The sequence below is a fragment of the Emys orbicularis genome, chromosome 12, assembly GCF_028017835.1.
Source record: "Emys orbicularis isolate rEmyOrb1 chromosome 12, rEmyOrb1.hap1, whole genome shotgun sequence".
In the NCBI taxonomy this organism is placed as follows: domain Eukaryota; kingdom Metazoa; phylum Chordata; order Testudines; family Emydidae; genus Emys; species Emys orbicularis.
In genome coordinates this window covers 12,951,994-13,023,921 of record NC_088694.1, presented here as the reverse complement: position 1 = coordinate 13,023,921, position 71,928 = coordinate 12,951,994, and the positions used below count along the sequence as shown (strand labels likewise).

Below are 71,928 nucleotides of genomic sequence, written 5' to 3'. Positions count from 1 at the left end.
AGATCTCTTGGTTCACCAGTAGATGGTGTAGAGAGTTCCTTCCCTGTGGAGCTTCTGTCTGCTCTTTCTCCTGTTCACCCACAGATGGTAGTAGCCAGCTCCCTACCCCTAGCCTAGAGCTTCAGGCCACAGGGATTACATAGTATGCTAAAACCCTTAAATTCTCACTCACACACTTAATGAGCTCAGCAGGGTGCAAATACCTCGTTTATTTGGTTGCCAGAGAAACAAAAGGATTGCAAAGAGGCATGGACCAGATTTCTTTCAACATGGAAGGTTTTCTCTGCATTGAAGCAAGTAGTCAAGGTGTCCAACATTTTACACTCTTTATTAAAGTCTTTATTACTGAAAGTTGTTTAGCATGGTAAAGAAACGGAGGAAAGACTGCTTTGTCTTCCTGGCTGCTTCTTTTAGCTGTACTTTATATAAAGGCTCCTAAATACCCCTAGTTTTTGACTCTTGTGCCAAATGCTAGCTTTAATTATATGGGCTAGAGAGAGCTAAACTAAGGTAGATCTACAGCTTCCTGGCAACCCAAGCTTTAAATGGGTTTAAAGGAATCTGAGTTGCTCTTTTACAATCAAAACATCTTTTTCTCACTGAAGTACGTTGGAGGCCAGCTAGCACCCTTACAGGGCTGAGCTTGTGCTGGGGAAGGGCTAAGGCCCACCACCGTAGGGGGGAGCTCTGAGAAACTCACTCTAGGGACCTTGGAGGATGAACCATGCTTTCCGCTCTGCATCCATCCAGTCCCTGCCACAAGAATGATTAAAGATTTGGGCAACATGCATTATTAGTGAGATCTGTTTAACAAGTTTAAGGAGTGATTTGAGCAAAGTCTTTAAGTATCTGCACATGGGGGACAGAAATGTGATAATAGAGGGTTCTGCAATCTAGCAGACACAGGTATAGCAGTAGCTGGACCCAATGGATGGAAGATGAAGCTAGACAAAAATCAGATTAGAAATAAGATGATTTTTTTAAACAGTGAAGGTAATTAACCATTAGAACAACTTAGCAAGAGTTGTGGTTGATTCTACATCATTGGATGTTTTTCTAAGAGATATGCTCTATTTCAACAACAGCTATTTGACTTGAAGCAGGAATTAATTCATGGAAATCCTATGGCTTGTGTCATGCAGAAGATCAAAATAGATAATCACAACAGTCCCTTCTGGCCTTAAAAGTCTATGAATGTATGAGCCCATCACCTCCTTGCCCAATCTCCACACTCTTGGCACATAAGCAGCCAAAGTGCCTGCCTCCTATGCAGAAGTTCTGCCCAGACCAACGAAAGTGCATGGATCATCTTGGTTGATGCATGGCATGCAAGGATCAGTCATATCAGGTGTAATGTAAAGACCTTACCTAGTTAAGGATACATTTTCATATTCCATTTATGCGCCTTATATCATGCATGTGTAACCCTCAGAATTCTACAACTTAGCCAGATTGGTCATAATTTCACCCATGGTTTGCATTTAGGCCCTCTGCTCAATACCCTAACTGACAAAGCATTTTGTTATGATCTTAGCAAAGTTCTTCCTACAATATTTAAAGGACTGCCTCTTGCAGTAACATTTCTCTTGGGGGGAAAAGTAGTTCAGCCACACACTAAAAAGCAACAACTTTACTACTCTTCAAACCCTGAATGTAGTTACAAAATCAGGAGAAAAGGGTTATTAACATCAAAGCTATGCTCTAGAATCTATGAGTCTATATTAAATGTTATTTCGGGCTTGTCTTCACTATGGAGTCTTTGCTGGTACAACTATGCCAGCAGAGCCCCCTAGTGGAGACATAGTGTAAGCCAACAAAAGGAGTTCTGCCTGCATAGCTAAGGCTAGGTCTACACTACAGCGGGGGGTCGACCTAAGATACGCAACTTCAGCTACGTGAATAGCGTAGCTGAAGTGGCGTATTTTAGGTCGACTTACCTGGCTGTGAGGACGGCGGCAAGTCCACCGCTGCCGCGCCGCCATCGACTCCGCTACCGCCTCTTGCCGCGGTGGATTTCCGGAGTCGACGGTAGAGCCATCAGGGATCGATTTTATCGCGTCTTCACTAGACGCGGTAAGTCGATCCCCGATAGACCGATTGCTACCCGCCGGATCGGCGGGTAGTGAAGACGTGCCCTCAATCACCTCCCTGAACGATATTAGCTAAGCACAGTAGCGCTCTTCTGTTGGCATTGTTACCAACCAATACCCTATACCAGGGATTTTGCCAGTACAGCTATGTCATGTGGCGGCGGGGGTGATTTTTCAAACTCCTAGCTGAGCTAGCTATGTTGGCAAAGCATTGTAGTTAGACGAAGCCTTAGGGTACGTCTATACTACAGTGTCACAATTAGGGTGCTACATCTATGCCACTGTAGCATAGATTCTTCCTACAGCAATGGAAGAGGTTTTTCCATTGATGTAGGTAATAAACCTCTTCAAGAGGCAGTAGCTAGGTTGACGGAAGAATCCTTCCATTGACCTAGCCACGTCTACACAGAGGGTTAGGTTGACCTACCTATGGTGGAAAGCGTGTGAAATTTTTCACAGCCCTGAGTTGACCTTAGTTTTAGATTTAGACCAAGCCTCAGTTTTGGTTAGTATTCTAGCATTCATACTGTTCCTTTCTAAATGAGCTTCAGATTTTGGTGGGGAGTGTTGGAAGATAAGCCAGGGCACGCTGTTCTTCTTTCCCTTAAGGCTTATCCCAGAAGACTGCTTCATTTAGGGTTGTCTACACAGGGACACTCAAAATAATAATCATTATTATTAATAATAATAATCTGAAATAACTAAAGGTGTGCATTCAAAGCAGATTTGTTAAACTGCATTAAATCCATGTGTGGACAGTCTCATTCAGAATTAGAGTGGCCTTAATTAGGTTTAGCTTAATTCACTTCCAAAGCCATTGGCCAGGTCTACAATACAAAGTTTTGCAATCATACCTATGTTGATCAGGGGTGTGAAAAAATCCACACCCTTAACCAACACAGCTCTGTTGGCAAAAATACCCTGAGTAGATGCAGCTATACCGGCAAAAGATTCTATAAGCAGCCTTTCCTCTAGGGGGGTAGAGGAAATCGAGGTTCCGGCGATCAATGCATCTAGTGAAGACCAGCTAAATCGACAGCAGAGCGCTCTCCAGTCGACCCCGGTACTCCACCGGGAATGAGAGAAGATAAGTCAACTGGAGAGTGTCTCCTGTCAACCCAGTGCAGTGTAGACACCGCAGTAAGTCGACCTAAGCTACGTCGACTCCAGCTATGTTATTCATGTAGCTGGAGTTACATAACTTAGGTCGACTTACCGTGGTAGTGTAGACATAGCCTCAGCCATTGACTTCTCTGGGAGTTGGACTGGGTCCTTGTCGGTTTGTGTCTAGAGCTCTAGCCCAACTGTGGATTGCCCTACTTTATATTTTGCAGGAAAGAGCCTATTCACAGTATAGATACTGTTTATGCTGAGCATGGTATAGATACTGTTTATGCTGTTCCAGAAGAACATGCATTATGCATACAGCCCTGTGTCTGAATTTCCTTCTCACTATGTCTTAGTGGTGGATGCTGAACTGGAGAGGGAAAACACTGACATCCCTCCTAAAGCAACAGCTGTGATTCAATTGAACTACCACTGGAAGGAAAGTCTCTCATTAAGTTAAGTGTGAGTTGAGGTAGCCAAACCCTAAAACATCACTCCCTTCACAATCACATTTTAAAACACAATGGGAGGCCATATGTAGAGACGTTATTTTCACTGACACTCACTCTCTCTTTCTCTCCAAGGAATTCATACTAGGAGCTATTTTTTCTATTTATTTTAACTTATTCATTATCACCAGCTCATCACCCATTATAACGGAAGAATTAATCAAGTGTAAGCCTTATTGTATCAAGATATATATTCCATTTTGCCAATTATTGAAATTAATATTTAATATAATAATTGTGAAAGCTACACAAGCTTTGTTGTTCTTCCCATCTTTCTGTAAATACTGTTTAATACACTCCCCGGGCAAACTGTGCTTACAACCCTTGTACATAATGTTCCCAAGGTCAAGCACTAGGAAGTAAGATATCAAGAACATCTTTGAATCCAAAGGCTGCATTTAAAAACAGAACTCACATGGACTGTTTACCAGCACAGACATTTGTACTTGTGGCATGAGTCAGCACCCCATGGATCTGCTTAGCATAGTAAAACTTACAGCAGACAATTTTCATTGCTAAGTCGATTAAAATAGTATCCTGTTTCCTGAAGATCTGAGTGGGAAACAATAGGATTTGTCATATGGTTGCTAACACATATAAAAAGCCTGTGGTGCGGTACTGCTATGTAACAGCGAATAGTGGTTCTAACAGACTCAGCCTTGAATAAATGTTGAGGATCCCATCCCTACCCACCAAAAACCCTCTGAATGTTCCTCCTTGGTACAAATGTTCCCTGGTTAGATATTCAATTTACTGTTCCAGTTTTCAGAAGCAGAAGTCTGATGGCCTTGGTCAATATCTCAAAATAATTGTTTCTTTCTTTGAGTTCAAGCAGACACAATCATTTCAAACCCACCAGCGGGGGTAGTTCCATATCCCAAGAACTGACAGCTCTGCCTGGATGATGGCTCAGCAGGCTTAAACTTGATTAATTCTACTGTTATAATGGATGAAATGTCTGTTAACAATTGACTAACACTGCACAAATTGAGAGCAGAGAAGCAGCAAGTAGCCGACATGTCAGGCAAAATTCTTCTCATGGCTCTTTTTGTATTAGTCATTTTTATATCAAAATGAAGATAGCTCTGGCCTAGGGACATAATTTTCAGCAATGATTACTGATTAAGGGTGCTCAGCTTGAGACACCTTTAATAGCCTTCATTTGCAGAAAGTGCTGAGTACCGACCATCTGAAATCAGGGCCCCTTTTAAGGTGTCTCAAATTGGACATCCAAAAATGGAAGCACCTGAAGTCACTAGCAAACTTGGCCCAGCTCTTCGACATAGCTATTTCTTGCTTATCTTGCACATGGCCCATACATAGGGCCCTACCAAATTCACAGACGTGAAAAACACGTCACGGACCGTGAAATCTGGTCTCCCCCGTGAAATGTGGCTATTGTAGGGCAGTCATGGTATTGCCACCCTTACTTCTGCACTGTCTTTACAGCTGGTTGGCCGGAGAGCAGCGGCTGCTGGGCAGGCACCCAGCTTTGAAAGCAGCACCACAGCCAGCATCAGGGCAGAAGTGAGGGAGGCGTAGTATGGGGCAGGCAGGGCTGGCCGTATGGGTGGGCAATGTGGGCAATCACTCAGAGCACCATGATAAGGGGGGGCATGATCACCACCCTCCGACACACACAGCCAGCCCAAGGCCCCTTTAACCCTGAGCACTGGGCCCAAAGCTAGGGAGGGCAAGGCTGGGAGCTCCTACCATGTGCCAGGCTCCAGCTTCTAATCCCAGATGGACTGAGGAGGGACCCACCTCAGGGAACCTCTCTGCAGCTGCTGGCTGGGAGCCCAGCTCTGAAGGCAGCGCCACTGTCAGCAGCAGCGCAGAAGTAAGGGTGGCAATACCATAACCTCCCTACAATAGCCTTGCAACACCCCCACATACACACAACCGCCTTTTGGGTGGGACCCCCAAGGTTACAACACTATGAAATTTCAGATTTAAATATCTGAAACCGGGAAATTTAAGATTTTTTAAATCCTGTGACCATGACATTTAGCAACATGGACTGTGAATTTGGTAGGGCCCTACCTATACTATTTAAACATATTAATGATGTGAAGCATGTTGAGATGTACAGATCTCTTGGTGCTGCTGGGAGGGAACCCCACAGCTCTTATGCACCCCAACCCAAAGGTGACCTTAGCAAGAGATCCTGCCAAGCCAGACAGTGAGCTGGGATTTGGTGGAATAGATTTACAGTTCAGGGGCAGCTCAGGGAGGCAGCTCCAGCTGGGAACTAGTTAGGCACAGCTGAGTCTCATTAGGCTCAGCACCTTAAAAGCCTTGGCCTAGCTCCACAAAGGGACTTGGGTGTTGTGATGCTGAGTGTCAGGGCATCTCACTTTTAGGTGCCTAGAAAATCACAGGAACAACACTGTGATCCACAAAGCCTCAGTTAGATGCCTATGCTCCTATACAATGAATGGGGAGAGACAGCAAGTCACAAAGCCAGAATGCTAGGTGTGGCGGCACCTAAACTAGCCAATAGGAGAGGCTGCCAAGGGGGGGGGAGGTGTTAAGTCCCGCCTTTCTCACAGAGTTCAGCACCTAAATTCCAGCTGCAGGAAGGTATCTACTAGGGTGACCAAATAGCAAATGTGAAAAATCGGGACGGGGGTGGGGGGGTAATAGGCGCCTATATAAGAAAAAGCCCTGAAAATCGGGACTGTCCCTATAAAATCAGGACATCTGGTCACCCTAGTGCCTACCTCTACTTGTGATTCACAAAAGAGGGGAAAATAGGCATTCAGCTGCCTAAAATTGCACACAAGACTCAATCAGGACGTGCTCTCAGAAGTCACCTATCGATCAGGCCCTGCACACAAGTTCACACAAAATAGCTGGGGTGGGAAGGAAGGAGAAGGATGACACCCTCTCTTTTAACCTTTAGCCAAGTGTCTAGGACACTCACCCAGGATGCGGGACACCCTGGGGTTCAAGTCCCCCTTCCGCCTGATGAAAAGCTATTGATATGATCTGCTATCTCTCAGACGAGTGCCCTAACCACTAGGCTTAGAGTCATTCTAATACTTTCCTTGGCCCAATTAATATTTAATTATTTAAATAAAATAGAACAACTTCAGTAGCTGAAATTGAGGGAGCCCCATCTCAGAATATCCCATAAGATAGTGGCTGAGCCACTCACTTAAGAGGTGGCAGATCCCAGTTCAAAACCATGCTCAGTGAGTCTTCCAAATCCACTGGCAAGTTTCAGCCGTTGCTCAGTTTCATCAAACCATTAGCATCTCTCCCCATCCCCTGCTTACTTTACATTTGTTACTCCCATTCCAGAAACCATATAACGTGTGCAAGCTGCTGAGTAGTGGAAAGAGCTAATCAAAAGTTCAGTTATAAACATGCTGTAGCTCACTAAAGGCTTCACTACAGATCAGAATAATTTTAACCAAAGAATGAAGGAAATGCTCTTGTCTGCAGGTCGGAGCAAGAGACAGGGAGTCAGGAGTTCTAGGTTCTCTTCCTAGCTGTCTTGCTTACTCACCATGTGTCTTTGTCCAATTTACTTTGGCTACGTCTACACTACAAGTGCTACAGCAGAACAGCCACTATAGTGTAGACGCTACAGCATCAGAAGGGGTTTTTCCATCACTGTAGTAAATCCACCCCCCTGAGAGGTGGTATCTAGGTCAATGGAAGAATTCTTCCATCAACCTCGCGGTGTCTGCACCAGGGCTTAAGTCGGCTTAACTACATCTCTCAAGGTGTGAATTGTTCATACCCCAGAGTGGCAGACCTGCCACTTTTACGAAGAGCTGCATGCCGTACTTGGTGGAGAACCCACCACCGCCCCACAGATACCTCCAAGAAGCTTCAGTCACAGGCTCCTGGCGTCAACAGCGAGGAGGAGGAGGATGGGGGACGTCCAGCTCTGCTGCGAGCCAAGACCTGTTTGAGACTCCACCGCAGTCCAGTCAGTCCCGGCAGTCAAGCACAGGTGAGAGGAGGAGTTGTTACCTGCTTTTCATTCCCCTCTAGAGTTAGGCGGCAGGGAAGGCGGCATATGGAGCAGTTTGTTATGTCTGCAGAGATGTCCCTTAAATCCTCCTGAGAGATCTGAATGAAACTTCCATGGAGGTACTCTGCAATCCTCTCTCAAAGGTTTCCAGGGGTGGCAGCCTTATTTCTTCCTTTGCAGTCAGACAGCTTCCCACGCCAGTCAGCAATAACTTCAGCAGGCACCATTGCAGTACACAGGCTAGCAGCATACGGGCCCAGGCAGCTTCAGGACACCAGCAGCAGCTGTGTTTTCTGTGCCTTTGTTACCGTCAGGAGTGAGACATCAGCTAAAATCAGCATTGCCTGGGGGAAATGGTGCCAGTATTCAGTGCCACTGCCTATACTCATGCAACCGAGCAATTCTCTCATTTCCCTCACTCCTGGCGGGCCAGGCTCACCATAGCTGGTGTTGTGAGTGGCACCACGCACAAGCATTTTGAAGCAGACGTGTCAATAAGTATGTCTTGTTTAAAACCTATGGGGAGCAAGGGAAGGGAGTTCTGAATCTTTTGCTTTCTGTTCTGACTATACTGACAATGGTACCTCTGTGTGTTTTCTCTGTAGCTGCTGCTGTTGCAGCCTTGAGAGGTTCCCTCTCCACACCCAAGGAATGCCTGAGGTAGATGAGGAGAAAAAAAGAGGACTCAGGATGACATGTTCAGCAAGATCCTGCAAGCTGCTGCTGCATCAGACTGTGGATTGAGGGCCTGGAGGATGAATATTAGAGACTGTATGGAGAAGGAAAGAGCGGACAGGAAAAAGGCCCAGGGCTCCCAGCAGGAAAAGGAAAGGGAGATGCACTAGGACATAATGGAGCTGCATAGCTCTGCACTGAGCTCTTCTAACACCATTGTGTCTGACTGTTCAAACTCAGCAGACAGCCATTCCACCTCCCGGTGGCAACTTTTCTCTTTTTGTTTCACAAATATTTTGCAGGACACAGCAAGCAGCCATAGGTGCTGGAACAACAGGTGCTGGGCGTGCGGCAGCACCCCCTGGTTTGAAGTGGTTTCCATCATATACAGGGTTTACAGTTTTGTTCAATGGCTTTACGCACCCCACTACAAAAATTGTTCTAGTGCCTATGCAGGCAGATATAACCATTGGCTTTCAGTGAGAAAAATATCCCAATCTTTTGAGTAAACAACACCAGCACCCCTTCAATCTATCAAATGTGCATTCAGTTCTGCATGTGCTGAGCCAGTAGTTGAATCTTTCTTTGGTGCTGTCAAGGTGGCCAATGTACAGCTTCATGAGCCAGGGGAGCAAAGGGTAGACTGGGTCCCCCAAGATCACTACTGACATTTCAACATTCCCAATGGTAATCTGCCAGTCAGGAAAGAAAGTCCCTGCTTGTAGCTTTCTGAACAGTCCTGTGTTCTTAAAGATGCAAGTGTTATATACCTTTCCTGACCAACCAATATTGATGTCAGTGAAGCTTACCTGGTGATTCACTAATGCTAGCATACCCACAGAAAAGTAGCCCTTTCTGTTGATGTACTTTGTGGCAATCAAAATAGGGATACGCATGCCATCTATTGTTCCACCACAGTTCAGGATCCCCATTGCTGCAAATCCATCAATTATGTCCTGCACGTTGCCGAGAGTCATAGTCCTGCCTAGCAGGAGACAATCAGTGACCCTGCACACTTACATGTTAAGTATTAGCACAATCGCACCTTCAGCATCTCAAAAATGTTAATATAGTCTCTGTGCACCAGTTTTCCTATCTATAAAATTGGCGCAGCAATGCTTATCTCACGGGGAGTTGTGAGACTCGGTTAATGTTTGTGGCACACTTTTCTCCTTGGATAGAACGTGGCATAAGAGCAAAGTTTTACTAGTAATAATGGCTTTGTGCCAGTGCGGCTGTGATTCCCAGGTCTCTCAGTGTGCGGAATTGTACCTCTGAGGGACAATTTGTACCATTTAACTCAAAGGGGGAGCTAGCAACAGCTAGTGAACACCAGTCTATACAAGCATGGCAAATTTTAGTTACAGAAGGGAATGCTGAAAAGTAAACACATATATATCCCCCTCAGGAAAGAGACTGCAGGATATAACTCGTACTATTTGCTTTGGAATAGATCATGGCCTGCAGAGAGAGATCTTCTAAAACCTATAGTTTCTGACACAAAACATTTCAAAAGTTGGCACTGTGTATACTTTTTTTTTTTTTTAAGGCTAAATTCTGCCCTGAGTAGTCCCCGTATAATCCTATTGCTTGCAGTAGTTTATGGGAAGTTGTACGGTATAAGTGAGTTTAGAAAATAAAACTCTAGACACCGTGACTGGCTCTGTAAGATGTGGAGCACCCTCAAACTCTCATTGAAACCGGTAGAGTTGAGGGAGCTCAGTACTTTGCAAATTGGGGTCCTCAATTAGAAGCAAAATAGCCCAAGCAAGAACAGTAAATTGATAATTATACCGAAAGCAGTTCCAGGAGGAAAATGACTAGCTCGCACATGGGAGATGGTGTACCATGGAAACCACTCAGAATTTCCATAGGGCTGAATTTTCTGTTATGGCCAATTAGTAATTAAGGCCCTGATCCTTCTTTCACTCATATCAGTTTTACCTCAACGCAACACCATTTACTTCAATGGAGTTACTCCTGATTTATACCCAGTGAAAATGACGGTGGAGTCAGATCCTGAGTTTCATTACGTAGAGTCCTTTGAGCCTGGATCAATAGTAATGCCTTTTTAAACACCCACTTACACATGCTGGGAAACTCTGAAAAACACTCCATTTAGAGACAATTCTGCTTCTCTCTCATTCATCTATTCTTCTGTTTATTTTCTTCTTTTCTTTGCATTATCAAGGACATTTGCATGAAGTCAGGATCTTTGTTGCTTAGGATGTCATCCATTCCTACTGTTTATTCACCATCTAAAGTCACCTGGACACATTTTCCTCTCATGTAACACTATTCAATTCATTAGAGTTACTCTAAATTTACACCAGTGTAACAAAGCAGAATATGTCCCAGTGACCTCAGGTGCAGACTGTCTCTTTATTCTCAGCCAGCAAGAACAGATGAACTGCTATATACAGGAACAAAGATCTTGTTTTTATGCAAATATTCCTCATATTAAAAGATAATTAAGGAAGAAAAACAATTACAGATCAAATTAATTGTTTTTAAATAGAATTATTTTGAAGTTTTCCATGAGCTTCTTAAGCATTTCTTTTGTATGTCTCACCTATGATTTTTCAATATTGTCCTCCATCACGCAAAGAGAATTCTAGTCCAGGTTTACAACTGAAGCCAGTGCATGCTGGAAAAGACTTTGGGAGTCTGTTCAATGCCTTGTGAATGCCAATGCTCACAGTTATGTGGCTCATTATTGAATCTCTGTGATTTGATCTAAGGAGTTGACAATAGTCTGAGACCGAATACTAATCAATTGTCTACAAATGTAAGAGAACTGACTTCTACAACATAGTTAATACGGAATCCTGAGATTAAGAAACTGTGGAATTAAGATTTACAGTTGAGCTAAGTAAACACTCTGGCCAGATTCTCATTTACATTTGGCTGTGTCTTCTCTGAAAAAAGGTGTGCTTTAAACTCGGGGTAGCTAACTCAATATAGCCATCTCAGTGGAAAATCCTAGTAGAGAAAAAGTGAAGGTAGCTTTTATGTCCAGGTAGCTAGCTGAGGTAAACCCCAGGTGTGTGTGTGTGTGTGGTGGGGGGGGGGGGGGTAATGGGATTGACCTTGACTAGCTACATCAAGGTGAAGACTAGCTGTACCATGTCTCCTCCAAGAGGACCTGTACGGTGTCTCCTTCACAACTGTACATCAAGATAATGAGCGCTATTTAAAAAAGCATGCTGCTCTTTTTTTTTTTTTTTTTTTTTTGCAGGGAAGGCAAAACCTTTGGCCCCGTTACACTGCCCTGGCAGTGTTGCCTAGTGGCTAGAACACTAGATGGAGACTTGAGAGACTTGGGTTCTATTCCCAGCTCTGGCCTGCTGGATGACCTTAGACAAGTCACTGCCCCTCTCTGTGCATCAGTTGCCCTATATGTAAAAATTTGGATAATGGTACTGACCTCCCTTGTAAAATGCTTTGGGATCTACTTATGAAAAACACTATGTAAGAGCTAGGTATTATTACAGAGGGTGTAAATTACGTCCACACTTTAAGACTCCTTAATACTGCCAGGGTGTCATAAAGAGCCATTTAGTGGAAATGCGAATCAGTCCCTCTGTAGCTGTCAGTTGTGCGCTCATAACACCCGTTGCAGTACACACTTTGCAGCAAGTTCGAGAGCGTGGTTTAAATTGAGCAAACAGCTGCAGATGCCTTACTCAAGGTAGCTCCCCGGAGGCAAGCTCAGCTGTAGAAGAGCCGGCAGTGCCATCCATTGACTGTGTGTCGTACAGCATGTACTCCTCAGCATTACAGAAACATTTTGAGGTGACAGCTAGAACTATAACATTACAGTAAACAACATTTCTCCTTATGCTTTCTTATTATTGCAGATAATTTACAAACATGAACTTTAGCAAACTAGGCCTTTGGCAGGATATGGACTTCTGTATTGTCTCTTCTCCAGAAGCCAGCAGCTGGCAGTCCTGTAACAAGGCATCGCTCACACAGGCAGGATAACTCCCCTTGCACTTGTTGACTTGTGAATATTAAGAAGGATGTTTGTGCCAGCTAATTAGTGGGACAAAAGGAACAGGATAGCTAGCAGGGTGACCACATATCCAGAGCCAAAGAATAGGCTCCTTATTTTCCCCTCACAACTGACAGCACCATAATGCATGACCATAATACCATGGTATTAGTAAAAACTTGTCACACTTTATAGGAAAGTCCCATTTCTACACAGGTTGTAAATGGCTAATACTTGATTGGTAGATGTTTTAATAAATGATTAATCAGTTGTTACAGATCAGTCCAACAGCGAGTCCAACAAATCAACAGGCTGCTTATAACTATAGTTTATAATCATCTATGGCATCTTCTAGCAATGGGGTTGTAATACATTACTCATGTCTGCAACATGCTTATAATAGCTTGTGGAAGGTTTGTGCCGGGGCTCGACCCTCCTGGGCAGGAGGGGAGCCACACCAACTCACTACCGGTGGGGCAGCGGTATAGTTCGCTGGGTCAGCGCTCCTACCCTTTGGCACAGGACTGAGTGACACACAGTTTAGGGAGCTCAGGCCCTTTGGTGCAAGGGCTGAGCAACAGTAGAACAGTCAGGGGGCTCAGGCCCTTTGGTGCAGGGGCTGAGCAACAGTAGAACAGTGAGAGGGGGAAGCCTGCCACCCATGAGCGGGGGTGGCAAGGGGGGGACGCAGGCCCAGCCACTCCACTGCGTCCCAGCCCAGGGCCCTAGCAGCGGCCACTGCCGCTGCGGGTCAGTGGGGTGTCCTGACCGAAACACACTGACACCGGCTCATACGTGGCTACAGCCTGACCGGGGTCGGCTACCCCCGGGCTACTTCCGGGTTCCCCCTCAGGGCCTACCTCGTCCGTGGCACCGGGCCCAGTCCAATCCACCAGCATGGGTTCCTCTCGGCCGGGGCTGGGTGGCAGGTCCGGCAGCTCCTCGGGGAAGTCCGGCCAATTGGACTCGGGCGGCTCCTCTGGGTAACAACAGGGGCGGAGGGGCCCTGGTGGCCTCTCGCCTTCGGGGTTGGTGTGGGGGAGTTCCAACGGTTCCTCCCAACGACGGGAGCGGGCAGGCTCTGGTGACTCCTCCTCGTAGTGGGCTCAGGGCAGCTCCGCCCAGTTAGGGCAACGGCCACGGGCCTCGGAGGTCTCCCGGCCGCGAGCTCCCAGCCACACGTCTGCTCCCTGCGGTGGCTGGGGCCTCACTGAGCTCTGGCGGCCGGCTTTTATGCTTCCTGTCCCGCCCCTTGACTTCCGGGGGCGGGAACAGGCGGCGGTGGCTCCGCCCACTTGGGTGTCTGTAAGGGGGCTCCCTCTGCTGGGCAGGAGGGGAGCCACACCGACTCACTACACAGCTATTAATAATTTACAAAACATTTTAAAATTAAGGTTCCAGTTATAATGTGACCTTTAAAAATGCTTGTAGCTTTGGGTGCATTTTACTTCTGACTGAATAAAGAGATACAAGAAGGTGCCACCGTTGAGATCTAAATTAGAGCATATTATCATATCCTTAAAAATGGGTCAGTAGAGCAGACACCAGCTCTAGGAGCCTTGTCAGTGCAGTTCTGCTGGATTCGATTTGCTGGAGAGGAAAGAGACCCAGATCTGGCACAAGGATATCCGGTCCCCACACAGATGGCTCTGACCTCCTGCTGATCCCCAGAGATCCAGGCAGACCCCAGGAGCCTGAGGGGCCTGGTGGCTGGTCCTATGGCCTGTTCTGTTGGAAGGCAAACCCAGAACCCTGTGTGGAGCAATCAAGAAAAAGTCTACACAAAGAGAAACTCATGGAGACTCCCAGCCTACTTCCATTTAACTTCTCCTTTGGGTTCTCCAAAGGCATTAGGCCCTCAGTTTTCACTCAGACTATTGACTTCAGTAGGAGGTGCCTGATTAAATTCTTCATAATTTGGGGTTCGATCTTCAGCCCTGCATCCAGCTGGAAACCTGCCCTAAAAGGGCATCTGAACTTTCTCTCAACACAGAAAATCAGAGGTTGGCGTAAAATGCTCCAACTTCTACAGACATACCCTGTGAGGATCTGGGCCTTTGTCCCTTCAGGCTTTATATGACTCTATGATGTGGTTTCCATTATTTTCTTCAAAATACTGTTCTAATAAACCTCATAGGTGGACTTGATCCTGTTTTATTTGGTCCCAAACACTGATAGGGATCCACCTAAATGTGTTAAGAAGGGACTGGAATGAGGATTGGCAATGTAGTATCCACTTGCTTGCTTTCTCATCACGTATCTCTTTGCCTCCTACACAGTGAATGAAAACTGCCAGAGAACTCAGTGTATTAGGTTTCAAGCAGCCAGTATTTAAGAGTTCTGGGAAAATTAAGATGTATTTAAGAGAATCAGGCTCTATTTACTTATTTAATAACAAAATAAACAAAAAACAACCTCTAGGCAACATACAGTTTGAAAAGAAGTTGTCCATACAAAAATTTGGTAAAATGTCAGCACTGAACAGTGTAATTTAAACTAATTTAGGAAGCCATAAAGTACAGTTGGAAAGGGGTGTGATCCCCAGATCGAGGACACATATTCATGTTAACTCTTATTGAGCTAGTGCACTAAAAATAGTCTAGCCACGACAGCCAAAGTGGCAGAAAGGGGCTAGCTTCCTCAAGTGTGCACCCTTCACAGATGCTAGGTACATACTCAGGGCAGCTAGCCACTGCCGGTTCTCACGCTGCAGTGGCTACATTCAACTTTTAGAGTGCTAGCTTGATCAGCGCTAGTGCGGGTAGGTCTCCCTGAGCTGAGAATCACATCCCCAGCTCAAAGTGTAGACGTACTCAAAGGTATTTAAGCACCTATCTCCTATTGAAATCAATGGGAGCTAGGCACCTAAATATCTTTGTGCCTCTGGACCAAAAATCTCAAAAGCCTATCCAATCCCGCATAGTTTATATCTAAAGACTAAATGAGTGGCTCCCACTCATTGCTAAATAGGAGGTGGGGGCCTGGCTAGATCCCAACTAAATGGACTGGAAACTCCTGGTGTGGAAATAGGGTGCTTGGTATGAAAAAGGTTGAGAACACTGGATTTCTGCATTCCTAACTTTTATAACCCAATAGCTTTAAAAAAGAATTCCATGATCATTAGTGAGCCTTGAAGTGGTATTGGCAGCCTGTAATATACAGGAGATCAGACTAGATGATCTGGTGGTCCCTTCTGGCCTTAAATTCCATGACTTTTATCACAGGACCTGATTCTCCCCTGCTTTGCACCTTGTGTCTTGTACAAAGAGAGTGCAGAATGCTACTAAATCAGAAAGGTGGCATCTTATACTCACCTGGCCCTTGCTTTATACAGGTGTAAATGACTACATGAGGGGCAAAGCAATGTCCTTTGAAATCCTACAGGGCTAGAAAGGACCTCCTTGGTCTTGTAGTTCATCCCTCTATGGTTGGCCTCTATGATAAACCCGCCTAGCCAACAGGAGCACCACATGAAAACAGGAGCTCGTGACTGGCTTTGTCTTAAAACACTTAACTTGCTTCCATGTCCTGAACTCCAGAATCATTAACACACTAGGGCAGTGCTAACCAAAGCTGACATTGTCTGAAATATAACAATAATGGATTAATCCAGGCAGTTTATTGAGATTTGACCCTGAAATGCTCACTGTTGTGTATAAGTTACTCTGTTATCTGAATCAGTTCAGTAACACATGCTGTCCTAAATGGGAAACTATTTTAGATACTTTGAAGTAAAGAGGCAAGGAGAGAACATAAGAATGACCATACTGGGTCAGACCAAAGGTCCATCCAGCCCAGTATCCTGTCTATTGACAGTGGCCAATGCCAGGTGCCCCAGAAGGAGTGAACCTAACAGGTAATGATCAAGTGATCTCTCTCCTGCCATCCATCTCCACCCTCTGACAAACAGAGGCTAGGGACACCATTCCTTACCCATCCTGGCTAATAGCCATTAATGGACTTAACCTCCATGAATTTATCTAGTTTTCTTTTAAACCCTGCTATAGTCCTAGCCTTCACAACCTCCTCAGGCAAGGAGATCCACAGGTTGACTGTATGCTGTGTGAAGAAGAACTTCCTTTTATTTGTTTTAAACCTGATGCCCATTAATTTCATTTGGTGACCTCTAGTTCTTATATTATGGGAACAAGTAAATGACTTTTCCTTATTCACTTTCTCCACACCACTCATTTTATATATCTCTATCATATCCCCCCTTAGTCTCCTCTTTTCCAAGATGAAATGTCCTAGCCTCTTTAATCTCTCCTCATATGGGACCCGTTCCAAACCCCTAATCGTTTTAGTCGCCCTCCTCTGAACTTTTTCTAATGCCAGAATATCTTTTTTGAGATGAGGAGACCACAGCTGTATGCAGTATTCAAGATGTGGGCGTACCATGGATTTATATAAGGGCAATAAGATGTTCTCCATCTTATTCTCTATCCCTTTTTTAATGATTCCTAACAACATGGGGAATGGAGGCTAGGACTCTGGATTTCTGTCCCTGTGAGCATGCTCAAATCATTAACTTCTCTCTGCCTCTGTTTCACTATTTGTACATTTTAGATATGATAATTACCTACAGTATCCACCTCACAGGGTGGACATTATGAAGCTTAAATAATATTTCTGAAGCACTTTGAGATCCTCTGATGAAATGTAATATATAAGTATTATAATATTTATTATTTGTATTTAATAAGGAGCAATCCCACGTTTGAAGGAGGATTGGGGAAATGCGTTAAGATGTTTTGCCATCTTTTACTATAATTTTCTGAACTGAATCCTAAAGAACTAGAGGGAAGCTCATGGCAGGATTCTTCCTTGATGGCCCATAACGTACAGAGCTGCTTTCAGATACAGGTGCGTATCTAAAAGCTGCAAACTGTGCTCACAAATCAATGCATGGGCATGGACACAAGAGTACTCATTTGGCTGTGCTATTTACTGTCGGCACAGCTTTAAGTGATATGCTACAAAGTGTCTGGATTGCCTGTCTGAAAACTGTGAGAGCAATTTCACTGACCTCAACATTTAAGCTAATTAGAGGGCTGACTGGCTAAGGACAAATATTGATGATATTAAGCCATTTATACCCGCTGCTCTGAGCACACCGCAGGGGGAAGACCACACATTGTAAATAGCTTGACCAGACCCTCACTATGCTATTACACAGTGCATGGTGGAAGAGAGAAAGTCTGGCCCTGTGTGTTACTTGTTTTGCAGAAATGCCTTGACATCTGTCTTACAGTTGCACCAGCAGGTTGTAACAGGCAGGAAATCTGTATCTGAACCACAGATTACAGCAACAGAAGAACAACAGTAGTTAACTATTCACATGGAGTTTACTGGGCAGAGACAATTGCCTTCCCACTCTGTGAAAGTAACTTGGAGTTGGTGAAATTCTTATTTTAAAAAATATATATATTAGATTACTTCTCATCTAGTTTTCCTAAATTCTCACAGAGCTAAATTATGTTAGTTATCTTAGATAAACCTAAGAGGATCTAAACTAATGTAATTTACTTCTTCCTACCCCTTCAACACATAAATGTAACTAATACCAATGTAGACTGAGAGAAAAAATTCAGAGGTCATGAGTAAAGGAGTCTTCAGTAATTGGGTGAGTCTACTGGACTCCCTTCGAGTCAAACTATGTGAATCTAAAATTGTGTAAATTAAATGCTAAGAAGGCCAGAAATAGCAGGGGTAACCAGCTTAGACACACCTCTGAATTTGGCCCTGTGTATTCTGCACAACATACCATGCATCAAACCACAACAGCAACACACACTCTAAAAGGTTCACTTTCATTGTTATGTACATGAACCGAGGGGAACTAAGTTTGGTTGGGCTACGTAACTTCATCCATTCAGAAAGTTTGGATGTAATTTGTTGGTTGCTTTTCCATAGAGGTACAGGTTTGAAGAGGGCATCTCACTCCGCTTTTTACCTGTAGCAAAGTAAATAGTCAGATAAAATCTTATCCAAATGCCAGAAGGCCAAATTAGAGCTGAGCTGTATGAATGAATCAGCAAACTTCACTGCAGTGTGAAGAGGGTAGCTTCTACATGGGTGTTGGTGAATATCAAAAAAGGTGACTTTGTGTACTGAGCTAATACTTTAGTAAATTAGATCTGAAAACCTGCTTCCAGTAGGTATCAAAGTGTGAATGTACAAGCACTAGATGGCTCAGGGAATTGGCAATGGGATATTAGAGCCACTCACCTTATGATTATTGCTTCATATGCAGACCATATTAATAGTGACTGAGTCGATCCCAACAGATTGTTTCTTTAGTGGCTTGTGTGAAATGAGTTTGGTGGGTCTTGGTTCAATGTCTGCATCATAAAACAATCCCACAGTTGGCACTTTCAGGAGAGTGGCCAAGGTCTGAATGTTCAGGGAGCCTGAACAATTATCCAGCCTGAACTCCCCTCCAGGTTAGTGGCAAGGCACATGGAGGACAGCTGCTGCCAGTATGTGAATAAATAAAGCACTTCCTGGGGATGTCAATTCTGCACTTAGCAGGAGCCATTAAATATGATTCTCTCTCTCTCACACACACACACAGTGACTGTACATCACGCCCTCCAAAATGAAAAAGCCCCACAGCGCTGTGGGGACCCCTCCGATGGAAAGGGGAATTAATTTTGGAATTTCTTCTTCAGCATTGCACCAACAAGGCACAAATGAGAGCACAGCAGGGACTAGCCTTCCTTCTCAATGGCGGGGACTCACTACTCCCTACTCAGACAGAAATACCCTGCTCATCTGCGCACATCCCTCCACTACAAGGCTGCTGTGTGTACAGTAAGCTTGTTTTATTTTTTTCTTAGTTTCATCTCGCTTTACCCACCCTTTCCGACACAACAAAATGGGAACAATGGACAAAGAAGCAGCTCTGCTCAGAGGGTATAATTCACCTCCCTGCAGAGGGCCAGTACAAAGGCCCAAGCACCCAGACCCTCAGAATAGGATGTAAGTGGGACTTAAGTGGTTCTTAGGCCTTGTGCTGTTCTGCTGCACAGAGGTAGATTCTCTTCATGCATGTTACCTTAGCAACAGGGACTATGTTAATCTTCCCAATGTGCTTGCTACACTCACTCTCTCATTTCCTTTATGACCTAAGTCATGTTGGAACCTGTGTCTCCTGATGTGAAAAAAACACTATGTTAAAGCATTTAACAATTTCTCCTTCTACTTTAAAAAAATCCAGGCCCCTATAGAAAATCCATCCCAGTTCCTTTTCTGAATGAGGCTCATGATCAGCTCCTGGCTTTCCTCATTACATTAATGACACATGAATACTAATATGAAATTATCCAGCCTCGGACATGCAGATGCAATCACCTCCCACTCATTTGCAAGATCTGTCTCACTCATTTCCCCATTAAAGAGCATCATATGTTGGACTGGTCGGCTTCTCAATCCCTGCATTATCAACAGACACAAAAATGGTGTAAAATGTAAATTCAATTTGCTACCATGCATTTTTATGAAATAAAAAAAAACATAGTAAGCTTTCCTCATTCTCAAAACACCACTCTACTTTGACTAGGGATATTGTGAAGAGTGGTTAAAAAAATCGGAAGCATCTTTGGAAGTTATTTTAGGGGCTACCAAAATGAATGCGGATGAATTAAGTGTTCATTCTCACTAAATCATTAAAACTGAGGAACAGGAAGAAAATGTTCAAGTTAAATTACAAACAGTAACTAAAGAACAAGAAACACTTCAAATGGAGGAAGATGTCAATTTTTTTTTCAAATTCACTGATTCAAAAGAATACATTACATTTTTAGATAACTTTTGCATTAAAAACGTATAAGTGGTAGGATTGCCAGCAGGAATGAAAGGAAACGATCTTGTTAAAGATATTCCTATGTTACTTGACTTGATTAAATACTTGATTATAAATTTATTCCACCAGTACAAGCAAGAAGAATATTTCTGAGTCCATCTAAATGAGAACAATTATAAGACTGAAATTCTGGCCCCACTGAAATTAATAGCAAAACTCCCATTGACTTCAGTGAGGCCAGGATTTCACCCATGGTCTTCAATATACTTCAATTGCATATTGTAATTACTTCCTTTATTTTTGATTATGATGATCAATAATAACAGTGTAATAATACACCTCTACCCCGATATAACGCTGTCCTCGGGAGCCAAAAAAAATCTTACCGCGTTATAGGTGAAACCGTGTTATATCGAACTTGCTTTGATCCGCTGGAGTGCGCAGCCCCGCCCCCCTGGAGCACTCCTTTACCGCGTTATATCCAAATTCGTGTTATATCAGGTCGCGTTATATCAGGGTAGAGGTGTAGTTATAATAGTGTCATGACGTAAAATGAGAGCAGCCGTCTGCTCAAAGATTAAAATTACCAAGGGCAAAGTGTAGTAACCCTAAAACAACAGCAACTACAGTTTAGAAACCACAATGGCTACATTCAATCGAGGCAAACAAGAATTCTTATAGATAGAAGGTGAATGCAGCAGATAAATAAAGTGTCTGGCAAGTCACTGAGGCTGAAGTTTTCAAAAGTGGACAGAAATTGGGGGTGTTTGGATTTTTGGATCTCCATCTTGAGATATCTTGGGCTTGATTCCCAGAACTGCTGAGCACCGACAACTCCAGTGGAAGTCAAGGGGAGCTGCGAGTTCTCTGCACTTCAGAAAAAACAGGCCTAAGGTGTCCAAAAATGAAGGCACTCAAAATCAGAAATCACTATTAAAAATGTGGTCCAACTCACATCACTTCTGTGTCATGGCTGAGTTTCCTAGAGAAACTAGCTAATATTTCACTCTAGAGAAATGAGCTAGTTTTAGTGGTAGAAACAGGAGGTATAGTATAGACAATTGATAACACAAATTTCCACTCAGGGCTCCGCAGTCTTGAATATACTTGGCAACACATAGTCAAGTCCTGTGTACCCCCTGGCAGAGGGATTAAAGGAGGCAACTCAGATCCTAATATACTTGTAGCAGTTAGTGCCTCTGCTGGTTTAGGGGCCCACAAATCATAAGGTTTTAGGATAGAAATAGAGTCAAGGCTTCTGTTAGGACTCACTAGCATGCACATGCAACATTCTGTCACCAGATGGCATTCATAGTCTAACAAGCGCTAGTGCTGGAAACATACTAGGGAGAAAATGTATGCCATACACACTAACACCTAGGGATGGAGGATGTGAAGGGGAGGGCTGATGATTGCGAATGGACATTCAATGTCAAAGGCTATGTTTAGGGATTATTCTGATCTTCCAATAAAGTCTGGAGTAAAAAAACCCAACTCAGGCCAGATCTGGGCAAAGGATATTTCATTTAATAAGAAACAAAATTTGAAAATAATATCTACATTTAAAAGATTTTAAAAATAAAAAAATAAGACTAATGATTTATAAATTGCTTTGGTGACTGTGAACAATGTAGCTGAGGACCCAATAATCCTGCAAGGAGCTGAGTGCCCTCAAGTCCGATTGACTTTAATGGCAGATGAGCGTGCTCACACCTATTAGGAAGCACTCATTGAACACCAGGTAGGATCAAACCCTAACAGTGGGAAGGGCTGCAAAAATCTGGGGCAGCCCAAAGACATCAGTCCTGCCTTGAGCTCAGACTGCGAACCCCGTGCCCACTTGGAGCTCAGTGGGATCTTAGCCTGAGCTTGGTACAGCCCTGTGCAAAGTAAAATGTGAGAGGCCTTGTCCACTTTCCTCTTCACTTAATGACCAGGTCTAAGACTTCTGCATACACTCACTCACACCTGCACCATCACCAAACAAGCGCAAAAGCCATACACAGTCATATACAGGTTCTCAAACCTAGGAGTCATTTGATATCCCTTACATTTTATTATTATCTCTATGGATGGGATGTGCCTAGTTTGTCTTTTTAAACAATAGCAACAATATTATCGGGTTTTATGCCCTTTTGCCCTCTAGAAAAGATGTTAATTGAATAACCCCACAAGAGATGACATTTGGAGCCATAAATCCCATAAATCAACTATATGTAAAAAAGATTGAATCTGTGCCAGCAGCTGACTGCAGCCACAGAAACTGCCAGTGCAGAATCGTAGATCATTTTTAAAGTGTGGCACTGTGTCATCATACTGCAGCACTTTTTACAAAAGTCATATCCACTGCCAGAGCTGCATATTCTTGTATTATGGCTGAGCACAAAGCAGGGGCATAGTCTTTCTGTCAACCACAAATGAACATGTATTTTTTTAGGTATGTGTGTAATTTTAAAAATAATAAACACTTAGTTTAAAAACAGAAAATTAGTCCATTAAACTAGTTTATAAAGCACTTGAATTTTAATTACAACTGACACCTCATGATAATTTTGAGGGGCTGTTGATGTTTTTATCAGCAAAAATACTAATGCAAAAATGCAAAATGTTAAAAATCTGGCTACATTTATTTAGCAACTACTCCTTCAGTTTGCTTTATGTTTGTATATAAATAGTAACTAGTATACTTTGGTATAGTTACAGTATGTGTATGTAAAATGCCTTGACTGGGGAAGGGAAAGGTTACAGAGAGATACATAAATATAAGACAACCTTGTGCTGGTGCCTGTTTGAGTAATGGCTATATTAGGAAAGCCCGTGTTTATTACACTGAGACAATAGGTCAAATCTGAGACCTTTTGGTAATCTGGGGGAATGGAAATTACCTACATCTGTCCTCATGATGACCCTGAGAAATGTTGATACCAAAAGTGTTACAAAGCTAACAGAGATGTAAGCACTAACCTATGTTTATATGGAAGCTGAACATGCTACATCCTCTACATGAGGTGGAGGTATACAGAAACCAGAGAAGCAAGTGCTTCTCATTAATATTGAGTAGATATCACAATCACTGCAGTGGATAAAATTTCATCTTTTCCTAATGGGACCTGTAATACTAACAGCTAGTAAATATTTTAGAAGTTCAAGGAGGGTCTTTTAACACGAGGGACTAAAATAAAAGCAAACCAAAGATGAAATATTAATGAGATGTGATACAGCACACCTAGTGTTTAGAGGCTGGAAAGCCTGCTTCACAGAACGTTTTCCTGATTGGTGCCCCAGGATTAACTTTGAAAGTTAAGTCCTGGGTGTTTTGCACCAACGACAACTTGTCTTTGGAGGCTATGACCCAATGTGCCCTGCATTCCAGAGGGACATCAAACCAGATGATTCAGATGCTAAAACTGCAGAGCACTAACACACACTTCCGGTGTAGGCTGGGTAACAGTCACAGCACTGGCAATATTAATCCTAGGCAACCAATAGGGCTGCAAACAGCCCTGTTCTCAGTGCCCTGACATGACACACACAACTGTCCTGCCAACCAGGGCACCATCCCACATTCCAGGGCTTGCCACACTCACCACATTCTCCATGGCTCATCAAAGAGGCACAGCAGGGAGTGAATACCCTAACTGTCCTCCTTACCTCCTTGCATGGTACATTTTTTTCGGCTCCACTATTAGGATTTCAGGTATTCCCAGGTGTATGGGTAAGTTACTAGAGGCCATAGGACTTCCTAAAGAGGTGAGGCTGGGTTGTGACAACATGAAGGAAGGAGATTGCAGTCATAGGTGGGAAAGGAATGGGTGCTGCACATGTGAATTTATGCCAGGCCCTGCAAATCCTAGCAGTGGGCATGCATTCTTAATCTGGCTCTGACAGGTGTGTCTTCTCCCTATGTTTTTGGTCCATTATGCCCAGAGGGCTGGAGCAAATATCTCTTCTCTTGGCACTTGTGTGCTCTCTTTGCTTTATGGTATGTGAAGTTGGGATGTTTGTTTCTTTTTCCGTGTTTGCTGTTATTGTTTCTAATCTTGTACATGGATTGCTCCCTGCCTGGAAATGTCTATGCAAAATGACTCACCAATTATTTTATTTTATGCAGAAAAACATCAGCCTGACCCTGTGGTTAATATTCCAGATGGCCACACTGCAGTTCTACATTTGATCCTTGACCCCAGTCACTTGTCTCCGAAGTGTCATAGTCTGGGATCATACCTATGAGCAGGGAGTGCCTGGTGTCATCCGCATTGTTGGGTTCAATTTAATTGCCACTGGAGGAGCCAGGGTCTTGTCTCTCATGCCTAAGCCAGCTGTGACTGGAGCTTGCTTGAGCTCACAAAGAAGGCAGTGCCTTTTGCCATTCACACTGTCAATCAATATGTGGCCACTGTCACCTACACATCAAAGTTCCTTCCTCTGATTATATTGGGCACTGCTCTGAAACAGCAGCACTTTAGTAGAAGTGAATGCAGTAAGAGAAGAATGCATCATCCTCAAGAGAATGCTTCTTTCTTCAGTGTATTGTTCAGTTTCAATTCAGTAAAACTTTATTGGCAGGGCAAATTATAGAAGTGTTGCCAAAGTGTAAAAATGAAGCTGATCTCTCAGGTATCTGTTAGATACAAGTACAATCCACCCAGGATAGGACTGTACACTGTGTTTGGGGGTGCAACAATTTGTCAGAGGTGTCCATTCCTGATCTGATGGCAGGTTGCTGCATAGCACAATAACATTTCTGCTGGCTTTTTCCTTTATATGCATTGTATATAGCAGCCTTAGCTAAGGCTCTCATTGTTCTAGGGCACAATCAGTATAACATGTACATGTAATGTACATTTTCTATAATGGCAAGAAGTTCCCCAGAGGAGGGTATGAGCACTGATTAGTCAGCTGAAAAGTTTTCGACATCACAAATTCAGTATTTTAACTATAAAACGACCCTTTATGTAATAATTTCTGTAACCACCAAAACATTAGAAACAGGTGATTGTTTTAATACTGGATTAAAGAAAATGCAAGGTTCTACCTTCACAAGGTTCCTCTTGTAACTTTTCTATCACAGATAGGATCCATGTAGATCATCTGGTAACAGGTACTATAAAAATACCATAGATAGATAGATGGTGGATGAACATGTATGGGGATGGATAGATTGATCGTTAGAAAAGATTAGATTGGATAGTCTATGGTAGTGCTGTGGTTTGGCCTGGCCAGTATGGAAAACATCAAACCTGTAAGACCAGGGGCTCTATGCTGATTTTGGTTATGCCTATGAAATGTCATTGCCTTCAATAAACTTACTTCTCATTAACAATGTAATGAGATAAGAAACAGGCCCCTGGTATTTGCAGGGCTGTGCCACAGTTCAGTGGCATCATTATAATATGAGCTGGTTATGTTCACATAGGTAATGCCAAATGGTCATGGCACTACCATGTTAATAACTCTGTCCCCCGGTATGGTAAATGCTCCTATGTAGATGGGCAAAGGAAACAAATGTGCAAATGTCTTGAAGCAGTAATAGAAACACCTGGTAGGATAAACAGTTGTGGTCTTGGAAACTATCCATATTCCAAGTTCTCAGAAAGGGACTAGATTTATGGAGCAAGGACTAATATGCTTGTACAGTGTTTGCTGCCCATTATGTCTGGAACAGATGCTCATTTAATATATGCAAAGCTCTCCTACTCTCTTCTTTCAAAAGACTCTTCAAAACCCATCTGCTCTGTGATGCATCCTACTGATAATGGCCACCCACCATGCTGTTTCCGCATTGTAGCATTCTTTGTTGTTCTGTGCAGTTCCAGCATGTGTTCCTACACTACAAGCCTTTCCGGGCAGGAAACCTCCTATGTATTTGACACGGTTCTCCTTTTGTACAGGGCTGTGTATGTGTACAGCACTACAGAACTAATAGGGAAGAAAGGATGGGTCATTAGGGAACGGGGAGAAGAAAAACCTTTCTAAGCCACAGCTTAGAATTTAAATTTAGGTTCATTAAGTGTTTCCATACAAGTTATGGTGATGCAATGGTTTCCCCTCCCCAACTTCGGAGCAGCATTGTGTGTGCCATTTGGAAGCCACTTTCACCCCAGCAGTAGATGCATTTGAGCAAAGTGTGAAGTGATTTCTGTTTATGAAGGACTCCAGGGTGAAAGTTGCTGTGTAAAAACCCAGCTCTGAACTATATTAAATAATGTGAAGGTTGCACAGTTAAAAGTCACAGAAGATTAGGCATTGATCCTGCAAATTACTCCATATGGGCAGACCCCCAGTATGCACACCCCTTTATGCAGAGCCCCATTGAAGATAATGGAGCTCCACACAGGCACTGGCCTCCACATGTACAGAATAACTTGCTGGATCAGGACCTAAGGTTCCACCTGAGCTATGTAACACTTAGATTGTATTTTTACTTCCTGTTTTCCTTGTTACATTTATAGCTTAGAATTAACAGTCAAATAGTCATGTCTAATTTTCCCTGCTTTTGCTGGGAGAGGGGATGATTGGGATCTCAAAGATGTTGTGAGCTGTTTGAGGCAGGGGCCATCTTTTTATTCTGCGCCTAGCACAATGGGATTGTGGTCCGTCACTGGGCCCCAGATGCTACCACAGTGCAACTAATTAATCATGATAATAAATGTGAACTATGACATCTCCTGCCAGAAATGAAAGGGCAGGAGCATTCTATCTACCTGTTCACCTAGGTACATATCCATCTGTACCTCCCATGTATTTAAATATAGACATGACAAAAACAATATTTCCTTCTTTCTTCCTTCCCTCCTGTCTGGTGGTAGGACAAACAGCTTGATAAGGTTGTAAAGGATTTTTTTTTAATGTATGTTTCCTTGTGTACATCAATGAGTGGGTCCGTGTATATGTATTGAAACAAAACTAAAATGGAAGGCCCATTCTCAGAGGCCTTAGCTCTGAAAGTGAGGTCATTCTTAGTCTCCTGTGGGAATGAGTTCCACAGTCTAGGGCCAGCTGCTGTGAAATTTCTGTTTCTTGCACGCCTGCATGAGCCTTTTCACTGTCAACTACTCATATGGCAGTCTGTGGCACTGTCATCAATTCACTAGATTTCCAGCTGCCATTAACTCGTCCACCTACATTTCCAATGTTAAAACAAGCAACACCCCTTCTCCACAACCTTCTCTTCCACTCCTTTTTTTTGGTAAGGCAGATATTTTTCAGGACTTCTTTCTACCTCACAAAGAAGCAAAAAACGACAAGCCAGTTTTTTTCCCTTTGCAACTCACCTTTTATGATGAGTCCTTAACCATGCCCTGTTCATTCCCTCTGAAGCATCTGGCACTGGCCACTGTTGGAGGACAGGATACTGGGCTCGATGAATCATTAGTCTGACCCAGTAAGGCGATTCCCATGTTCTTTGCCAAACTCAGTGATGCTTAAATTCAGAGGTTTGCATTTAAGGTGAGAGTCACACACACATGCCATCCCAAACAACAGGGCTTTGTGCTGGGAATTAAGGGAGGGCTGTAAACAGGCCCCAGACCCTGTGGGCTTCCCGGCTGCACTCCTGCAGCCATGAGACGTGCTGGCACGGAATCCCTGGCCCTGGGAGTCTTTCCTAGCCTGGTCACCACAACTCCTGGCGTTCTTAGCCACCCACCACTGTGCCAGAGAGCCTAGAGTGTTATTTGCACACCATATTGACTAGCTTCCCCCCCCCCCACACACACACACACTTGCTTCTGGGGAAGGGTACAGTTTTATTACTAGCAGCTAGTCCTGCCTTCCTTCAGACTTTCTACTCTCCTCCCCAGCCTTTACTTCCTGGCTGCTTATATAGTCTTAGCAGCTGGGGGGACAGGGGTAGTCTTCTCCACCCAGCTAGCCCTTTAGCTGTCTTTCTACTCAGTTCATTGGCACCCTCTGCCTTTTACCCTGAAAAGCAGGGTATGCAGAGCCAGCTGCTGACTCAGCACCCCCCTCCTACACGGACATAAGCCTGGGCTGCGCTGGCCCCACGCCTAATGGCCCGTCCGCCCCAGTCTAGGTTGAGCTGGGCTGAGCCCTCCCCCATCTGCAGCGCGGACCCTGGGGGCTGAAGCGGTGCAAAGACGCGACGGTCAGGCCTGGCTCTACTGAGGACGATCTGCGGGGGAGGGGACCTAGCTTCTCCCTCCCCGCCAGGGTCCGGGAAGGAGGCTGCCAGTAGCTGCGAGGGACTGCTCCAAACCGGCCTGCCGTCCTGCTCGCTAGGCAGGGGCGCTGTCTCTTTAAGGAGGAGGGTGCCTGGGTTGGCGGGGGTGGCTGTTAGTCTCTGCGGGCCTGGGCTGCTTCCCTTGCCGGGCTCGCGGGCCAAGGGGCCCTGTTCCAGCAATGCCCTGGCTGGTGCACCTGGGCTCTCCTGCGGCGCAGCGCTCGCTGGGCTCTGGGGCGCTGCTCCAAGCTACCGCACGCATCGTCTGGAGCAAGGTGGGCAGCGGCGGCAGCAGCCCTAGAGCAGCAGCGGGGGCCCCGCCGTTCCTAGGCGGCCAGCTGCAGGCTGTCCCCGGTGGAGGCGAAGCTAGAGGGGCTCCGCACAAGAGGCAGCATCGACCCAGCTTCCGACAGGGGTGCAGCTGGCTCGCCCTGGGGGACCTGCGCCTGCAAAGCCCCCTCCGCCTCCTGCCCGCTGCTGCGCTGCTTGCCCCAGCTGATCCCAGCCGCCGGGCCGGCTGTAGAGCTGCTAAGGCGGGTTATCTGCCCCCCCACAAGGGCTTCGGCTACAAACAGCAGGTGCAAGAGGACGCAGAGTTCAGCCATCCGCAGTCCGAGATAACTCTGCAAGCAACTGCCAGCAACTTCCCCAGCAGCGGCAGCTCCGGGAAGGTGGGTGAGGGTGACTCAGGCTGAGTCAGCAGCAACTTGCTAAGTGGGTTTAGTTTTGTTGCTCTGTATTGTCCGTGTATCCCGGTCGATATTGGCACATACTGATATCGCCCGAGGCTTCCTCCCATTCCATACAATCCACTTGTGTCTTATGAAGCTGCATCATGCATTGGGGTCTGGAGTGGGAAGCATGTCCCATTGAGAGGAAAAGGGGCTGTGCGTGGGCTAGCTATAAGGACCTAATCTGTGCAACATAATTTCTCAGGTTCTACCGTGTTTCCGTCCAAAATGGGTTAATTTTCTATGTCACCATCAAGATTTATGGAGGAATAAAGATGCCAAGGAGTCGCCATTGGGGAGATGGTCTCACAGCAGGGTACAGAGGGAGGGAAATATTCTTATTCCATCCCATAGGAAGTTGTTTGAAATCTTTCTAGTTATATTGTTATAGCTAGTGCCAATTTGCACAGACTGGACATAGTTTTAACAGGCAGTAAAACAACTTCTTTTTTAAAATATAATGTCCTGTCCACACACTGGCCAAAAACATTACTTGTTTTCAAGCTGCTGCAGTTTCTGTAGGATAGGTTTTAAGAATAGAAAGTGTTTAAAATAGAGGAAATGGTTCTAGTACTTGTAATGTGTGTGTGCATCATATTCTCACAAAATACAGGAGAAAGATTCTCACTTCCTGCCCTGTGCGGTCTGCACATTTTGAATTTTATAGAAGATCTCAAGTACCCAGTTTTTCCGAAGTGACAATTAAGAAACAAGAGAAAAGGGATGAACTTCAGTTGGAAAGTTTAGGTTGAATGTTCCAGGCAGCGATATCTATTAGCCTGCAAGATAGTTTCCCAAGGTATATGGTAGAGGCCCAGTCACTTGGGACACTTAAAACTACACTGGGCAGGACACTTGACAATGTACTGGGGCAGAGGACTAATGGTCTTTCTTATCTCTTTTATCCTCTTCCCTATTTCAGTTCAAAGACAGAGTGTGGAAATGTCCTTAGTTATCTGCACATGTATTTTCACTGTTCAGTATATGTAACTTTAAAAAAAATAGGAGTGGTCTTGGTTAGAAATGCAACATGAGTCCCTTAGAACAAAATGTGTAATGTTTTAACATTCCATAACTTGGCTGAACTGTATGTGGGTGTTTGGATTTTTTTTTCTTTCTCTTTGTGGGGGGAGGTTGTTTTTAAACTTGTTTGTGCCAGAATTTCTAAATGTGAAGGTTTAGCTCCAGGTTAATTATTATGGCCAAGTAGTAAACCATAAAAAACGCATCTCTTTGGTTTTTCAGAGGTGCTTTGCATCAGCTAGTACCCATTAAAATCAATGAGAGTTCCAGAGTACAGTACCTCTGAAAAATAGCAAATTATGATGGAAGTAATTATACTGTTTTCACTAGAAATGCTGAAGAGAGCAATGCCATGAGGAGAATTGAATGAGAGCCAGTGCCCATCACTTAAGAGCTCTTGACATGAGCTTCTTTCTCTTCTGTGTCAGGCCACCCACTGTCTGCACACTATTATCCACATGTATTTTTCTTTTATTAGATAAAACACTCTTGTTTGAGACCCTTCTGTGACCTATACTAATTTTTTTTATTCTTAATACAGTTAGATTCTGTTTGTTTGTTTGTTTGTTTGTTTAGGGGGAAATAGTCCTGTTGGTATTGCTAAAGAACATCATATAACTACAGATGCTCCAATTCAAAGTACTCTCTCTTTTTTTTATATATATATATATATATATATATATATATATATATATATATATATATATATATATAATTTATATTAAACTAAGCCTTTTTTTAAAATATATTTTCTTTCATTGCATTTCTGCAGGACTGGTTCTACAAATAAACACTGAATTTCCTTTGTCTCAAAACAATAATCTAAAAATAAAATTTCATTAATATGGATCTGCCCTCACTGAGGCCCCAATTAATCAACCAGATGCATGTGGGCAAGGGGATTCGGCTCCAGGATTGTGGCCAACTCTGCGCTTTTGGTTGCTTTCAGCCACTGTTGAATTCTTAAACACGTTGAGCACCTTAATCTTCTGGTGGGTTGATTTCTGGCATTACAGGACTCCCTGGGTCCAAGAAGAATAGACTTTCTACAGAGATGTTATAGAAAATAATTCTGTTCTCTCAGCTTTCTTTACTAAGCAAGTAGATATACAGGGCATGACCACACCGGGTAGTCATAATAAACAGCTGCTAACATGGTACTGGCTTAATCTCTTGCCTCATTACCAATACAGATTCAGAAGCTGCCTCAATGTATTTTAGTCTAGTGCCCTAGATTAGTGAGAGCGAAATTGAAAGAAATGGAAGCCACTTGGGTGACAAGAACAGGCTACATAGCTCAGATCCTGTGATTTCATTTTGCATTGTTGGCTTTGATATAATGAGCCTGGAGTTCCTGAGAATCCTCTCCTGGTTGTATGATAACTGCCTGAGATGCCCTTTAGCACTGTAAATTGAAAGCATATATAATATGGAGCTTAATTGGGCCTACTTATTGGCAGACTGAGAGAGTCAAAAGACTGAATGGGCAAAGGAAAATGAAATATTCTCTCTTCTGTCAAGGTTTGAGGCACATTGACTGGTGGGAAGCATCTAGTGGCACTGCCTCTGCGGTAAATAAACAGGGGGCTTCAGTCTCAGTGACTGTCAGAATGGTACCACTACTATTAAGTAAATTGAAGAAGAGGGAACCCTTCTGTCCATCCTATTGTCCAGTAATAAATGAGATGTCCCAAGGTTTTCCCTCTTGTCTTGGCCAACATTTCCTCTGGGGTTAAGACAAGATAATGTCTAAGACTGTGTATCAGATCTAGTACCTGAGGCTCTACCTGCACAGTTAGGATCAGATTGCTTTGAAACCTACTTTTAATATAAAAATTCTGTTTTAAACCTTATTCTGTTATAGAAATGCCAGAAGAAGAAATGAAATGGGTTCCCCAATGGCTATAGCAGAAGTCTGTCAGTGGCTGCCAAACCACTGCTAGCATAGTTGCATTTGTTGCTGCTGCTGCAGCAGCATTTTTACAGCCAGGGGATACTGCTGCTTGTTGCTACCAAGCTACAGCAATAATTCCCAGGTTCTTTCTCTATGTTGCTGATGTACAGAATGTGATTTACAAGAGCTTAAAATGTTGGGCCTTATTCAGGGGTAAATTATTTTAAGCTGACATCTCTTGATATGTTGTGTCAAATGTGCTTTCTGTGTTACCAATCACTTGGCCTTTGGCGATACAGTGCTCTTTAATCTGCACTGTGAGGCTGAGCATTGAGGTACAAAGCAAAATCACTCTGGCATGCAAACTAAGGATCCTATCCTACAAGTGACTGTGTGGGTGGAACTCTGCCTGAACTGAGTCAGTTTCAGGATCGGGATTATATTGTCTATATTTATTATTCTGTAATAGGAAAACTTGCCCTAGTGCTGGGGTCCACACAGAGCTCAATGCATCCCTTAATCCTGGGTTAATGGCTCATGTGGACCTTGCGTACTCTCTTCTATGGGGTAAATTGCACCTAATACTATGCATCTTTGTTTTGCCCCCCCTATCCAAAGCACCCAAGAACAGCACGGCATAGAGTTCTGTGCTTTTATTTTGCTTCTCAGCAAGTAGCTTGAGACAATTAACTGGAACCTGGACATTGTGTGTCATGTGAGTGTTCATTCTAAATCATCGTTTTCTTTTTGGATAGGACACAAGTAGATCCCCTGAAAAGGAAGTCACGGATCCCAGTGATGAAGATGAGAAGAAACCCAACAAATCCCAGCAGCTGAAAAAAGTTTTTAAAGAATACGGAGCTGTAGGAGTCTCATTCCATATTGGAATTTCGTTAATGTCTTTGGGAATATTCTACCTGGCTGTTTCAAGGTGTGGATTCTCTTGCAGACTCTCTGGCCTTGGGTAATCTTGTGTATAAAATAAGAAATATCAAGCAGGCATGGATTTTTGAGGTAGTATTTAACTTCTGAGACTAGTCAGGGCCCAATGTTGTGTCTGCTCTATGTGCAGAAGTCTCATGGCATCCAACTGGAGATTCATGTATGAAGCAGTTGCAGATTTGGGACTAGTCTGTCTTGAGACAAGCAAGAGTAAAGATGAGGGTTTGCATTTAAAATGTACCTTGCTCTACACCTGGGGGCATGCAGGATGGGGAGTGTGCCAATGCAGCCATCCGGAAGGGAGTTTATGTTCGTTATTTTGGGGACATGCTGTTTTAATGAAACACTGGCTTGAGCAGTGTAGATCTGAGAGCCACCACTGTGTGCTGGAGCTGAAGATTGTTTTAATTCAGTATAAATCAAATAAAAACAGAACTGTATCCAAAACAAGGTGATTACCCTCAGGGCCAGATTTCCAGTTAGGCACAGTAGGCATGTGCCATGGGGCACCTAAAAATTAAAAGAGGGTTAAAAGTTTCATTTATTTTTTTTTTACGGAAAACACAAAGGTCACCTGTAGGCAGGGGGCGTGCTGAAGATGCTGTGCCTAAGGACACGTAAGGTGTAAATCCAGCCCTGATTACCCTGGAGATCTACTCAGGCACTTGCATGCAAGAAAGGAGAGCAAAAGAATAATGTAGGCTGGTAGGTTCCTTGAAAGACACCAGTTAGAATTTTGCCTATAACTGCAGAAGAAACAGAAAGATTAAAACAAATATAGGACTGGATTTAAAAAAAAACAGAAGGGTGACAACCAGGGAGTGGAGAGAGAGAGAGAGGAGTTTGTACATGGCTTTTGGTGGGATCATGTCCTATTTTTAGAAATGTACATAATTATTTACAGGAACAGAGCACATGATGGCAGCAAAGATCCCTCATGCACTGCACAAACATAACTCCCCCGTTACAAAACAATTAATGTACCATTACATGTAGGCACAGCAGAATTTGATATTTTTTGTAAGTTCGACAATTAATGTTGATTTTTATTTTTAAGCATTTTTTTATTTTTAACTATTTTAATTTTCACATTTGTAGGGAATAAAAGGGGGGAGGGTTAGGGTAGCCCTGACAGCAAGGCTGCAGGGGGCTCCCTGTGTGGCTGAGAGGCCTGAGACAGGAGGGCACAAGGTGCAGGAGCGGCTGTGGTCCTGGCTTGGCAGAACAGAGACCTTTGGCCAGAGTCGTGAGGAGGAGGAGGAGCCGCCAGCTGGGGGGGATGCCACCCAGCTGCTGAACGGCTCCTACCCAGAGATGACCTCTGCATTCCTGGCCAGGGAGTGAGTCACCAGGACTGCAGAGGGCTCCCTGCACGGCTGTGAGGCCAGTGACACCAGATTTCTGCAGGTGCTAGGTGCATTTGCCAACTGTTGATGGATTTTGTTGTTGATTTCTGTGTCAGGTGAAATTGACACTTACCAATGACTAAAGACATAAATCAGGTCCTGCTAAGCCTAATTGTATGGCCAAGTGTGAGAAGTGCAGTGGGGAAAAAGTGGACCATTGCAAGGTCATGTGGGAAATACTCCAGAATTTAGAGCCTATTCTAGACAACTGAAAATAGTTGTGGCTTCCTTGTTTGCAATGTATACGTGACTGATCGATGGCAGGAGTTGACAAGTCCCTCTTTCTTTCCTTTGCTCTGTTTTTACATAAGTTATTCAGCATTCAAACAGCCTTTTTACTCCTCCATTAGCGAACTTTCAGCATTACGTATGGGTGTATTGTTGTCTTACTCTATGTCTTACATCAGATTTACTGATGGTCTGTTTCATTTTGCACGTTGGTTAAACTTTAAATCTTTTAAAGATTATTTACAAACTTCCAATTTATTTTTTTTAATTCAGAAGGTAGAATAATAGAACAGGGATGTTACCTAGGGAGGTTGTGGAATCCTTGTCATTGGAAGTTTTTAAGAACAGGTTAGACAAACACCTGTCGGGGATGGTCTAGGTGACCTCTTGAGATCCCTTCCAGCCCTACATTTTTATTATTTTTTAACTGTAAGGGACATATCTGACTATTGGGCTGATGTTGCAGCTATACAATTGTGAAAGCAGAGAAAAGGGGGATGAATGAGAAGGTATTTGGTTTTATAGGGACACCAACCTGGGAGTGGGGAAATATCACATTTCAGTCTGAAAAGTTGTTTCCTACTCTTGTAACAGGCATCATCTGAAATTGTCAAAAATATCACACTGTGCATTTGACAGCACTTTGTGCTTTTTCAGTTTCTGCATGTTGTGTGGGCCTTTCACACAGCAATGGGAGGAGAAAAATATAAAAAAAATTAAAAACTTGTAAAACCACAAAAATTGGCTCGGAGGTATGGGAGGGCTCAGAGACAAATGTAATACCTCAAGTTACAATTTATAATTTATTAGCTTTCTAGTTGATGGTGCCTCTTTAAGTCAATCACAGTTTATTGTATTTGTTGGAATTTTAATTTCTTAATGCATCTGTGCTTTAGGTTTTTGATTTACATAGAAAAAGGGAAATGTCAAACAGCATGGGCCTCCTGAATCGTCAGAAAGATTGCAGTCTAATCTCAGTGAGAACAGTATAAACCTAGAGTGGCTCCATTTTAGAAACTCATCCATTGTGTTAAATCAGAATCTGGCACACTTAACTGCTTTTTAAGTAACGACATAAACGTTAACACTGTTCTGCTATAACTAAGGTAGGTGTTCAGTTAAGGAACAGGAGCATGAATACCCAGATTATCCTAAGTAAACAAAAGATCTCTTTACTAACATAAGAGAACTGGTACAACTTTTTGATTTAAAAAAAAAAAAAATTACAATAAATTCTTTTTTCCTTTTTTCCCTCCCCAGTGGTGTGGACATGACCGCAGTTCTCCTAAAACTTGGATTCAATGAAGCATTGGTGCAATCCAAAGTGGCTGCTGGTACAAGCACATTTGTGTTGGCCTACGCTATTCACAAGGTGTTTGCTCCAGTCCGAATCAGCATTACCTTAGTTTCTGTGCCATTCCTTGTCCGATATTTCCGTAAGATTGGTTTCTTCAAACCTCCTGCCTCAAACCCATGATGAAATCTTATTGTTTAAAAAAAAAAAGTGTCATGTTCATATAGCTTTTTAAAGTGCTGTGCAACTGCAGTTACCCTATTTGGACTCATGTTAATAGTGATCTCATCTTGCCTTTTTGACTTTTCAGGTAAATGTTTCTTTCAGGAAAATGTTGATATCCACTTTCCTTTCCTTCTCTTCCCTTGAGAACTTTGTTAAAATGGTATCTGAAAACTCCGGCAAATAACATAAGCACTTACCTACCAATGAGGAAACTGTTTAGAACGTACATCTTAGTATCTTTACAGCTCAGCCTTTTAGGCCTTACTTTTTTCTTGGTGAAACACACTTGCTACAGTGCAGCACTAATTCATAATAGTGTATTTCAGGAACTAAACTAAGGTTGAATCCCCATTTAATTATTCTCTGAAGCATACTCTGTCCTATCATGTGACTGCCTCTTTTGATACACAAACTCAGTGCTTAGTATTTATCTGCTGCCCCTTTAAAATAATTTGTTGCTCTGAAAAGACACTCTGGCCATGCTGTACTTCCATACTTCTAAGTTGTATGGATGCTGAGCATCACTTAAAAGCTCAGTCTCCTGGTTGGCTAGCAGCTTGCCCTACTGGAATTTTATTTATACTAGAGTGCTATAGACTATTTGAGTGAAATCCTGACTTCCCTGAAGTCAATGGAAGTTTTGTTACTGACTTCAAGGGGACCACAATTTCAGTCTGTGGGCATGATCCAAAGCCCATTGAAGTGGGTGGCAAGACTCCGATAGGCTTCGATGTGGTGGATCAGGCCCTGTATTAGCAGACATATCTATAACTGGAACTGAGCTGTAGCAGGTTCTCAACCCCTGCAGAAGAAGCTCATATACATTCCTGAAGTCCACATGCTATAATTCTGCAGACTGTTGAGTGCAACAGCTAGTTATGTTAGTTTAATATAAGAATCAAGTAAAGACTTAATATGGGAGTGATCTACACTTTTAAGACTTTATTGCATAGCTCACGTCAGATACCATTTTAAAGTGCTATTTCCTTAGATGTTTGAGTTGTCCATTTGGCTTGCTGTTCACAACTCAACATGGCATGTTTCTACAAACTGCTGCAATATCTATAATTCATCAAGCCAAGAAATCTGCAGGTCTGAGCTAGCTACTATGGGGTGTATATTAACTATTTTAATGTGAACAGAAAAAAAGCTTAGTTCTGATCTCTGCAGTAAATTCCAAACACTTACCAATGTGCTACATTGCTCTTGCACTGCAGAAGCATTACCGTGAAGTCAAGGGTATGTCTACACTTACCGTGGATCGATGCGGCGATCGATCTACTGGGGATTGATTTAGCAGGTCTAGTGAAGACCCACTAAATCGACCACAGATCGCTCTCCCGTCGATTCCAGTACTCCACCAGAACGAGAAGCATAAGGTAAGTCGATGGGAAAGCTTCTCCTGTCGACCCAGCGCAGTGTACGCACTACAGTAAGTCAACCTAAGCTACATCAACTCCAGCTATATTATTCACATAGCTGGAGTTGCGTAACTTAGGTCGACTTAACCCTGTAGTGTAGACCTGCCCTAAGTGAGATTGATTTAAATGAGCACTTAGTAGTAGTTTTAGGCCCAAGATTTAGATTTTTTTTTTTTAAATTACAAAATGAAATAGAAATATTTTCAATAGCTTTATCTGGATGTTCCTCTGCAGTGTTGGGGGAAACGAACACTGCAGCATCATGCAAGTGAAATGGGCTATAAACTGATTAGTTTAGCTTCACCCTCCAAGCTGAGGGAAGTGCAAAGAACTAAGGATCTGTCAAAATTGCATTATCATTAACTTATTTATCCTTTTAAATAATTGGTTGAAAATTGCTTCTTAAATATTTTATTACTGTGACAATGTTCCTATCATCATGTGGAGTTTAGTATGTATATATAGCTATGCAATACAGAGTGCCCAAAATAAGTTATTGTGTACGCCTCAAGGGATTTTGATGACTTAGGGCTAGATTGGCAGCTTGCAAGCTGCCCTGAGTAAGGGGCAGCATATAACTGCACTACCCCAGGAGCAGTGGCCATATTGTGACTAAGAGTTGCAGTGTGGTCCCTGCTTCCTCTTTGCTCCATGGGAGATGTAAGCTGTGCCAGCCTTCTTTCTAATGTAGCTTAAATCACCATCTGCACCTGTTCTGCTGCTCTGGCTGGCTCACTGCCTGGCCAGGAGAGAGTTAGCTGCTCCTAGGTGGCTGCATTCCCTCTTGTATTGTGACCCATGATGCAGATAGTTTGTGCGAGGCAAACTGGGGTGCCTCACATCCCTGCAGTGGTGTGTAAGCTCGTTTATGATTGAGTCCATAAGTAACCCTGAAATCAACTTATCAAGCAGAGTTTACATTTTATTTTAGTTTAATTGCTGGAATGTTTTGACTTTTTTATTGAAATTGCCTTCTGGTGATGCTACTGAATAATGGACTTTCTGGGTAAAACTGAAATATCTTTAAGTAACCATTGAAGGTGGTGGTGGGGTTGTTGCATTGTTAACTCCTAACAGTAACTTCCCTAATCTCCTGCAATTTGCTAGCTGCTGAAACATTTGGGGGCCTTTAAGGAAATTTAGACATTCTACTCAAGGTCGAACACTGATTTTTTTTTTTAAAGGAAACATTTTTGGTTTTATTCCCTTTCCCATAATTATTTCTAATAGAGCCATTTTCTCTGATGGGCTCTTTCTCTCTTCATAGAGAGTTCTCTGATTTTGAGTACTGTTGCAGTCACTTTTTGATATTAATGATATAGCAAGATATAAAAAATTCTACTTTTTAAAGTATTCAAAGTGTCACATCACTTTATTCTTTCATTTCTAAGTAAAATGTGTATTTTTCTATTATCACTATTAGAAGGACTGGAATGCTACTTGTTTTTCTATCAGTTACTTCCTGTAATGCAGTCATGATTTTGTGGTTTCTGGAAACAATGCTCACTTTAAAAATCACCAGCATGCCATACACTGCTTACATTTTAAAAGTTAATTTCATTTGCTGAGTGAAGTAATTAAACTGCACTTGTCTCCTTTAAATCAGATTGAGACACTATTTTTGACCTCTGAATTAGACAAATCTGGTTGTAAAAACTGTCATTTGCAACCTTTGTTTAACTTTTTTGCAATGTATTTTAAATCAAGAATATATTTTGAATTTCTGAATCATTTGTAAGCTTGAAAACAATTAGTTTGTGAAATAGTAGTAAAGGTCTTATAGAATTGTCAACACTGGTAGAAAATACAATAAAATATTTTTTCCCTTCTAGTTGTTTACTTATTTTCGAGTAAGAAATATCTTAGGCTTGTATGCATTGCAATTCCATAAACTAAGTCATATGTATACAACTGCAAAAACTGCAGTACTCCAAAACACCAAAGGAATGTGCAATGGAAAAACTATTGCATGTGAAACAGCAGTACTTAAGTAGAGTTGCATCACTGCATCTTGTAAAAGTGAAGACTGAGAATCATAGGCGTGGACCAGTGATTGCACAGATCCCCACTGAAATTGTTGAACACAGGATTTGATCTTGCAGTGAGTATACACAGGACCCTGTGGCAACATGATTTCCCCCCCCTATAATATCCTTTTCCCATTTTGCCCCATCACATGCAGTTTACTCCTGGGGGAATTCAGCACCACTGCAATGCAGAATTTCCCCCACAGAAATTGGCTACAGTGGTGGTAGCTGCCACTGGACCTGGCAGAGCCCAGCTTGCACATAGAAGACACTGCCTAGTGAGGGAGAGGGAGGGAGCTCGAGGGTTCCCAGCAGCTGCGGTTCCCTGAGACGGAGACAGCAGTGTGCAGGAAACTCCACACAAGCCTGGAACCCACCATCAGGTTGTTTCTCCTCTGGGATTCCTGGGCTCTGAGGGGTAAGAGGCTGGGTATGTGGGCTGGGGGACTCTCATGGCTGGGCTTTGGTGAGGAGGGGGTGTGGGCATCTAGGCTAGGGGGCCCCACGGCTGGGCTCTGGGGGCAGGGGAAGGGGGTGTGGGTTTCTGGCCACCCAGCTGGGCTCAGGGAAGGGGCAGAAAAACAGGAACTGGGTTGTTATGGGGGGGGGGGGGTTAACTTTCTGCTCCTGGGGGAATTTTTTCTCTCTATTACTTGCTGACAGGTATTTTGAAATAAGTTACCAAATTGAAAGTACTGTGATCATCTAGTGTTATTTTGACAAATAAAATTTGCAGAAATTTAAAATACTGTGCACAGAATTTTTCATTTTTTGGCACAGAGTTCACGCAGGAGTAGCAATTGGATCATAGCTAGAAAATACTCGATAAAAAAATCCTAGATTAATTTTCTATAATGGGCTGGGACCACTGTCTGGACTTCTGCATTACTGCTTAAGTGATCTTCAGAACCTCTTTCCTGTTGTGTGCCTCAAGAAAAGAACTAGTCACTTGAGGAGTTGCTTTCCTGAGCTCAGCTTCTCCCCTCATCTCCAAGATGCTTAGCTCACCAGACTATACTTGTTTACCTGTACCTTAGCTGCAAGCTGGACTTCAATGCTGGCTTTCTAGTGCTGCCCAGCTTTGTGAAACAATGCAGGGAATATGTTCTGGGAACCCATTAACTCACTTTGTGAGGAAGGCCAAAGAGCAAGAGGCAACTATAGGCATGTCCCAGCAGGGCACTTAAACAAGATCCCTAATTCAGTGGCATCTTGGAAAAAATAAGTTCCACAGGCTCCCTACTAGTACTTCTGTACATACTGACACATTAAAACTAGACTGTCTTGCTAACAATGTAAGAATATACTTTTATTCCCTTCTGTGAATGCAGTCTGAGACACTTCACTGGAAACTGAACAGGAGAGATTAGCCCACTTCTAACCATAGAAGTCATTCAGGTGCCTCAATGCTCACCTTTACATGTGGAAGTCTTGTTTACTGTATCCACAGTAGTGGGCTGAAGCACTTTGAGCTTCTTTTTCTACTACCTTAGTTAATTCAATACAGAAACTTTAGACAAAGAACCACAGACCCATAAACAGGCTGCTACTAGCACCTCTTTCCACCTCAGATTTTGGATTTTCCTTGCAGCATGACTACATGCAAAGGAAAATTAACATGAGTTTACCTCTAGATTAAGGATACCAAACTTTGTGGAGTTTGACATTTCAGCACTAACCACCTTCCTTGTACTCACATTTTTAAACCCTGCCAGTTAAGGCTGACACACACACCCCTTCATTGCTGTTCCCTATGCTGGTTAGGGCAGAGGTTTTAGTAACTTGTTTTTAAAACAGGTGGGTCCTTAATCTGTGTATGGGCCTGTCTACACAAGTTTAAGTCATGTAAATTGATATAGACAGTTACAGTGCTGCAAGGGTTACTTTAACTAGTAAAAATGCTTCCATGGTAGTTATGGAAAGCTAGTTTTGTTTTAAAAGAATTCTTATTAGCCTACTCCCACACCTCACTCTTTACCTCAGCACCGGACTTACAGCAGTTATACCAATAATTTAGCTGAACAATAAAGATTTGAAGTGATTACAGTTCCATGGAGGGTCATCAGCAAAGTAAAGTCATTAGGCTCTACAAAACATACCAATGTCTTTAAGATCAGGCTCTTATGTTTCATAGAATAGGAAGTGTCTACATTTAGTTTGATACATTTTGCTATAATTTTCTGGTTTAAGAATGTTGTCTAATAGGTCCAGCAGTATGTGCAATAAAGTAAACCTTACCATCCTGTCAGAATGTAACAAGTCTTTATTTAACAAATGTCAAGTGCCTCACCCCTCAAGACAACAACAGGCCAAAGAGTACACAGAAGCAAGAAATGCACACAATTATTAGGACACATTTATGAAGAGTCACATTCATCTTTTTCCACTCAGCTTCAGATCACTGCACATTTCTGATAACCTTAGCAGCCCAATAAATTAGAATGCAGGTAACTCAAGGATTATTGCACTATTTGACCATGACAGATATCCAGAACCACAACTGTCTCTTGCTATTAGGAAGCATGAGCCAAAAATTAAGACTGATCACATCATAGGGCCCTGGGCAAGAACACAACATTTAGCTTTGCCTCATCTCAATGTATATGACCCATATGCAAACTGGACTTCAAGTATGTTGGCTAATATTCTATCAACTTCGTTGAGTGCACTTCTTGTCAAACTGCTCTCAATATATATATAAAAAAGTTTTCTCCATTACAATAGGAAAGAGTTTAAAATGGTAAATAGCTCACACAACTGAATTGTTCCCCGCTCCCCCAGTCTGTTTTAATTAGCAGGTCTTTTATTAAAGTCTCATTGCAAGCAACCTTTCCTGGCTGCATTACAGTAGTCATAGTTACAAGGCTCTCCTTTTGTTTAGGGTTCATTTGAGATTGTTTATAGTATGAAAGGGACACCTTGCTAAGATGGCGTTCTGTTACTGGTAGCAGCCTCACTCTTCCGGCTGCTTGGTTGTTTTGTAGAGTTTGTGGTAATCCATGGGTGTGCAAGCACATCTTTCAGTGGCAGCCTCTGGTATGGATTATGCTTCAGGAGCTTTACAATTAAGTCCTTAGCTCCCTCTGATACAAAAGGAGGAAATCTGAATTCCACCTAAAAAACAAGCAATAAGTTACTATTCTAGTGGTAAATAATATAGAACTAACATTTCCAGGTGTTAGAAATTGTTTGTAGTTGTACAGGGAGTAAAGCAGAGAATACTGGGATGCAGATGAGCCAAAGGAAAGTTTAGAAGAGTGTTATCAGTCAGCCCATACATGAGATCTGACTGATTTTTTTTCCCTAGCCTCATGTCACATTTCAACTATACAGAACCAAACCAGGTTACTCCTGAGGGAATTCGGCACCAAAAAAATTAAAAATTCTGTGCACAATATTTTATAATTCTGCAAATTTTGAGAGTCAAAATAACACTACATGATCACATCAGTTTTAATTATTTTGGTAATTTATTTCAAAATACCTGTCAGCAAGTATGTCTGTAACAATACAGACAAAGTTTTCCCCCAGGAGTAGAGAGTTAAAGAAATCCCTATGACAGTTCAGTTCCTGTTTCTCTGCCCACTCCCACAGCCCAGCCGGGTGGCCAGATACCCACACCCCCTCCTCCCCAAATCCCAGCCATGCCCCCCCCCCAGCCCACACCCCCACCCTCTTACACCCCAGAGCCCAGCTGTGGCCCCCCCCCAGCCCAGAGACCTCCCACCCCTCAGAGCCCAGGGATTCAGCAAGAGAAACAGCCTGATGGTGGGTCCTAGGCTTGTGTGGAGTTTCCTGCACACTGCTGTCTCCTTCCCTCAGGGCGCATGGGGAACTGCAGCTGCCAGGAACCCTCTAGCTCCCCCTCTCCCCCCCAACAGTGTCTTCTATGCGCAAGCTGGGCTCTGTTGGGTCCAGCAGCACTGCAGCCAATTTCTGTGGGGGAAAGGAAATTCTACACACATTAATTTCTGCAAAATTCTGCATTGTGCAGTGGCACAGAATTCCCCCAGGAGTAAAACCAAGAATCCCCCAAATGTGGTATGTGTAGCACTGGGGGTACATAAGCTTCATGTTCCATCCATTCACTTCACAATGATTTTTAAGAAGGCGGTATGTGAACCAATTCAGTGCGAGACACTGAGCTAGAAATTTTGTTGTCCTCATAATTACTAAAGCAACCTTTCATATGTGAAGCAAGTAGAAGCCTTTGTGCAGCCTGAAACACTGACCAAGTTACAAATTCGACACAACGCTCCCATGAAACTAGGGTAAATCTAAATATCAATGGCACCTTAAATGCCAGAATTCAACTATTCAATTGCTCATCATTTCTAGTAGCTGAAATGGAAAAAAGGATAAGAGAAGCCTCTGGAGGAGAAAAAAAATGGGAATTACTGTAGGGAAAAGAGAAAAAGGGAAAGGGAGGGGAAGTCCTGGCGTAGGAGAAGGAAGAGAAACAAAGGGCAGAAAGTAGTGGTCCTAAAAGTGACTATTTTCCCTCAGAGGGATGATGAATGTAGCAACCGTGTATTGAACAAAGTTACAGGTAACTGAATGTTATTTACTACATTGATTTTTATGCACACCTCCCACTGACAGTACAAGTTTTGCTGTGGCTTGTACGTTAATTTACACTGGGTTACAGCCCATATTAAGAGAAGAATCCAGCCTTCTCCAAAGATTGATTTAGATAAAATCAGGGTAATTCCTGATGGATCAGAGCTGCTAGGCTGCTCTTTGATTAGCCATGGGAAACCATAGGAAATTGAGGCCCCATTTTCCTTCCTGTAATTAGTTGAGAAAAAACACATTTCAGTTTTATCACTGAATAGGTGACTTAGGAGGAAGAAGTGAAAGTGACCCAATACTTGCCTTTGAAATACTTCTGTAAGTTTCCTGATATGTCTCTGCCTCAAAAGGAGGTTTCCCTACTAGAAATTCATAGCACAGAACCCCCAGGCTCCAGAGATCCACCTTTTCATCATGTGTTCTCCCTTCAATCATTTCAGGAGGCAAGTAGTCAAGCGTACCACAAAGAGTTGTCCTCCTAAAACACATACAAATGGCTTCATACAGAAACTGTAGTTTGGTCTTTATGCAGCAGCATTCTCCATTTCTAAGAGTCACTCAAAGTTACTTTGATAGTACCAGCTTCCACCCACAAATTCTAGTTTCTCTTATACTTAACTATCAAGTTCATACAAGTAGAATATTAACTTTTAGACCCCATCTTGAGGGCAACATCTGTACTGATAACTTGGTGTTACACAAGGAAGTGCATAAGTACACATAGTAGTTGATGCTCCCTTTACTCCAAAGCGCTCACTTCAAATTTCACACATTGGACAATGACAGAGGGGGCAGGTCTGTACGCTTGAGCAGTGGTTCTTAACCAGGGGCCCCCTGGGGAGCCACGAGCAGATTTCAGGGGGGCACCAAGTAGGGCCAGTGTTAAGACTTGCTGGGGCTCCGGGCCAGTGTTCCCTCTAATTTTTCCCACCCATGTGCGGAATGAATTTTATGTGCACCAATATGGAGGTGATGTATGACACATCACCTACATATTGGTGCGCAAAAAATTCATGTGTTGGGATGGGGCCGAGGGGTTCAGAGTGTGGGAGGGGGCTCAGGGCTGGGGCAGAGGTCCGGGAGGAAGGGCTCCGGCTGGGAGTGTGGGCTCTGGAGTGAGGATGAGGGGTTTGGGGTGCAGTGGGGCTCCCCGGGGCTATGGTGGGGAGAGGCACCTCTCTCCCAGCCGTAGCAAGTCCAGGACGGGCTGGGTCAGGGCGCTTGTCCCCCAGCAGGTTTGGGGCTGGGCTAGGGTGCCTGTCCCCCAGCCGCAGCAGGTCTGGGGCTGGGCTGGGGCACCATGGCGGGTCCGGGGCTTGGGGAGAGGCATCTCTCCCCGCTGCAGCCCTGAGCACCTGTGCAGCGCCTAGGCAGCTACGCAGCTTAGAGGGAACTTAGCTCAGGGCAGAAAGCCGAAGCCCCACCGCATGGAACTGAAGCCTGGGGCCCTGAGTCTTGCCACCCGAAGCTGAAGCCTGAGCAATGTAGCTTTGCAGGTGGCCCCTGTGGCATGGGGTCCCAGGCAATTGCCCTGCTTGCTACCCCCTAACACCGGCCCTGGCTTTTATATACAGAAAACCAGTTATTGTGGCACAGGTGGGCCGTGGGATTTTTACAGAATGTTGGAGGGACTCAAAGAAAAAGTTTGAGAACCCCTGCTCTTGAGAATTAACAACGGAAATCCTACTGTTCTCTCCAGAGGCATGCAAGGCTCCAAATACACTAAAACAGTGCTTTCTTGCTACACTCTGCACCAACACATTGAAGGGGATTGGGATGAAGGTATGACAGTGACCTGTAAATAAACTGGGCAAACCAACCAGTTTTGGGGTTCTCGTGATATAGTGTGCATATTTCTAGGCAAGTTGCAGGCAGGGATTTGGAGCAATCACATTTTTGAATTGCTCCGCTCTGGCTCCAGGCAAAAACCTACTGGTCCGCACTCCAGCTCCGGGCTCCACTCCAAAGCCCTGGTTGCAGTTGTGTGATTCAGTCTCTATGCACCATCCTTCCTCAATTAGTGCTGTGACAGTGGTGTATGTTCTTTAATACATACTAAGATTTTATTTAGAGCCATGAAGCTTTGTGCTGTATCAAGAGATGATAGGGTACGTAGTGTCCGAGTTCTTACCTAGATGATGGAGCATGCACAGACCATCCAAAGTCAGCAATCTTCAGCTCTCCGTTAGAACCAAGCAGCAAGTTTTCTGGCTTGATGTCTCTATGAATCACTCTCTTTGAATGACAGTATGATAGAGCATCTGCCAATTCTGTCATATACTGTAAAGAGTGATCCCATGAGATAGTATATGTTAAAGACATAGTAACCTCCTTAGCTTAACTGTTAGAGAACTTGGTGTCTAGACATCCATTGTGAAATTGGCAGTGTCGTCAGTTTCATCCCAATAAGGTCTATCTTAACACTTTCTGTTATTTCACCCTTTTAAGCCCCTTTGACTATTTAGTGCTGTACTCTACAGCAGTGGTTCTCAACGAGGGGTCCAGGGCCCCGCCCCGAGCAGGTTTCAGGGGATCCGCCAAGCAGGGCCGGCATTAGACTTGCTGTGGCCCAGGGCAGAAAGCCAAAGCCCCACCGCATGGGGCTGAAGCCTGGGGTTCCAAGCCCTGCCAACCCGGGCTGAAGCTGAAGCCTGAGCAACTTAGCTTCACAGGGCCCCAAGCAATTTCCCTGCTTACTGCCCCCTAATGCTGGCCCTGCCTTTTATATGCAGGGAAACAGTTGTTGTGGCACAGGTGGGTCCTGGAGTTTTTATAGCAGGTTGGAGGGGCCTCAGAAAGAAAAATGTTGAGAACCCCTGCTCTACAGCACCCTCCCCTCCTCTGTACTTACTTGAGATGTCTAGGACCCTAAAGTAGCAGTCAACAGTGAACTGTCATGATGTACGTACTGACTAACTTTCCAGACTATTCCTAAATATCTAGTTTCAAAACTAAAGATTTAAAAAAAAAAAAAAAAAAAAAATCAGTTCTGCTCTTAGTTACCAAATGCATTGACTTCAGTGGAGATGCACTCATGTACTTAATGTCAGATTTTGGTCTAAAGGTCTAAACTTTATGCTTCAGATAGCTGCATTTGCAAAAAGTTGGTGGATGATAAAAAACACTAGAGACACTTACAGTAGCAGTTCTCTGCTCATCAAACTTGGTTAGCTTCTGCAACTCTTTGTAGACTTCTCCACGAGGTGCATATTCTAGAATTAGGTAGACTCTTGTGGCATCATGGAAGTAGCCATATAGCCTGAGAATATTGGGATGCCTGCAAGAAAATGTGTATATTTTTCTACCAGAGGACATCTCTACACAGACAAACAAAATACTGTTGTTGGTTGGGTTTTTTTTTGGGGGGGGGGGGGGGCGCCACGGGGGTCATCTATATAGATGTTATGTAGTTACTAGTGTCATGCACTGGAGGAGCTAGACTGCTAGCTGTCTAACATTTTACTGAATTATCACTCCCTATAATTTACACTAGTGACAAAGCACATGTCAGCTTTAGTATAGAAAGGCCCTTTTGATTGATTTTACTTTGTAGACACTTTTTTTTTAGTCTGCTAGCTATTGCATTCAAGAAATTTCTTCAGTGTAGTTCTGTAGCATTTCACCTCAGAGTGCTTCTGTTTGGCAAGCCTGCTGTATATCTTAGTGCTTTTAGGCTAGTAATTACAGTTCTGGAGTTGCTAGAGCTTAGAGTGCATATTTTTAACTTCCTTTCCTTTTTCCTCAATTGAGCAAAGGTTGTTTAAGCTCCCCCTCCTCCCATCTTTATATAGCTTTTCAGAGACCACCTTATCTATGTACCTCACTTCTCTAGACAGCCTTCCCAACCAGGCTACCAAGATTAAAGTATATGTTGGTATAACTTAGGTCACTCAGGAGCGTGAATAAGCCACCCCTCTTAGCAACAAGTTATACCAACTTAAGCGCCAGTGTGGACAGTGCTATGTCGACAGGAGAGCTTCTCCCGCCGACATAGCCACCACTTCTTGTGGAGGCTGGAATAATTAAGTCGATGGGAGAGCTCTCTCCCATCAGCTTAGAGTGTCTGCACTAGCAGCACTACAGTGGCGCAGCTGCATCGGTGCAGCTATGCCGCTGTAATCTCTGTAGTGTAGCCGTAGCCTCAGGGATGTTAAATATTCCCCCCACTCCAGAACATAGAAGACTAGAAAGTTTAAGGAACATTTAAAGGAGCTGTACAGACTTGTGCCATCTAAAACTAAGCACTGAGTGGGAGAAGTCCCCTTATATAATATTTGACAACAGGGTGTGTTTAGAAGGCCGATTCCTTTAATTGTTTCCTAATGTGTTGCATAAGGGTCAGGATAAAATACAGAGACATGCAATTGACTTGCTGCTTTGAGAGGTTGGTGTGGCAAAGCATAAAAACCTGACCTGTAGATTCATATTGCAAGCTCTGCACATGTGATAGTCTGTAAGATGTCTTGGTTAGATATCAAGATAATGCTTGGCACTGTACAAAAACTAGAGAGCCTGCCCTAATATCATATAAGTAACACAGGAGACTGGTTTGCCCAGGCCATCCCGAAAGAGTAACTTCACAAGATATTCCTACCCGCCTCCTTTAATTGAGGGTCAGGAGATAGTTGGATTCCATTGTGTCTCTCCTGTTCTCTGGAAGCATATCTAAAAAACTAGTTTTAGATTAGTTTTACCTAAGATGAGACTGTATTTCTACTTCTCTCCGCAGCTGATGTTCTACTCCTGCTTTCTCCAGCTGTGTTTTAAACAACACCTTCAGCGCTAGGATAAATTTACTTTGCTTTTCACGAGCCAGATACACATTTCCAAACTTTCCTTTCCCCAGAGGACGGCCAATTTCGAAGTCATCAAGACACCACTGCCTTCTATGAAAAAGTTAAATAGTTTTAAGTTGCTAGAAGTCACACCAGGGACTAGAATTTCTTGATACATTGGGGTAACATCCCAGAATAACTCCACTGAAGTCAAATGAGTTACTCCACATTTATACAAATTTAACCAAGATCAAAATCTGGCCCCAAGTATTCCCCCCCTCCTAGGACCAGTCACCCAAGAAATGCAAACCTCTCTTTTGGAAAAGGAACGTGATAGGTAAGGATCAGTTCTCTTTTCAGACTTCTGTATCCAAATCTTCAGTTGTGCAGGGAATAATGCACATGGCCAGATTGACTGTGCCAAGATAAAAGCATGCATGGACACAAATGCCCAATTTGCGCACACAAATCAAGGTGTGCACATATTAGTGGTATATCCACTAATATTAGTATATTAGTGGATATACCAGAGTGTATGCACCTAATTTAGTATGCATGCTCTTGCAAGCTGAGCCATAACAACTCTGTCTTGCACATGCTATTAATACATTTTCTTCCTATGTTCATGTATATGTGCAGAAGATTTGAGTCTGGAAAGAGGCATTTTGCATTTAGTTTCAAAATATAAATCTTGTCCAGCTTCATGGAAAAAAATCCCATTAAGCTGTGGTTTTCCATACAAGGAAAAAAAAAAAAAATCTTCACTCAGAATAGCTTCTTAAATAAAAAGCATATAGTTCTTTTTTGGCTAAAAAGTATGCAGATTTTCCTGTTTTAAATAACCTTAAAGAGCAAAGGCTTTCATAGTTTATCAGGTCATGAAACAGATTAAAGATATACTTTCATGAAGTTCTAGGACTGCATATTCATAGCTCCAAAATATGTTGTGGTATTTACAAATGCAGAGACAGCATTCCTGATAATGAATGGGCTACAAAACAATAGTTGTGTATTAAGTCACAAAATATTTTGAATCCAAATTGCTATATTATTTAGTCCTAAATACAAAGAGTGAAACCCTGGCCCCACAACCATCAATGGCAACATACCCATGGACTTACTTTTTAGTTTCTTCATTTTTCTGGACGGATGTCCCTTCTGCTTCAAGGTTTTTTGCTACACATAAAAAGAATTGAACACCTTCATAACTATAGTTCATAAACACAACTGCCACTACTGTCTGAAAAAAATCATTTTGGAAGCAATCTGGTTCCCAGTTTTGCATACAAGCCAGGCTCAGTCTCCAGGGACAGCCTGAACCTATTTAGGGCATGGCTACACTTGCAGATGTAGAGTGCTTTGAGTTAAACCAGCCTTCGTAGAGCGCAGTAGGGAAAGTGCTGTAGTCTGTCCACACTGACAGCTGACAGCGCACTGGCGTGGCCACGTTAGCAGCTCTTGCAATGGCCACGCATTGTGGTAGCTATCCCAGCATGCAAGTGGCTGCAACCTGCTTTTCAAATGGGGGGAGGGGGAGGGGTGACGGAGTGTGTTGTGTGTATGTGAGGGGAAAGAGAGTGGGTTTTGGGGGGCTGAGAGCATGTCAGCATGCTGTCTTGTAAGTTCAGACAGCAGCAGACCTCCCCCTCCCCCCACCCAACAGCATTCCATAGTAATGGTTGCTTTGTCTCGGAGCAGATAAGCATGTCGGCTGTCAAACGAAGCTTTCAAAGGGCATATCCAAAACAATGACAAGAGTGGCCACTTGACTTAAGGGGATTATGGGACCTTTCCAGAGGCTGATCAGAGCACAGTAATGCAACACCTCGTTCACACTGACGCTGGGGCGCATCAAATGTTATTCTACTCACCAAGGTGGAGTACCAGGAGTGCTGTAGCCGTGGAGTCAAAGTGCTCTACGTGCCTTGCCAGTGTGGACGGGTAGTGAGCTAGTGTGCCCGGGGCTCCTTTAATGTGCTGTAACTCGCAAGTGTAGCCAAGCCCTTTGTTTCTCCTACTGCAACCATTACCATGGTATCTGAGCATCAGTGACCACTATATTAGTCTCATATGAATAAGCTACTAATCTGGCCTACGAAAGAGTAAGCAGCATCACATTAGTTAATGCATCACAGCTACAAGGGATTTTTTAATTCAGGCAAACTTTCTGTACAAGTCTGAACTACCCTTCTAACTTGTCTTCCCATTAGTAAAGCATTCTCTTGTAGATTGTAAGGTATTTTGGGCAGGGACTGTCTTTGTTCTGTTCTTGTACAGCACCTAACCCAGCTGAGTTCTGGTCCATAATTAGGATTCTCAGGTGCTATGATAATAAAAATAATAGAAAAGGATTATGGTTCAAGGTGAAACTAGACAATCTCTTATGCAAGCAGGAAGAATATATGCTGATTTAGTTAATATGCTGCAGTTGACTGCAGATTATTGAAGATGAAACATTTATTTACACAGTTATATTTACCAGATAGTGAGGTCTGTGGAGGTTCCTCGTTGTTTTTACTTGGAGCCTGAGGCCTAGAAATTGGTTGAACTAGAGAAGTTGGATGGGGCTGCTGCATCAGCTGGTTTTGAGACTGTTTCTGGTTTGACAGCGCAGATTTTTGAGCCCGTGACTGTACAGGAACTCGCTGAGCCAAATTTGAAGGACACAAAATACGCTGTGCTTGAACTCCACCTCCAGGTACCCGATTCTGAGGATGCTGCTGATGCACAGGGAGCCGTTTTGGACCATCCCCAATAGTGGGTAGAGTCTAAAAAACCCAACACATTTAATTACAGTAGAGGCAAGTACAACATACTAGAAGTTCTGCTTTTCCTGTAGTTTATTCCTTGGTCTTGTCCACTTATTAATACAAGCAGGCAAGTGTTTTTTCCTACCTGTGCATGGACTAATTAGCTCCATTATACTCAATTAATATACCCATTAAGAGTTAAAAAAGTAAATCAGACAGAAAGGATGATATCATAAAATCATAGAAATGTCAGACTGAAAGGAACGTTGATAGGTCATCTAGTCCAGTCCCCTGCACTGAGGCAGGACTAAGGCCTAGTCTATACTAGAGCTAGGTCGACATAAGGCAGCTCTCGTCAACCTAACTCTGTAAGCATCTACACTAAAAGGTAGCTTCCACTGATGTCAGTTGCCCACTACGTCGACTTAATAACTCCACCTCCGTGAGAGGCATAGCGCTTAGACTGATGAAGTTAGGTCGATGCAGTGTCCATGTAGACACAGCGTTACTTACATCACTGGGGGACCCGGCTATCACTATGCCATAATGCCCCACACAGTTAAGCCGGTAGAAAGTGCTCCTGGTGAGGACGTGCACTGCGGACAGAAAGAGTACAGTGTGGACATGAAACACTGCTTTAATTACTGCAGTGGCTGTACATTGACTTAACTTGAGTCAACTTAATTTTATACTGTAGACATGCTCTAGGTATTATCTAGACCACCCTGACAGGTATTCTTGTTCTTAAAACCTGTTCTTAAAAGACAGAGATTCCACAACCTCCCTAAGCAATTTGTTCCAATGTTTAATTACCCTTACAGTTAGAAAGTTTTTCCTAATATCTAACCTAAATCTCCCTTGCTTCAATTTAAGCCCACTACTTCTTGTCCTGTCCTCAGTGGATAAGGAGAACAATTTATCACCCTCCTCATTCTAACTACCTTTTATACACTTTAAGACTTATATCCCCCTCTCTTCTCTAGACTAAACAGGTCCAATTTTTTCAATCTTTCCTCATAGATCTATTTTCTATACCTTTAACCATTTTTGTTGCTCTCCACTGGACTTTCTCCAATTTGTCCCAAATTTGTCCACATCTTTCCCGAAGTATGATGCCCAGAACTGAACACAATACTCCAGCTGAGGCTTTATCAATGCTGAGTGAAGTGGAAGAATTACTTCTTGTGTCTTGCTTGAAACATTCCTATCACTATATCCCAAAATGATGTTCACAGTCTTAGATATTTAAAGACCCATATCACAATTCTGGCTGCCACCCCACAAGAAAACAACATTTTAACACTAACAGCATGCAGAAGCAGTCTGTAGAAGCTTTACAAGTTGTGTTTCAGGTGGCTAAGTCTCCACAGCAGTGAGCTACTGACAGAGTAGCTTGGAGAATATTCCCTGTGTCAGAGTATAATACTTCAAGAAAAAAAAGGGGAACCTATTTGATGAAGAGTCAGCGATTATGATCGCTGATAATTTGTGGAGTGAACAAATAGAGGCTAATAGTCCTCGTATGATCAAGCCAAGTAAAATGCATTTGTCTACTAAGTGTGCAAGACCACTTTACCTTGACACGGTGACCAGGGAGCCCATTGTGGTTCTCTTTACCATTTTTCTCCATATTGCCTAAATAGAGAACATTTAATTGCAGAGATATTTCATGTAGGGACATTATTAACTATAAATATCTTATATACAGAGCACCCTCTCCTCATCACCCCTTGCATGTCTTCCTCATATCCCCATCCCTCGCACTCTGCTTTCCTCATCCACACCCTATACCAACCTACACCCCACTGCAGTTTTCATACCTTCAATTCCCCTCCCCAATGAAACCCGACACCACCATAGATGTATCCTTTAAAGTTGCGCCCCCCCCCCTTCCTCCAGCACAATCCCCTGGCACTGTAACCGACACACATTATACCCCTGAAATCCAGCTCCCCCTGCAACCCTCTCCCCATTACAACGCTTCACCTCCCTGCAGATCCCGCTCACGAACTGCCTCAAATGCAACTACACAGGCCTCATACTTCCCCGCCTGCTGCACCCCCTCCCTCGTGAAGCCCCCGCCTGCTGCACCCCCCCACGCGGTCCCCACCCGCTCCGGATGGAACCCTCCCACGCGGTCCCCACCCGTGAAGCCCCCCTCCTGCTGCAACTCCCCACGCGCCCCCATCCACTCCTGCTGCAACCCCCCCCAACGCCGTCCCCACCCTTGTAGCCCCCAAGTCCCCGTTGCAGCCCCGTTCCCACTAGAATCCTCATTCCCTACTCCACGCCTCCTCTCTCGCCTCAGCCCCTAGGCGACCCCCTTTCCAGATCCCCCACAGCCCCGTGTTCCCCTCACCGTCACCACCCCACTGGCCCCGACCGCCCGAGCTGTTTGAATTCAAACCGCCCTCCTAGGATACCCTTTAAACCGCCGCCGCTCTCCATTGGCCCATCCCGAGCTCCGCCTCTGCCACCCGAGTCTCACCCCCGCCCCTCAGTGTTGCCGGGACACAGAAGGCTGAGACCCGCTGCACGCCCCCATCCGCCGCGTGGCCCCACTTCCAGCAACCGGCGATGCTGCCGCAGCATGGACGAGGCATATGATCGCCAGTCACTTACCTGCTGAGGGGGGCTCCGGCCTCTCACAGCCTGTAACTGACGCACGTCTCCTCCACACACACCGTAGTAGTGGCAAGCGGCACCGTACAACAGATAATTAAACGATCTGCCGATGATGATTTGATTGCTTTTCAGGCGCCCGCCCGCGGAGGCCCAGAATTGGCCTCTCGAGGCCACGTGCCAAGGAAAGCAGCCAATTACTATAATCCGCTGATTTTTTAAAAACAGAGGCAGATGATTGGCCTTCTGAGCCCACGTGATAAGGACAGCGGCCATTTTTGGCAAACCTAAGGGCAGGGGAGGGATGCGACGGGTTTGCAAGATCACGCTCAGGTCGACGGGGGTGGGGCTTCTTTTAAAATGGTCGTCGCTTCTCGCTGAGAGTCCGTTGGAAGCAACCATTTTAAAAGGAAGTCCTCTCCCCCAAATAAATCCTAGCTGGGGAAAACCACAAGCCCAAATCCACTTATGATAACGGCGTTGCCATGGGTGGGCGGCCTGGAATTACGCGATTTGCATAAGGAAAGGATCGACCAAGCAGAGACTTTGTAGCGGAAACTCCGTAATTGGCGCGTCGGTCTACGAAATTAGCGTAGGGAGGAAACAAGAGGCAGATGATACGTAAAGAACGCACGTAGCGGCGTTAATACCACGCTGGAGGCGGGAGGGCGCGGTAGGTAGCGGTCACGCATGCGCCCGAGTCCTGCCCGTGACGTTGAGAGGCTCGCTCAGCAACTAGAGGAACAGTTAGGAACCAATCGGCGGGCGGCGCCGTTGACGAGAAGCCAATCGGCAGGCATTCTTGTTCCTCACAGCCGGCCATTAAGACCTGGCGCAGAGAGGGTGCACAGAGCCTGGGGGGTGGGGACGGGAAGGACTTCAGGGGGCTGCCTTAGGAGGTGCTAACCCCTAGCTTCAGGCGGAGAGGGGTGGCTGGGCTGTTGCCTCGCGAGCGGGGCCCTGGCGAGCGTGTCGCCCCTGCGGTCGCTGACGTGGGATCCGCGGCCGTTGCCACGGGCTGTGGCTCTCGAGCACAAACGTGAGTGGGACCCGGGCCAGCGTGTCGCTCCAGCGGTGACGTGTGGTCAGTGTCAGGGCCCACGGACAGTGGGCTGTCGAGCGGAGGGCCAGCGTGTCGCACCAGCGGGCCGTTGGGCGCTCGAGGACAAACGGGAGGGGGACATTGGGCAGTTTTGTTGTACTAGCAGCAAGGCGTCTCGCGTGGTGGTTCCCGTAGGACCTGGGCCGTCCAGCACAATCGTGAAGGGGCTCTCGAGCCATTGTGTGATCCGTGGCCGCCGGGGCCCGGCGCGAGGACGACTTGAGGCCTTGGAAGGAGTGAGCTAGAAAGCAACTCCCGTTGCCACCGTGCTCGTGAGGACAAGTGTGAAAGTGATCTCGGTGTGTGGGGCTGCGTGGCGGTGACGCGTGATAGATGGCAGCGAGGACAGGTGTGAGGAGGATGTCAGGCCGTCGTGTTCCCTCAGCGTGTGATAGGCGTCCGCTTCCACGGGGCCTGGGTAACGTGGGCTCCCCCGCTCCTGAGCCACGGCCACTGCGGCTGCCTTTCCTTGAGGCTGAGGTGAGTAGGGCCGTCTGTTGGGGGAGGGGGTGTCTGTTCTCTTAGGCTAGGCCTTCAGCACTGCTGCTGAGGCACCCTGAAGTGCCTTGTCTGAACATGCCACTATGCTGTCTACTAAATTCTGCATAGGCCTACAGCACCTAGCAGTGAGGCCTCATGACTTTCAGTTCCATTTGCTTCCAGCGAGGCTTGGGGATGTGGGTGATTCTGGTGATGTCAAGGTTTCTCAGCCCAGACCCAATAGAACCCAGCAGTCCTAATCCCCAGTCTCCTGAGATCCCACTGCTCTCACTCCAACAAAGGAATTGAACCCAGGAGTTCTGAATTTCAACTATAGAGCCTATTAGGCTGCTCAGTGCCTAATCCCTTTCCAGGCCCTTCTTTAATGTCCCAAGGAATACTGCCATTGATCTCTGTAGCCTCTTTATCATTTCTCAGCTTACCATGCTCTGAGCTAACCATTAGATCCTACTTCTGCTAGAGCTGGAAATAAATGAATTGTGCTCTCCTTGACTAGACTGCTGTTATCATTAGAATTCCCTGCGCTTCCAGACTAGGAATAGAACCTGCCGTTCCATGCTCCTAGTCCCACCCTATAGTCCCCCTTCCTCCCCACAAAAAGTAGGCTTTTGCCACGGGTCTGTACATGCTCACACTTTTGTGGTGTGCATGCACAGGGTCACTCAGCTCATGGCAGTGAACCCTTGGTTGTTTAGCATGTACTCCCCATGCTCCTAGCACAATTTGCTGCTGATAGCCCTTACTGACATCTAGGTATTCTGTTATTGCACTGTCACAATTTGCTATCTCCATACTTCCCTGTCTCCTGGTCCAAAGTGGCCTATTGTGACTGAGGGGAGAACTCCAGTCACAATTTGCTGCCCCTGGACCAGACGATGGGAAGAATAGTTAGCAAATTGTGATGGCAGTGCCCTGTCTGTCATAATTTTCTATCAGCAAACAAGAATCGCTTACTTTACATGTCAACATTTAAAAAGATCTAAACTTATTTTTAGAAGCAGAATTAACTTATTTTTGTGACTTTAGCTAAGTGTACATTAAAATTGAACTCCTCTATTATTACTCATTTGTATTTTGATTGTATGATTGCAAGAAAACAAATATTTATCTTTAAAAAATTATACAGTATATACATTTTGTAAACACCACAACTATAATTGCACAAAGTTTGTATACTTTTTCTTTTTACTGCTCAGGATGTTTTTATTGGTTCCCTGTGGAAGGCAGAGCACATGTGCCCACCTCTTGCAGGAGTCACACTGTGCCTTTGAAAAATAATAGATGAAAAAAATGACACTAATTGTGCAAAATATAATTTCAGTTAACTCAAAATTGTAAAATATTTATTGAACTTCTGCTGTGATTTTTAACTTTCTAGCTACATATCCGTAGTCAAGATATGACGATCTGCTGCAGTTGAAGTATTTATTAATGTAGAATTATTACCACAATCCCGATCCTTATCCAGGTTTATTCCATCTGATCTATATGTATCTGTCTAGATACTGGGCCATAACTTCAGTTCATGGCACAGGAACAGATCATATTCTGTTTACTTACCTGCTCAAACATATGGCATGTGTTTCTAATACAATTTTGTGTTTCTTACCACTATGCAATCTTTGTTTTCCTTCTTGCATATGACAAGGTTGCAGCAGTAGACTTCTGTGCTCTATGCAAAATCAATATAATTTAATCAAATGATTTCCTAATTACGGAAACTATAAATAGAAATAGATTAATTAATGTCACTTATTTCAAGAACTACATTAATGATTTGCAAATATTTTCCTTTTGGGGGGGGTCATATTTAAATAACATTTGGTACCCTTATCTATTTGTATTAAACTGTTAGATTGTAGATATAACTATAGCCTACTGTATTTCAGTGCTCTTGGTTTCAACCATTTTTTTTACTTTTCACTAATTAAACACAATATTCATACAGAGAACCCAGTTTCTTTCATTAGGGTACCAAATTTGTGACCTATTTTAATAAATGTAGTAAAATAACTAATGACATTCCACTCTTCCTGTTTACCTTCCCATATACTCTGACCTCACTTGGAATATACACCTCTACCTCGATATAACGCTGTCCTCAGGAGCCAAAAAATCTTATTGTGTTTATATCGAACTTGCTTTGATCCAACAGAGTGCGCAGCCCCGCCCCTCCCCTCCCCCCCCCCCCCCCCCTCGGAGCACTGCTTTACCGCGTTATATCCGAATTTGTGTTCTATCAGGTTGTGTTATATAGGGGTAGAGGGGTATAACAAAGCTATACCTGACCTTTTTCCATTAAGAGAATTGCTTTTTTTCTCCTGTATATACATAGGATATCTTTATGTTCCAAATATGATTCTACAAGCTAATGCATTTTTAAAATAGAAAACTCATCATAACTAAGTAGTAGTTTGACATTAACTACTTTTAGGATGAGTGGCCCAACCACTAGTATCTTGTGTTCCACAATTTTTGTTTTCCAGAGTCATAGTAGATTTTTCCAGTTTCTCAGTGGAGGAAGAATCTAAACTTTAAAATGAATAGCCAATAGCTGACTTCATAATTGGATTTCATGTTTTCATAAAGTCACTCTCAATGTTTAGTAATGGTTTACTTTTTTATTTAATGAATGTTTGGAATTACTACTCATGCATGTACCACTTGCCAGAGTCTTGTGCTATATTTGCTATGTACTGTGCCACTGATAACCCTTTCATACTCATGCTAAATTTTAGTGTTTTGAGCCCAAGCTGAGTGAAACAGTCACATGCTCAATTCCTACCAATTCAGTCAATGTCCACTATTAAAAAGGGTGAGCACAAGTATGTGCTGTTTCCGTTTTTATCTTTAGCTATCAGGAAATTAATCTAATTTTGTTGTTACATCACAGCTATCGAAAATAGCATCCCACTAACACTGCATGTGACCTACAAATATAAATATCTAAAAAATCATCTCCCAGCTTACTGAGGGTAGGGAGATGGGGTGAGACACTCCTTCACACCCTACACAAACAAACCCCTTCCAGAACCTGGCTCACATGAGGGGGGCATGTATGGGAGGGCTCCAACTACCTTAGATGGGCAGGGCCTCCTAAGATACAGACACAGGGGCCACACACACCAATGGGGGCGGGGGAGAGGGGCTTAGACCCCCAGGAAGGCAAGTCACCACATATTGCATGGGGGGTCCACACCTCTGTAGATGGTCTGGGGCCTTCTAGATTGTGGTGTATATACATGGGAAAGGAGAGGTGCCCGGTCTTCCTATTCTCCCAGCCCCCGATAACTCTGTCCCTCTTCCCAGTGTCCAGCCCCATTATCCCCCTCCCTTGCTCTAAGACCAACACCCCCATTACCACCTACTCTTCCACCCCAGTCACGTTCCAGGGAGCAGTTGCATGTGTAATTTTTTTTTTCTTTTTTAAAAAAAAAGTTTCAGCACTTTCAGAATATTCTGCTGTACTCAGATTACATTTCCACAAAATCAAAACTCCCTTTGACGGATGCAGATTGGAGCAAACTTTACTTCCTGCTTTTATTTTGGATTTCTGTCCTGAGCTGGATTTGCCACCAGGCTGTGACTTAGGTTTGGTGATCATAACAGTCCCCCTTGAGCCATGCAAGATGTGTGATGTAGAGGTAGTTTCCAGCTACCCTCTCTCTCTGCACAGGCTCAGTATAATCCATGTGGCATGCCATCAAGCACTTGAAAGAGTGATGCTCATAACAGGAGAATTTAAGTTTTCGGCTGATAATGTAATTTGATTTCCCCCAAAAGGATAGTGAATACCATGCACTCTGTTGAGGTAGCTCTCAAGCATTTGAGACCCTGGTGTGATGATCTCTCAGACCTGGTTTGATCTCTATCTGTGATCAAACATTCATTACCACAACACGTGAATATTAAGGAAGGTGGGGGAGGAGCAGGTACTGTATCTCATGAACCCCTTGTTCAAATGGCCCCAAATTTAGATCAATGCCCAGGAGGCACAATTTCAAACCAATCAAAGAAATCCAAGGGAAACTAAAGAAGTTTTGATGCCAACCCAGGATGTCAGCTTTAAAGTCATTTGATTACAAAAAAAAAAGTGCAAATAAAAATTGAAAATTGCAAACTGCAAAATCATAGTAAAAACATACAATGTGAGATGTGATTGTTAACCTCTAGCAACTATTAATATGTTCAATTATTTGCTATTCAAATATAAATTAAATAGTGCAATGGCATCTATTTGCATGATGTAAATGAAGTGTAAGATTAATAAGTAATAAAAATAAATTTTTAAAAAGTAAATAAGAGGCAGGAAACAGCATTGACTGTGGATTACAAGAAAGGGGATCTAATTCAGGGACTGGAACAGCAGATAAAACGAATTAGTGAACTGCTCTGAGGCTTTGTGCAGACATATAAACAGAAAAGGAATTCGGTAAAATACTAAAAGCATGCATAGGAATTCTATCTGTGTGTTTGCGTTTCACTGTATTCAGGCTTTAGCTGCTTGCTACATCATTTCAGATAAGGAAGAGGTGCCTTATTTAGGCATTGAGATGCACTATGCCTTTAGAAACAGCCCCGGTAAGCGGGCTGTGAGAGAGGCTGCTTAGCAAAGGGGTAAACAATAGGCTCCCTGCCACGCACAGCTCATTTTTGCAACCCCCACAGACAGCTCGCCCCAATTCTAGTAAACTCCCTATTTGTCTAGTTTCCCCCTTCTCCCCCCGTTGTCTGGCAGGGGCTCTTAACCTCGGCCCCTATTCCCTATGTCTGATTTTGCCCCTCTCTTTCGCCTGAGTCTATTAGCTGCGTGACTCTCTTGAGCGTGCAGTCTGGCTCCCTACAGTGCAGATTCCATCCCATCTCCCCGGTTTGTCCCCGGTCCCCTTGTAACGCGGCTTTGGGAACAACGGGGACGTTGTATAATCCTAGGAAGGGCAGCAGGCGGGCTTCAGCAGCAGACGTTCGTGAGCATGTTCACTTTCCACGAGCATGCTCAGTAGCGCAAAGCTGCACATTGCGCTGGGGAGTGATTGGGATACACTTAGCCGCCGCCTCCTCCAGCATCTATCGATGCTCTCAGGGCTCCGGTCGCCATTTTAGGGGGAGAGCAAGGGAGGCAGAAAGACGGGCTGGTAGGTACCGGGGCGGTGTGAACAACTCCTTTCCTACGTGCCCTGCTGAGCTGAGCGGTTTACAGCTTTGCTTGCTTGCCGAACGCCGTTTCCTCTGGCCCGCGGTCTCAAGGAACCGCTAGGCAGTTCACTCTCCTTCCAGACAGTTTCTCCCCCGCCCCTTAGTTTGCTTTCACCCCTGCCCGTTTATAACAATCGATTGTTCTTTGGGGCTGGAAATGGGTGGATTGGGGGAGGGATGGTGTGTTGGGTGCAGGGAGGTTATGGTTTTTCAGCTGGTGGCTTCACTGAAAACCCTACAACACACGTTTTGTTTTGCCTCTTGGCTTCCCTACAAATTGTATGTTTGTTAACCTTGTCACTCACAACTGTTTGCCCATTTCCCCACACCTGCTTGATTGAATTAAAGAAAGGTTACTGTCGGAGGCGAACATGACTAGCCAGTGTTGCTCTTCTCTCACCTTTGTCAGCAGTCCTTAATCACAGTCTGAGTGCTGGTAACTGGTGGACTATCTCCTCTGTAGTTTTGCATCTTGGCTCTCTATGAGCTGAGGGGTGAAAACATTAGCTACTGTCTGCAACAGCTTTCTGTTATCTCCTTCTCATTTGTCCATCTAGTTTTGAATCTTAGCTGAAAGTCTCTTTCCTTTACGTATACAATACCTTTTTAATTTGTTACTATAACAGCACTGTTTAATGCTGAAAGGTGTTGGGGTATGTTTTGTATGAAAGATTATACCATTGCAATGTAACTGTTTTGTAAGTATTTTTTTCTCTTGTTTCAGGCACCCGCAAGGCATTCCTTGCTCACAATGTATAGAACAAAAGTAAGCTTGAAAGATCGTCAACAACTTTACAAACTGATTATTAGTCAATTGCTGTATGATGGATACATAAACATTGCCAATGGCCTGATAAATGAGATAAAACCACAATCAGTCTGCGCACCCTCTGAACAACTGCTGCATCTGATTAAACTAGGTAAACTGTAATGCAGGATTCATGTACATAAACTAGGAATTGCAGACTTTTTGATGAAGTTCAGGTATGTAGGTCCTGGCTCAGCACAGGGGCTGGATTTGATGCCCTCTAGAGGTCCCTTCCAGCTCTACATCTCTGTGATTCTGTAGTGGACTCAATGCAATCTAAAAGTAAATGTTCTCATTAACTCCTAATGTTGCTGTACAGTTGTCATATTTATGCATAGATAACAAAATACAAGTCTTTCAGTAAATCTTTTCTAGGATCTACTTATTTATTTGTACTTTTTCAAATTATAATAGTGCCTATCCAATGCCCTGGATCCTCGACAGTCTTCTAAAAGTACACTGAATAAATGGGGCCATTAGATCTCCTAGATAAAATCAAATAATCCATTGATAAATATAATAGAAACTAACTGACCCACCAAATTGCACATCAACACTAGTAGACCTACTCAAGACCAGTCTCCTCGCAGACAGAGGAGAAATGGTGGGCCTTGCATTATGTCCGGAAGGCAAATAAATGTGGACTGTTACAGATCTGAAAAGGAAATGGGTTTCAGAGTTCCAGGGCCCTCGCACAGAATGCCCTGCCAGTCACTCCCTCTCTCTTATGAGGTTTCAGCTCAGTTGCCACATGTCACAAGGACTGTTTCATGTTGGGGGGAGGGAGGTGAAGGAGGCAGGTAGGTCCCAGGTTGTTCAGGGTATATCGTAATAGTCTTGTTACTGACACTGGTATTACTTGTCAGATCAGAATTCAGTTTTTTTATTGTCTGACAAATGTCTGGGTGCTGGTGTAAGTCTAAACATATTTCTTTTTTAAGCAGGTGAATGCACAATGTATTGGAGGATGGAACTTAATAGAAAACCTCTGTTAAAAGTTGATTACTGTCTAATCAGGTGTAATTGAAGCAGTGTGTCCCGTGGCTAGGATACTGGACTGGGACTCAGACCTGGGTTTTATTCTCTGCTTTGTGACCTTGGGCAAGTCACTTCCCCTCTCTGTACATCTGTGTTTTCTCCACCCTTTTGTTTCTCTTGTATTTACATGGTAAGGTCTTTGGGATAGGAACTGTCTCTTACTATGACAGACTCTCTTAGTGTGTATAGTGCCTCCTAGTATGCACCACAGGGCCTTATTCTTGGTTGGGGCTTCTGTATGCTACTGGAATATAAATAATGATGTTTGGTAGGGTAATTTATTCACCAACAGATACCAACAAAATACTGTGGAAAGTCTTGTAATTGAATTAGTGAAATCTGCTAAAACCAAAAAGTATTGTGTCCCCGTGTGGTAGCTTAGCTTCAAAGTAAACTTAATCTGTCACTAGTCTGGTGTGTGTGTGTGTGTGTGTGTGTGTGTGTGTGTGTGTGTGTGTGTGTGTGTGTGTGTGTTGAAATATTAGTGTTGGGGACACTTTATTGTTAAAGATTTCAGAGTGGTAGCCATGTTAGTCTGTATCAGCAGAAAGAATGAGGAGTACTTGTGGCACCTTAGAGACAAACAAATTTATTTGGGCATAAGTTTTTGTGGGCTAAAACCCACTTCATTGGATGCATGCAGTGGAAAATACAGTAGGAAGGTATATATACACAGAAAACATGAAAAAAGTCCCCTACTGTTACTCACACCTTCTTGTCAACTGTTGGAAATGGGCCATCCTGATTATCACTACAAAAGTTTTTTTTTTTTTTCTCCTGCTGATAATAGCCCACCTTAATTGATTAGTCTCGTTATAGTTGGTATGGCAACACCCATTTTTTCATGGGGTGTGTGTGTGTGTGTGTGTATATATGGGGTGTGTGTGTGTGTGTGTGTATATATATAATATATATATCTTCCTACTGCATCTGATGAAGTGGGTTTTAGTCCACGAAAGCTTATGCCCAAATAAATTTGTTAGTCTCTAAGGTGCCACAAGTACTCCTCATTCTTTTTATTGTTAAAGTGACAGAGAATAAAAGTATTCTGTTTAGAAAATACCCCTAATTTTTCCATGGAGCAGATATAATTTTATACTGGGGAGAATTTTTATACTGGCAAAAAACTGTGCTGCAAAATTAACTACCATTAAATGAGTAAAATTATTTAATGACTATTTAAAGCATTGTAAGCTTTAACAGTCCTCAAGAGCTAGGAAATCACAACAAAGGATCAAACTGCCTTCTTATCTTATTTTGTGTATCGTCTTGATTTGAATCTCAGCATGTCAACTAGCTTTTGTTTGGCTCAGACAAAACTAATGACAGTAACTGCAAGGAGCTCTGAAATGCAGCATTTAACTTTATACATGTTGTTTTAGTGTTAAGGCAATTGAGGTCTTAGTCTAATTATCTTTCATCATGATCTCTTTTTGAAAATCTACTCAAATAATGTAAAAGCAGGGTGCATAGCAAATTGAAATAGTCAGTGTTTCACACATCTCTGAGAACTTAAATATAGTAAGCTTTAGATCTATCTAAATTAGGATCCCTAATTCACTACTGATGGTAACAGCAAGCATTTTCAACACCATGTCATCCAACTCTACTCTGAACAGGGTTAGATGACATAGACCAGGGACACCATTTACCCCTGCTCAGAGTAGGGTTAATGGTGTGGTTAAAATGATGAGCTTGTACCCTGCTTAAGCTGCAACTTCCACTAATGAAATGTAGAGGCAACCTTGAAGAGAAGGTGTTAAATATGAGATATAAGTGTGTGGAGGAATAATGTTTCTCATTATTCTCATTTGAATTATTCTAGTACCTAGGAGCTCTAGTCATGGACCAGGACCCTGTTAGTGGCACTGCTTTATTGTGGTGGTTCTGGTAGCCATAATCTCTTTCCTTGGGTATTCTTTATTGAGCTGCAAAGGAAAAGGTTCTGTAAATGTCTGTCCTTTTTAAAAAAATATTTTTTTTATGCAGGCATTATTGTTTCCTGTGAAAGCTGGCTGTAAATACAATCATGGCTACTGTAAGCAGTTACTAGTATATTTATGAAGACTTAGTCAACCTTTTTGTGGAGAAAGTAAATATATTTAATCTCTTGTCCTTCAGGAATGGAGAACGATGACAGCGCAGTTCAATATGCAATTGGACGCTCCGATACAGTAGCTCCAGGAACAGGGATTGACTTAGAATTTGATGCAGATGTCCAGACTATGTCCCCCGAGGCTTCTGAATATGAGACCTGTTACGTCACATCTCATAAAGGACCATGTCGCGTAGCTACATATAGCAGAGATGGGCAGTTAATAGCTACGGGATCTGCTGATGCCTCAATAAAAATTCTTGATACAGAGAGAATGTTGGCAAAAAGTGCTATGCCCATTGAGGTAAAGTATCACTTGAATCATGATCAGTCAGTGAATGATAAAATTGCTACATCCATTTTATAGCATTTGTTCTGCCTCCGATAGCATACTTAAGGAAACGTACCTTTTTTGTTGTTGTCTGGAATCTGCACACAACTAGTGGCAGTGCACAGTCTTAAGAATGTTGCCGTGAACAAAATAAGTGCAACATTTGTCTTAATTATTCAAGAAGGGTAGTAGTACTGTGAGTTAGAGCAGGGGACTAACACTCGGGACCGCTGAGTTTTATTTTCTTCTGCTGTTGACTCCATTTTGACTTTGGGCAAATCACTAACCTCTGTCAGTTTCTTTTTGCTTCTCTGTAAAAGAAGGATATTGTATATTTATCATAGGGATGTTAATGACCAACATTTGCAAAGAACTTTGAGATAATCGTTATCATTCTAATTATATGCATAGTTTTTTGTCAAAAAATGCAATCTTTGCTTGGAAGATGAGGCAGGTATTGATGCATGTTTAAAACTCACTTTTTCTCTTCTACCAGGAGATCCCACATGTTTGTTTGCATTTTTCTTTTAAATGCCCAGAGTAATAACATAAGAGTTGGATAGTGGTTTATGGTTGTTCTTTGTCAGAAGGAAACACTCTCCATTGACATGTTTAAATGTTTTCTGTAGGTCATGATGAATGAGACAGCACAGCAGAATATGGAAAATCATCCTGTTATTCGGACTCTATATGATCATGTGGATGAGGTTACATGTTTAGCTTTCCATCCAACAGAACAGATCCTGGCATCTGGTTCAAGGGACTATACGCTTAAATTGTTTGACTATTCAAAACCTTCTGCCAAAAGAGCCTTCAAGTATATCCAGGTTAGAGGTTATAGTCTTTTTAAAAAAACAAAAGCTTGAGGTCTACAACTGCAATGATAGCAATTAGCTAATTTGTGTCTGCATGCAGAAATAGCTAGGTACACAGGAGTATGCAATTATCCAATTTGCAGATACTCTTGTGATAATTATGCATACAAATTAGGTACATAAAATGTGTACCTGTGATCTTCTCAGATCTGATGTCCGCTCTCCTCTCTACATGTGCAAACCAGGGAAACCTGAAACTGTTAGGGGTGGTGCTTCTGGCATTTCCTTTATGAACAGCATTTAAGTTCTATGGATTTCTTTTTGGTTGTTAAGGGGAAAATTTCTTCCTCTCTCCCCCAACCCCATGAATAGGCATTGAAAATTGATATAGGACTTAGAGCAGTGTTTTTCAAATGCGGCCACAAGGGGCTTTCCTTGCGGCCACAGCCTTATAGGCAGTGATGGGGGGGCGCAAAGCATTAGCCCCTTCTCCGAGGCCGTCAAGTCAGTAGCGGTTGGGCCCTGCCCCCCTCTGGAGACACACAAGACGAGGAGCAGGCAGCCAGTGAGTTCCTCACCTTCCCCGAGGGCAGTGGAGTTGGGCTTCAGCTGTTGGGTGGCAGGCTCCAGCCATGGGGCTTCAGGCTCCATTCCCTGGCCGTGTGGTGACAGGCTCTGTCCCTGAGCTCATCCTATTGCCTCCCCCATCACCTCAACCCCCACTGGCTCCCTACCCACCTCCCCATCCAGGGCTTAATTTGTCCCCAGGCTTGCTGGGACTGAGTAAGTCTGCTGTGAAAAGTGATACTTGTATGTTTGTTGTTAGCACTCTTCACAACAGACTTACTCTCTAGCAAGTCTTAAAAAAAAAAGGGGGGGGGGGGAGGGCAAAAGAAACGACAAGAATATGCAAAGCACCTTATTTGTGTTTCTATTCTGTCTAGGTCCAGTAAAGAATAGAGACAACTGTACATTATTTTTAATACTGAGTCTGCGAAAAAATCCTACATAAATAAATTACAATGATTTGGATATGTATGTGTGCATATGTATTTGTTTTTCCAAAAGTTAGTTAAGTATTTTAGGAAAAATTATGAGAGCAGCCACCAGTAAGAGTTGGTGGCCGCACTCTGAGGCCACCAAAAAATTTGTTGTGAGAACCTCTTAGAGTATAATCCTGATCCATCTAAATGTGTTACTGCCATATAGTGGAGAGGGGAGTGGTGTTCTCCAATTTGTATCCTGCCCTAAACACTATACTAATTAAGAATTGAACTTCCTTTTAATATGAAAATATCATAGAACTTCAGACTTGTGAATCCACTAGGATTTGCTCTCTGCAAATAGGTTCTTTACATTTATATTGATTTATATATTTCTCATCACACAGGAAGCAGAAATGTTACGCTCCATCTCTTTTCATCCTTCTGGCGACTTCATACTTGTTGGTACCCAGCACCCTACCTTACGGCTTTATGATATCAATACATTCCAGTGTTTTGTATCTTGCAATCCTCAAGATCAACACACCGATGCTATATGTTCAGTAAACTATAATGCAAGTGCTAACATGTATGTGACAGGAAGCAAGGATGGATGCATCAAATTATGGGATGGTGTTTCAAATCGATGTATCACTACTTTTGAGAAAGCACATGATGGGGCTGAAGTCTGTTCTGCCATCTTTTCCAAAAATTCAAAGTACATCCTGTCAAGTGGAAAAGATTCTGTAGCTAAACTGTGGGAGATATCCACAGGTCGAACGCTGGTCAAATATACAGGTATGTGGCAGATGACCTATCAAGCAAAAATTGTTCATGCGGTAATCAACTAGTGATGGGAATAAATATTTGATGCAGTACAAAATTTTTAAGTGCTTAGTCCAGTGACTGATGCGCTCAGTTAAATATGTGAGAGATTTTTCGGAGTTTACTCATAAGATCATGATAGCCTTGTACTGTTGAGCAGTAACCTCTAAAGTTAATTGGAAGTTTCTTCTGTGCGAGGATTCCCCAAGGTTTTCTTTCTATTCTTGGTCACAGATAACAGATAAGTTACCTCATTCCATTCTTGACTTTCTTTAGATGTTGGTCACCATCTTACACTAATCTAAGTGGATTTGGATAACTTTCCATCATTACTTCATTTGTTCAAATGATGTATTACTATTCTGCTGTCTGGTTTGCTGGCTATTAGCTGTCTGTTAAGGGAAAGCATCATCAAATACAACTCTCTTGGGTTACTCCAGAAAGGAAAACAAAAGTAGACATATCAAGACCTCTTTTTGGCAAAAAGTTGCTGGCTGGCGGCTCCTTTCAGTCTTCCCTAATCGCCACAGAAGATTTTGTTGCTGTGAAATAGATTCCAGAGACATTAGGGCAGTTTGATCTGTCAAAACCAGAAACTGACACTTTGATTCAACCTGCAAAAGTGATTTAACAGTGATCTTGTTGCCCAAAGTATAAACTGGTAATATTTTTAACCAGCAGGGTGCAGCATAAACAACCACAAAACGTTTGTAAAGCACTTTGCTTGATAAATAAGAGAAACATAATCTTTCTAATCAAATCAAGTCTGTGTATGCCATAGTATATCTGAAACATCTTATTTTTACAAGAAAGGTAATGCTAAACTTCTACAGTGGGAGTAATGGCCTAGCTAGATAATGGTTTATGTATTATTTATAGATATTGATAGTGAGAACTTGCACTTTCCTCCATTAGCCGTGCTCTTTCCAATTTTAATTACCAGTTGCTACCTACTAAGTTTCTCACTAAGAATACTGGAGGGAGAAGTGTTCTTAGGGCATGAGCACAATGCTCCATCTGCTATGAAGGTCTTTTGATTCGGTTGACTGATTCAGTTAGGAAGGAAGGGCTTCAAGTATTCTCTATACTTCTATGAAATGGTGTGTGAATACTTACAATAGTATGGAATTCCTTCACAGGTAAACTGTTTGTTGGAATGTATATAGATTTTCTTTCCTCAAGATGGTTTTTGAACCCTCAAATTGTGGTGCTATTGACTAGCACAATGTGGAATTGCATAGTTAAAAAAAAAAAACAAATGAAAAACCCTTTTATTTCCAAGCAGCTCTTTGAACTTTCCTATATAGAGGCTGAAATCTGGCAAGTATTGTGCCCTGCGCCATTTCTCTCTCTTTCACCCCTACACCCCCTCCCCCGAAACAAAAAACCCTCCTCATTGAAACGAAAAAAAAAAAAAAACGAACTCATTGAAAGTCATTTGTAGTGATCACACTGACATATTTTTAAGTGAGTTATAAATTATTCATTTTTTCAATTTTGTTAGCAAAAACACATCTAGACTGCCTAATGCCAATACTGATATTTATGACTTCTGCATAGGTACTATCATGAATTTTCTCTATATATAAGCATACACCTTCACTGAGCATCTGAATTTAATGCTTCTGCACATGAGGAACTAATACTGTTGGTTGAGTCAGGTAAAGAGTGGGTAGGTGCTGTGCAAGCTTGGACAGATCACAAGAGAAGTTCAGCATCCCTGTTAAAATACTCTTAAGTCTCTTGAGTAGAAATTGCCCACCATGCTAAATATTCAGCATAAATAAATGGTTTCATCCTTATTCCCAGACTCATCTCTTATTACTTACATCACGCTTTAAATCCTGACTTAACTGCCCAGAAAGATTTAAAAAATAGTATGAAGGTGTGACTTCATTTCACAGTTCTTTCTGCAGTCCTCTGGCTTCTGATGTATTAGTATTAGTATTAGTTTCAGCAAGTTTTGATGAGCTTTAGTGATCTGATTCTCAAATCCGTCTGAGCTGTGTTCAGCATCTAATACTAATCTAATACTAATACTTAACATTATGTAGAGGTGTGCATGTGTGTGTTGCTTTATATATATGAGTGCACAATTTGAAAGGCATTTTCCCTATCGTAATTGTCATTCTTCAGGCCTGCGACTATTGCTGCTTCCCTTAGTGCTACTGAGGTTTTGGCAAATAGCCTTTCTGCAGTGAGGGTGGGAGGAGAAATGTTAGAGCACAATTTTGTCAAAGAACCCTTCTAAATGTTAATCAGTGAACACAAAGCTGGCCCTTGTTGATGGTCCTTAGCAAGTAATATCTAAAAGAGACACTCCTTGTGCTTTTGACAATCTGCCCCCTAAGCAAGGCTACTCTAGGTTACATGTTTTACTTACACCTTTAATGAGTATCATGTCCCTGCTATTATAGGAGCTGGTTTGAGTGGACGACAAGTACACAGAACACAGGCAGTCTTTAACCACACAGAGGACTATGTGTTACTTCCTGATGAAAGGACCATAAGTCTCTGCTGCTGGGACTCAAGAACTGCAGAACGGCGAAATCTTCTGTCATTGGGGCATAACAGCATTGTCCGGTGTATTGTTCATTCTCCTACCAATCCTGGTTTCATGACATGCAGTGATGACTACAGAGCTCGATTTTGGTACCGAAGGTCAACCACAGACTAAAGACAGTTTTATTAAACAGTGATTACCTAGATGAATTATACCATCTTATATTAAGTGTAGTGCCAACAGATGCCTAAACAAGAGCCATGCTGTGTCTATATTTAACTTTGTCAAACATGGTGAGAAAAGATGAAAGTACTGAGAATTAGTTTTCCCTCACTCACTGACCTTATTAGTGTGTATGGCATCAATTGTGTAAGTAGACTCAACCGTTATTTTTGAATACAATTAATCCTTCCTGCGGGGATAGTTTTAAACTTGCTCTTACATGTCTAAATTTTCAAAATGTTAGTAACTTAAGTGAATCTTGTTCAATCTGTGTAGAATTTCTCCATTACATCTGTGCAAACCTATTAAAGAATTTTTTTTTTTTTTAAAGAATGGATTGCACAAATTCTCAGCAGAACTTGGCCGGATATTTTAAAGAACCTTTAAGTTGTATTTCAGTTTTGATTCATGCACGGTGCAGTGAAAGCTCTGGTTTTGTATCCCTTTTTTTTTTTTTTTTTTTTTTTTTAAATTGGCCAAGTGGCCCTCCAGCTCTGAGCCAGAATTTTGTGCCATAAGAATTTGAACATCCATTTTTAAAAGGTTTAGATGAATTCAACAAATGATGTTTTAGTTCTGATATTAAAGCTCAGACTTGAAATCTGGTGGCTGACTTTTATTTGACTTTCTTAACTAACTGCTGTAACCTTGAAGCAAATAGAGGCTTGCAAGCTGACCTGAACCCATCAGGACCAGGACCCGACTACAAGTGTCGGGTAGCGTGTAATTTGTATAGCATGTATTTGGTCTTTGTTTGATTTTAGGTAGTCTCTTATCACTCAGGGCTTGTATATATGAACTAGTTCATGGCATATTGGAGTGTGAATGTGTACACACACTGTTTCACATGCACACACCCCCATGCCATAGACTAACTGCATCCTGCTAATGAATACATTAACAGTCATTAATATGCTTTGATCTGGTCCAATTTCAAAGACTAGACTAATGCACATTAATGAGCTGCCACCAGGGTGCGCACAGACAGCTAGTCCACACCAGGCTCCCAGCCTCCCAAAGTCAATATTGTCTTCTGACTCCTAACAAGTCAAGACATGAGTCATTACACATCTCTAATCATAAGCTTAATCTTTTAAGATCCAGAAGCCAGTAAAGGCCCCACTGCATGCCGACCTACTAAATCAGCAGACTGTTTCAGGGCTAGGAGAATAAGATGGACTTTCTATCAGCTCTGTGAGTCTGTTTAGCAGTAATATCCGTACACCACCACCCTTTCCAACGCCATG

General features: G+C 43.2%; 3 protein-coding genes across 3 annotated transcripts; 2 read left to right on the top strand and 1 right to left on the bottom strand.

Annotated features, from left to right (window-relative positions):
• The first annotated feature begins 28,371 nt into the window (after positions 1-28,371).
• FAM210B (family with sequence similarity 210 member B) lies at positions 28,372-39,345 on the top strand. The gene is made up of 3 exons (XM_065414336.1): positions 28,372-29,023; positions 32,756-32,931; positions 35,837-39,345. Exons 1-3 carry the CDS (start codon positions 28,532-28,534, stop codon positions 36,051-36,053), a joined length of 885 nt encoding a protein of 294 aa, XP_065270408.1. The 5' UTR covers positions 28,372-28,531; the 3' UTR covers positions 36,054-39,345.
• Positions 39,346-42,465: 3,120 nt separating this feature from the next.
• AURKA (aurora kinase A) lies at positions 42,466-54,538 on the bottom strand. Its single transcript, XM_065414226.1, is given in 10 exon segments — positions 42,466-42,657; positions 44,419-44,593; positions 46,247-46,395; positions 47,254-47,392; positions 48,810-49,001; positions 50,012-50,066; positions 51,370-51,658; positions 53,217-53,275; positions 54,263-54,325; positions 54,328-54,538. Coding segments are annotated over 10 exon segments (1,524 nt in total).
• A 900-nt stretch (positions 54,539-55,438) lies between these two features.
• On the top strand, positions 55,439-71,284 carry CSTF1 (cleavage stimulation factor subunit 1). The gene is made up of 6 exons (XM_065414530.1): positions 55,439-55,844; positions 61,786-61,981; positions 65,029-65,306; positions 65,963-66,160; positions 67,539-67,929; positions 70,374-71,284. Exons 1-6 carry the CDS (start codon positions 55,698-55,700, stop codon positions 70,631-70,633), a joined length of 1,470 nt encoding a protein of 489 aa, XP_065270602.1. The 5' UTR covers positions 55,439-55,697; the 3' UTR covers positions 70,634-71,284.
• Positions 71,285-71,928: the final 644 nt, after the last annotated feature.

Excerpts from the sequence above, each read along its gene's own strand:
- FAM210B (XM_065414336.1), top strand. The coding sequence starts at position 28,532 with ATGCCCTGGCTGGTGCACCTGGGCTCTCCTGCGGCGCAGCGCTCGCTG. Across the intron at positions 29,024-32,755 it reads GCAGCGGCAGCTCCGGGAAG|GACACAAGTAGATCCCCTGA; the intron begins GTGGGTGAGGGT and ends CTTTTTGGATAG. Across the intron at positions 32,932-35,836 it reads TTCTACCTGGCTGTTTCAAG|TGGTGTGGACATGACCGCAG; the intron begins GTGTGGATTCTC and ends TTCCCTCCCCAG.
- CSTF1 (XM_065414530.1), top strand. The coding sequence starts at position 55,698 with ATGGCAGCGAGGACAGGTGTGAGGAGGATGTCAGGCCGTCGTGTTCCC. Across the intron at positions 61,982-65,028 it reads GCTGCATCTGATTAAACTAG|GAATGGAGAACGATGACAGC; the intron begins GTAAACTGTAAT and ends CTTGTCCTTCAG. Across the intron at positions 67,930-70,373 it reads AACGCTGGTCAAATATACAG|GAGCTGGTTTGAGTGGACGA; the intron begins GTATGTGGCAGA and ends CTGCTATTATAG.